Source organism: Ctenocephalides felis, unplaced genomic scaffold (genome assembly GCF_003426905.1).
Source record: "Ctenocephalides felis isolate EL2017-DRISC unplaced genomic scaffold, ASM342690v1 CF-g0.4_SCAFFOLD_00845, whole genome shotgun sequence".
Classification (NCBI taxonomy): Eukaryota; Metazoa; Arthropoda; class Insecta; order Siphonaptera; family Pulicidae; genus Ctenocephalides; species Ctenocephalides felis.
Window position 1 is genome coordinate 82,967,042 of NW_020536999.1, and position 68,831 is coordinate 83,035,872.

The window sequence follows — 68,831 nt, forward strand, 5'->3', positions numbered from 1 at the left end:
CCTACATTATTAGAACAAGATTAATTTATATTTAGTTATTTAATAACATACCTTTCAGAGAGCTGACAGGAATTCTCTCTGTCTATTTATAACCTTAAAATTTCTAGTATTGATATAGTTAAATGTCTCAATTATTTCTGAATTATTAAACTGTAATGAAAAATCATATCAGAATAGTACAATCAAATGAAAGTAATTCGAAGTATGCATATTAATAAAAGTACTCACTTAGATTGAAAGCCGGCAAATATTATTACTTATTTTACTTTTACTTCGTCGTTTCTCGCTGGAACTACATAATACATGCATTTTTCTTGGTATTTCTTCATCGTTAAACAATGCACTTCGACAGCTTATTTGTTTTTTACTCTAACAAGCATTTATTATATTGTCTAGGTTATCTCTCCATGAAAAATTTATTACAATGGACGCCATGTTTAATTTAAGTATCTGTCATATGTCAAATTCTATTTCAAAGTGAAAAAAAAAAAAAAAAAAAAAACAAGCGCGACCGGCGGCAGGGGCTCTAACTAAACTCGGGTTACAGACGTTTGTTCCGAGATTACCGGCCATGGCTGTATTTCACTTAGGTGGCTTCAGTTTTTTTCTGGCCTATGTACAATTTTGCTCTATGATATTGTTGGCAGCACTGACGTTTGTATATGATGGCGTTGGTAGCGTGTTATTTAAGCATACAGTACAGTGAACAAGTGTGAAGGCGCCTTTATTATTTATTGTATGTAATTCTTTAAATGTGCCTCATGGCGTGAAACTTAGACAATGCAATAATATGGTTAATGGACAATATAATAAAATAATGGTTTTGTAGTTTACGATATTACACTTATTAAGAATTATGATTGTCGTTGATTAAATCTAAATTACATGTAATGTCTCCTGAATTTTATTTAGCAGTGCCCTCCCCTCGACCATTTTGGTTATGTTCTGTAAGTACCTCATGGCATATTTATCTTGATATATCTTATTGTGTATTTAATTATTTAAACAGTATATGTATTAAAATATTAAATTTTATTCTAATATAACCTCAAGAACGTACGTATTATATTAACTCGTGCATAAATATGTTTGTGGTCGTCCAACATTGCATTTTTAAAACATGTGCTGATATAATAATAATTATGAATAATAAAGTAATACATGACTTTTATGAGACTTACTTAGATATAATTTACATAGATTTAAAAGTGCTATTGTCGGGTAAGCTTGCCCTGTTATTAGATAAATGAAAATGAAGGAAACATGCCGGTGAGTAGTTTGAGGTTATGTCACTTTCTCGTTTCTTTCCCTCAAGATTTTTTTTTATTTGACTAATTGTGAATTGAATTTGTATTATAGCGTTTGTCGGAAAGTTACTTCGTTTTTTTAATTAATATAGATGTATTTTTTTAACTTAACATGAGCCTTGTAATTTTTATATGATTTGAAAGAATTAAGCAGCATTTTGGACATATTTCTCTTTTGCTATGAAAAAGGCAAAAATAATGTTTTAGTCAAAATGAAATGTTAATAAATGATACGTTGATAGTACGACAATACCAAAACTGGTTTGCTAAGTTTTGTTCCTGGTATTCTAAGATGCACCACGTCCAAGAAGTACGGTTGAAGCTAATGAAGACTCGAAAAAGTTATTAGTTGATGCAAACTGGCTAATAACAATACATCAGATCTCATTGAGTTTAAATATATCAAATTCAACAATTCATGATCACTTTCATGAAAGAATTAAGCAGCATTTTGGACATATTTGCCTCTTTCCCTATGAAAAAGGCAAAAATAATGTTTTAGTCAAGGGGCATTCAAGTATTACGTAAGCACTATAGGGGGGCGGGGGGTTATTGATTTGCTTATTTTGGATGACATGGGGGGCAGGAGAGTCTAGATGATGATTACGTCATAGGTGGTATTTGTATTTCTTGACCGAATGGCAACCTTACATTGTCTCTGCTTGAGCTCGTCTTGCTAATGAACTGATGTGCATTATTCAAAATTTAGAGCTCCATGATGTTGAATGGCTCGATGAGAACTATGTAGACATTTCAAAATCGGATGAAAGTGAGCAGAGTTACAACACTGAGCAGCAATCCAATGTCATCGAAAACTTAGAATCATGGATTCGGGTTTCATGGACTGAAGACTGTTAATTTGAATTTAATGTGTACCAAAATTTAAAATAAGTTTGTTATGTTCGTAAGATTATAATAATTTTATTACCTTATGTTCATTACCATATCAGTAAAATCTTTACATCCTAAATCTATTTTCTTATTTTTAAATTATAATTATAACATAATAATTGCAATATTTAAAAAAAACAATACATTAATTGCAAAATGTTTACGTAAGCATGTGGGTAGGGGGTAAAAGCTTTGCTTACTTTTGTTAACAAGGGGGATGGGGGGGTAAATGTAATAAATCTGCTTATGTAATACTTGAACGATCCCAAAAATGAAATGTTAATAAATTACATGTTGATGGTACGACAGTACCAATACTGGTTTGCTAAGTTTTGTTCCTGGTATTTTGATGTCGAAGATGCACCACGTACAAGAAGTACTGTTGAAGCTAATAAAGACTTGAGAAAGGTATTAGTTAATGCAAACTGGCTAATAACAATACCTGAGATTCCATTGAGTTTAAATTTATCAAATTCAACAATTCATGACCACTTTCATGAATGAATCAAGCAGCATTTTGGACATATTTTACTCTTTTGCTATGAAAAAGGCAAAAATGTTTTTGTCAAAATGAAATGTTAATAAACGACACGTTGATAGTACGACAGTACCAAAACTGGTTTGCTAAGTTTTGTTCCTGGTATTTTGATGTCAAAGATGCATGCGCCACATCCAAAAAGTACGGTTGAAGCTAATGAAGACTCGAGAAAGGTATTAGTTGATGCAAACTGGCTAATAATGATACACCAGATCCCATTGAGTTTAAATTTATCAACTATCAATTTTTTAAATAAATTCAACAATTTGTGACAACTTGAAAGGTCTGGGATGTTTTTCAAAGCTCAATGTATGGTTCTTATATAAAGAAACACTGGCGTCTGCAATTCGTATCTGAAAATTCCTGAAAATTATCAAATTTGGAAGCAAATTCTCACTAGAAATGTAAAATGGGATGTAAAAAATACATTACATGCAATTGCCCATGAAATAAAAAAGAGGAATCTGTTGCCTCAAAACTGTTGCAAAGCTGAAATTCCCCAGAAAAAGGTGATGCAGTACATTTGGTGAGATTTTAAAAATTGTTTTACAGATTGTCCAGGATAACATAACGGTTAATTTGTATTCCTTATCATCAGCTGAATAAATTAAATGATGTACTTCAATAGAAAAGATCAGAATTCACCAACAAGCAAGTAAAGTATTGCATCAAGACGACCCAAGACTTCACATAAGTCTGGTCAATAGTCAAAAGCTTTTACTTGGGGACTACTTAATTCCAAATTCATCACATTCTCCAGACCTGTCATCATGGTACCATTATTTGTTCTGATCACTAAAAAATTTGTAGGTGGTATAACCTTTTCTTCAAAATAAAGGTCAAAAAGCACTTTGATCAGGTTTTTACCAATAACGACCAAAAAATTGTGATATCGGAATTATGCTCATACCAGAAATGTGATAAAAGATGTTTGATTGAAACAGCCGTAATTTATTATAGTACAGTAGAACCTCGATTAACCGGACTAATTGTTGTCTATAGGCATCCAGATAATCAAATTTTGGAAGAATAATTTTGTGTATTTATTAAAAATGACAATTACATAGGGTAGGGCGGGGCTAGTTGAGCAAATTTTTAAGAAATTGAAACTTTTTATATATTTTCTTAGATTATTTTACATGCATATACGAAACTGTAGCATTAATCGTGCAAAATTCGAATTGTATGTATGTACATACATAACAATTAGTCACGGTTGGTAGTTCGGATAATTGCAAATCCGTATAACTCAGGTCCGGATAATCGAAGTTCTATTGTATTTGTTTATTGTATGAAAATGACATTCCAAAATATCTATAAAAAATGAAGTTACTTTTAGAACAACCCGGTTTTTTCTTTCAGCAGTAAGACTTGATAAAAATAGCTATTCTCTTATGTAATATTTTCACTCAAATCTTTGACTGACAATTTAATTCAAGTATTAAATTATATAGCCTTTTATATAACAAAATAAGGTGTTAGGTGCATTGATTACTTGTTTATCATATAGTTATAATAGGAATTTGACATGGAGGATAGGTTGAAGCATTCAGGATTCTTTATGAATGACACCGTAATTAGCAAAATTATACAAGGAACAGTGAGAATATTAAATTGTAGGAAAAGATTCCTACATTTGGACAAGCAACTAAAGGAAAAATGATTTTTATTGCTCTTTTCTGTATTTTAAATGTATCCTTTAACAGTGATGTGTATCCCCAGAATTGTATTCCATATGCAAATAGAACTTAGAATAATAAATTGAAAGAAGGTAATTTAAAGTAACTTTTGATTTAAGAGTCCTCAACATAAAACAAGTTTTTGTTAACTTAGGTACTGGTATGGAATGAATGATTGTCCCAGTTCAAGTTTTTTTTTGTATTTGGATGCCTAAAAATTTAGAGATAGAGGAAAATTCTAATTGCTGTTGATAGTTAAATAATTGATCTCATTACTTATCCTAATTAATTATTCAGACATAATTTGGGTTTTGTTGTAATTGAGCAATAGATTATTATAATCGAACCAATTCGGAATTGAATTCATAACTATATAATTCATATATTTTAGTTCAATGATGATATTATGACAAGCATATAACTAAATGTCTCAATGTTGATACATGAATTCACTGATTTTTAATTTATTAATTATAATCAATTTAATATTTATTTGCCACATAATAATCTCATTTTTATTACAGTGCTGTTATCGGAGAAGATTTGGGGTTTGCCTATGTGAATACAAGTGAGTTTATTTTATATGAAATAATAATATTTTATTATTAATATTGACCAGCATTTCACTGAACGGTTTAAAGTTGATGATGAAGAGAGCTGCAAAATTGTTTTTTTTTTTAGAATATTATGATTTATGTCATAATGAAACACATTATTCATATTTACAGTTTGTTACATAAAATATTCAGAAGTATTTCATTTTAAAAAATGGCTAGACTATATTTTGGAAGATGTTTTCGGGTTTATAGTTGCAAACAGATTGTGTGATTTATATTTTAAGAAATATAATTTAAATAAAAATACTTAGTGGAGAAAGCATGAACTTTATATTGGTACATGGCTTAACAGAAATTTAAATAAATCATTAATCAATCAACTTGTTCAGTTATGTTACAATTTTCTTTTGTTATAATATCAAGTTTAGGAATATTCAGGAATATTTTTATGAGATTTATTATAATCTTTATATTTCATTTCCAATTTTAATGATGATACAATGACAAGCATATAACTAAATGTCTCAATGTTGATATTGAATTTACTGATTTTCTATTTATTAACCATTAATTCAATAAATATTTGTCAGATAATAATCTCATTTTTTTATTACAGTGCTGTTATCGGAGAAGATTTTGGGTCTGCCTTTGTGAATTTAACAAGTGAGTTTTTATTTTATGTGAAATAATGAATTGATGATTAAATCTACAATTCCAGTGAATAAGTGGTTAAGTCAAATTTTGGCCAAAATGTAATAGAAGTAGATACTTATTTTCTTGACTCTGTATAAGTGGTTTATATTAATTTAATATTAAGTTAGTTATGATGATGTGAGCATTTGTCCATCTTTCTTTTCGTAAACTATAGATGAATATTTCCAAATAAATCACAGATGATATAATATTCATGATAATTTCTTTTCTATTACATTCGTCTTGTCTTGTGCACAAATTCAGGAGTCGGTGAATAATTGATCAACTCTAATACCTCATTACTGATAAAAGTATTTAATTGCAATATCTTATCAGATATTTAAAGTACATTTTACATGAACCATATTAAAGTACATTTTACAAAATGTCAACTACTCAAACTTTATAATTTATGCCCTGAAAAGTAGCAAAAATGGACTTAATACTTATTAACTGGGATGACATAAATATTGAAAAGCATATGACTTGAACAGTTAAAGTTGATAAAGAAAGTTGTAAAATTGTTTTTTTTTTGTTTGCTTCCAGATTGTTGTGATTTGTCATTACCTAACAGTTTTGTATAATGAAACACATGATTTATGTTAATTTTCAATTACTTTCTAATACATAAAAAATTCAGAAGCATTTCTTTTTAAAAAATGGTTACATTTTGGAAGATGTTTTCGGGTTCATAGTTGCAAGCAGACTGCCTGATTTATATTTTAAGAAATATAATTTAACTAAAAATGCTTAGTAGAGAAAGCATGAACTTTATATTGATACATGGCATAACAGATATTTAAATAAATCATTAATCAATCAACTTGTTTAGTTATGTTACAATTTTCTGTTGTTATAATATCAACTTTAGGAATGTTCAGGAATATTTTTGAGATTTATTATAATCCTTATATTTTTCATTTACAATATCAATGATGATACAATGACAAGCATATAACTAAATGTCTCAATGTTGATACATGAAATAACTGATTATGAATTAATTCATTATTAATTTAATAACCAATTGCCAGATAATAATATTATTGTTCTTATTACAGTGCTGTTATTGGAGAAGAATTGGTATCAGCCTTTGAGAATACAAGTGAGTTTTTGTTTTATGTGAAATAATGAAAATTTATGGTTCTATATTGACCAGCATATGACTGGACAGTTTTAAGTTGAAGATAAAGAAAGTTGTAAAATTTGTTCTCAGTTTGTTAGGATTTATATCATAATGAAACAGATTATTCATGTTAATTTATAATTACTTTCTAATACATAAAATATTCAGAATCATTTCATTTTAAAAAATGGCTAGACTACATTTTCGAAGGTGTTTTTGGGTTCATAGTTGCAAGCAGAGACTGTCTGATTTCTATTTAAAGAAATATAATTTAACTAAAAGTGCTTAGTAGAGAAAGCATGAACTTTATATTGATACATGGCTTAACTGAATTTAAAAAAAAAAATCATTAGTCGAGTAACTTGTTTAGTTGTTACAATTTTCTGTTGTTATATCAGCTATGATGTTCAGTTATGTTTGAATATTTTCACAAGATTTATTATAATGTTTATATTTTTCATTTACAATTTTAATGATGATATTATGACAAGCATATAACTAAATGTCTCAATGTTGATACATGAATTCACTGATCTTCAATTTAATAATCATCAACTCAATATATATTTGCCAAGTATTAATCTATTTTTTTTTTTTTACAGTGCTGTTATCAGAGAAGATTTGGGGTCAGCCTTTGAGAATACAAGTGAGTTTTATGTGAAATAATGAAAGTTTATTAGTAAATTTTGACCAGCATATGACTGAACGGTTCAATATTGATATTATAAAAAAAAAAAATAGTTTATTTGATTGTTGGGATTTATGTCACAATGAAGCACAGATACATCAATTAATAATAATAATGAAAAAATGAATTAAGTGATGAAATTTTTTTTTAAATCAATATTATTTTTTTTTTTTTCATTATTTAGTTCATTATTTTTATTGTTTTTAAGATTGTTCTTTTGTTATATTTATTATTGTTATTTATTGATTTTCTAATATTTTTTCTACCACTCATTTTTTTTTTATTACTTTTATGACTCATTTGTTTACAGTTATTATACAGATATTATAAAAAATTTTACTTTTTTATCTCACTTATGTTTCCGGATTGTTGGAATTTAAGTTATAATGAAACACATTATTCATGTTAATTTTTAATTACTTTTTATTACATAAAATATTCAGATGCATTTCAATTTGAAAGATGGAAAATCAAGCATATGACTGAACGGTTTAAAATTGATAAAGTAAGTGTAAAGTTTTTTTTGTTTATTTCCAGATTGTTGGAATTTTATTGTTAAATATTAATAAGAATATAATGGAACAGTTTAAAATTGATATTGGGGTTTATATGACAATGAAACACATTTACATTAATTAATAATAATAATAATGAAAAAATAAATAGATGAACTTTTTATGAGAAATCGATATTTGAGATCAATGTTTTTTTATTATTTATATTATCATTATTATGTTGTTGTTTTATTATTTTTAATATTGTTTCTTTGTTTAATCTATTATTATTTGTTATTCATTGCTTTTCTAATATGATTTCTATTATTTACATTTTATTTTATTTATTAATTTTATAATCATTTGCTTTTTGTTTTATGACAATTATCATTATATGGATATCATTACAATGGAAATACTTTCCATTATTTTTATTTCCATTATATTTTGTTTCTCATTATTATCTTATGTTACTATGTTACAATTATTATATTTTTGATTTACTATTTCAATGATGATATTATGACAAGCATATAACTAAATGTCTAAATGTTGATACATGAATTCACTGATTTTCAATTCAATAATCATTAATTCAATAACCATTAGGCCGATAATAACCTTACTATTCTTATTACAGGGATGTTATCAAAAATGATTTGAGGATGGCATTTGTGAATGTCAGATGATTTTGTGCAGTTATCTGAATCAGGTATGTTTTAATTTTTATAGTTTTGATTTACTATTTCAAGATGATACTATGACAAGCATATAACTAAATGTCTCAATGTTGATACAAGCAATCACTGATTTTAAATTTAATAATCGTTAATATAATAACCATTTTCCTGATAATAATCTTATTATTTTTATTACAGTGATGTTATCAGAAAATATTATAGGATTGCATTTTTGAACATCAGCTGGTGCAGTTATGAATATCTTCATCAGGTATTGTTTAATTTTTATAATTTTGATTTAGTATTTCAATGATGATACTATGACAAGCATATAACTAAATGTCTCAATGTTGATTCATGATTTCACTGATTTTTTATTTAATAATCATTGATTCAACAATCATTTGCCAGATAATAATCTTATTATTCTAATTACAGTGGTATTATTACAAAAGATTAGAAGATTTATGATTGTCAGCAAGTGAATTTTTTCACTTAAATGAAGAAGTGTGTAAATATAAGGTATGTTTTAATTTTTGTTTTTGATTTACAATTTTAAAGATATCATTTACTTTTTAATTTGTTTAAAATTTGAACTCAAATTTTCTTGATGAGACGATGACGAGACTGAGTGTTGTATTGCTATGAAAGTTGCTTTTTTTGTGAGTTTTTCATTAAGATTAGTAACAATCATATTGGGTACAATTTCTTAGATGACTTTTGGCAATCTGATCTTATATCTTAATATTTAATTTAGATTGATTTAATTTTACATATTTCACTAATATATTATGAAAATATTTCAGATTAGGAAGAAGACTATGAAGAAGACGAGTGTGATGCATAATGTTCTTAATACTTAAAAAAGCGAGATGAAAAGAAAAATCAAAGACTATATTATATCTCAGCCAGTGTGAGATGAAACGTTTGTAAGCTATCATAGAAGGCAATTTAACAGCAAAAACTGCAAAAAATCTAGCAAAGGTGCGCATTTGAAGCAGAGATTGTTTACAATATGAAATAGGGATAACATTATAATTTATATTATGTTCAATCATTCTTACAAAATTTGAAAAAACATTTTAGATTCATTCATGCCTCAAGGGAAAATACCAATACCAATATTTATATTAAAACTAATGCCCAGTGCACATGATGCCAGTATTTCTTGTACATCATGTACAAGCGTACATATTTTCTGTCAAGCTTTTATCATAAGGTAAGCGTATTTAATTGTAAAATATGACTCTAGCATTTTATTTTTTTTATTATTATTATTATTTTATATATATGATATTAAGATTGTAAAGATAAAACATACATGTTTTATGTTAACATTCCAATAAAGTAGTTTCTTAGTACAGTAAAAAATTGTTGCACTCTCCTTAATTTTTTTCAACAATTTAATTTCATAAATACACAATTGATATTGAGTATATGTTAAATTATTAAAACAAATTGTTTTTTTTCTCTATGGTTTCAAAAATGTTGGTTTATTTTTGAAAATAGTATCTTGGAAGAAGATGTACGCTCTCGCCTTATAGCAGTGGTTGGAAACCGCAGCTTTACTATAAAAAACAGAAAATATGTTACAAGAAATACTGGGCTTATGTGCACTGGGCTTAAGTGATAACTAATCGTTTTTGATAATTATTTAATTCCGGAGAAAATTATAAATAAATATATTTATAATGCAAATGAGTTTTTGCAATGGGAAATGAGTAATGAATAAAAATTATTAAAAAGTTCATCTGCAATATATTTAATCTTTACGTAATTTTGATTCAAAGCATATTTTGTCTATTTATTTAAGAAAAGTGGAAAATATGTTTGTAAAATCAATCAATCTAAAGTTATTTGTACTTCATTTTTGATTATGATTATTCATTAAGGGGGGCGATACATGTAATCGCCTTAATTTTTACCATTTATTGAGGACTTTTTAAACTGGGAAGGAATGATTGAATCTTTTTGAACTTTTTTAGGGTTATTTATTATATATTAGAATACACAAAAAAAAATTTTTTTTAATTTTTTTTTTTTTAATGGCTGCCGTAAAAATAAATCTGCCAAGACCCTCTCGGAAAACGTCATCAATTTGCGGGCGTTTTCACTTTTCGTACGGTGATCTGAATTTAAAAAAATTAGTTTGTACGTGTTCATAAAACATATATCTTCTAGTTAAACCAAAAAAAAAATTAAGTAAGTCACAAAATCGTAAATTGGCACACCTTAGAAAAAAAAAGTTCGATTTTTCACCTTTTTTTCAGTGGTTTTTTTTGGTAAAAGGGTTAATTTTTGAAATTTTTTTTTGAATGTTTGAGGTTTAAGGTTTAGAAGCTATTACTGTAAAGTAGATGTGTGCAAAATTTCATTGGAATCGGTTGAGAACTTTTTGAGTTATCCCGCCCGCAAATTTCAAAAATGTCGTTTTGAGAAAAACGCGTTTAAAGTTTTGACACAGAAACAGATAAGAGTACAATAGCACTAATCATTATAAATAATGATAATTTCGTTTTGAATATTTACAGGCATATTTTTGAGATGTTATTGTAACGATTTATGAAAAAAAAAAATCGATTTTTTTTTTCTTGTTACATGTATCGCCCCCCTTAACATAAATTTCACATATGCCTTTATCCTCCATTATAATTCAAATCTTTTAAATCTAACATAATTAAAAACGGTTGGTTTTTCTACACTCATTGTTTTCTGAATGTCCTGTCATAAATTTAAATATTTATTATTTTCTTCTATCACATGTGCTCGAAGGTACCCCTCGTCTGCGTCCAGTTATACCCCTGGGGTCCACTTGTAACTTTCGTTGTATCTTATTTGATAGACAAAAATACAAGAATCCGATGATGATGTTTGTTTTTTTTTATTTATAAAAAGTAAATAAACAAAATTTATCAATCGGAGAATGAAGAACCTTCTCATATTTCTCATATTTATGAGAATTATGTAAACTGAATAGCAAAGTTAAAATTATTTATTTCAAGTATATAAGTAAGGTGACCATATTATTTCGAGTCAAAACCGGGCCGGCAATTATTAGTAATTTAGCGACTAGGGGTGGGATGTATGCTAAAACTAGTTGGTATTGGTATTTAGCCTTGAGGCAAGTTACATGAATTTCCCGATATGTATAAATAATCGAATTAATCAATAAAAATAAATTAATTTATGAGTGATTAAAAGTATTCCGTGTGGATTCATTACACATAATTGAAAACGAACAAACACTCCATCATTAAACCAAAAAATCGTCTCATTTTAATTTTAACAAACGTCAAAAAAAACTACTCATTTTCCCAAACTTTGATGAATTTTTAGAATTAAACTACTTGTCGTAAGGTCGTAATATTTCAGTAAGTTCTATAAGACCAGGATATATATATTGCAAAAAAAGTTCCATAAAAATCGACTTAAATTTTTTTTTCAACAGTGAATTGCAAGAAAACGGCTCGATAGATTTTTAACTAAATATAATATGTATCATTTCCAAATGATATCTTTCGAACAGTTTTTCATTTTTGAAAATAGATTCTTTTAAATAAGTTTTTTTTATCAGAATTACCGACTAAGAAAACTTTATTATTCGATTATATGTTATATTTTATCTTATAAATACAAAATCTAGTTTTTTCAACATTCAAACTTATTTTAAAATTTTAATCAATTTTCTTCATGATTATTAACTTCCCGTAAGATAAGTTATAGTTTTCGCAAAAAATGGAAAATAAAGTTTTATATATCTTTACTTTTCAGAGTTTTCCGAACATTTTGGCATACCTTAGAAAAAATGGGCTTGTATGTGTGTGTGCGCGTGGATACAAATTTTCGTCGACGATTTCGGGAACACGGATCAACCGATTTGAATAATTCAAAAAACATTCTTTTACTATTAATAAAGAGACGTGCTGATTAGTTTTTGGCTATGGCAGGTCGAGCCGTTTCAAAGATACGGGACAGAAAGAGCCAAAAATTGTAATACAATTTTTGAGAGAACGGAGCGTCCGATTTGAATAATTCAAAAAACATTTTATTTGTATTGAAGAAGTGATGAAATTTCTGGGAAGACAGGTTTTGGAGATTCAATAAAAAAGTGAAAAAAAATGCCATTTGGCTGATAAAAATGGTCATTAGATATATGCACATCAAATTATCAGATATTTTATGAAGATTTTAACAATAAGTATAAATTTTGTTTACATTTCTTTGGGTTCCGTAACGTCGTTTATCCGTTATACTGCGACGCGACGCCCACGCGCTTCTACGCAGCTAAAGTATCGCGATTGCTTTGAAAAGTTCAAAATGTTTTTTTTTTTTTAATATATATATACATTATTTTCATATCTCTGTCAGACAGAGGTGCCTGGTATGAGAGATTATGAAAAACAGTTTTCATATTTTATATATACATTTCATTTGACTATTTCATTAATATAATATCTATTATAATTAAAATATCTTTATATATAAACTCTTCAGTCTTCTTTGTCTTCAATTTCTTTATAGTATTTCTTTATTTTTCTTTTAAATTTATCGTCGTCATCAATTTCAAAGTATAAAAAAAAATTTCCAGAAAGGTAAATTTGTTTCAGAAATCCTAAAAATCTCAACTATCGTTTTTTTTTCAGAGTTCAAAAAGAAAATTTAATCTTTTTTTCAAAAAAAAAAGATTTTTGGTACGTGAAGTTCTAGCAATTTGCCTTAAGGGGTTAGGTGTACTTGGAGGTACGAAAAAATGAGAATTTTCAGTATTGTTTTTTTATTATTAAACGATGTTTTTTTTATAAATATATTAATACGGCATCATTATACAATGTTTTGACTTGAAGTAACAAAAATTTCGGAAAAAATAAATAAATATTCCCAAAGTTATAGCTGTTTTTGTTGACCCTGTTTCAAGACACGGTCCTGGCGGTGACCATCATAACTCCTTAGAGATTCATCTAAAATCAATCAAATAAAAAATAGTTTTATAAATAGATAATCCTGGGCCGGATCGAAGGTTTTCTTTTATTCGCAAAAATTAACAAAATGGAAGCATCATAACTCCTTAGAGATTCATCTAAAATCAATCAAATAAAAAATAGTTTTATAAATAGATAATCCTGGGCCGGATCGAAGGTTTTCTTTTATTCGCAAAAATTAACAAAATGGAAGCATCAGAAATAAAATTTATAGATTTTTGGGTAAAAAATCAACAGTTAATTGGTCGTAAAAGATTGAAATTTTTGAAAAAATAAAAATCCTTCGATCAGGCCCGAGTTTATTATGTATTCTAAAAGCTGTATAAATTTCATTAAAATTTACTAAGCGGTTTTTGAGTTTTGAGAAAAACGCGTTTAAAGTTCACGTTGGATTTACGTACAGAAATTGGAATTATTGAATTCCTTAAACCGAGTCATCTATTTCTGGGCCATATAATAGTTCATCAGTCATTGTGCAAGTTTCCAAAATTTCTATTTGCTGTTGCCTACGAAGCATTCTGGCCTCCCGAGAGTTCTCGTTGGCGCGCTGATCTGCCACTTTCACGCGTGCAGCATCCAATTTTTCAGCATACCAATAGTGCAGTAAACGGAGCGTTTTTGGTCTGTATTTTTTTACTGTGCTCCGAATTCAATGGAATTTTGGAATTAGGTTCATCTTACCCTCAAGTTCAAAAGTGAAAACAATTCGGGTTGCGCCATCACCACCCGGGGGGGTGACACCCCTTCTAAATTGTGTAATTACATTTTTTTAAAATAAGGTCGGAAATCGATAGAAGAACTAATTATAAGAAAAAATGTCTTATATAGTTTTTCAAAAAAACTAATACTTTTCAAGTTACTGGCCACTGAAAATTCATATATTTTTGGCGTTTTTCTTCGTTTTTTTGCAAATATCTCCTAAAATATACATTTTAACGAAAATCATGTAATGAACAAAATAATGTCAATAAAAATCTTAATAAATCGGTATTATAATACATAAAGTGTTCTAGGAAAAATATTAAGCAAGATTTGAAAGAGCAAAGTCGTTTTTTATTTCGTTCAAGATTTAATTGTTGTATTTAAAGCCATCTAGTGTCGAGGTTTTACATTTTATGCATTTCGGTGAAATTGGGTTTTATAGTACTCAACATAAGCTTTAAAATGAGTGCTGTTACAAGTTTTTTGCGTGTAAAATGAGTGAGCTATCATGCAAATAAGAAACATATACGAAGTTTTTTTCTTTTAAATCATATGGTTTAATGAGCGCCATTTCCACCAGAATTAAAGGAATTCACATTCCATCTAGAATTGACTTCATTATAGACATCTTGATGGATTCTAGCAGATTCACTACTTTAGTACAAACTATTTTCAGAAAACTCACGATTTTATAAAAACTTTATTTTCCAATTTGCGCGGCCGTGCAGTCTTTAAACATTCATAACTCTGTCAATTTTTGTGTGATAGAAAAATAATAAAAAAAACAATAATAAGCCAGAAAGATTCCCTTGATTTTTATCTATATGCTTTTATGCGTATCTTTTATTCTTTTTGAGATATAATGAAAATAAGTTCGATTTTTAAAAAAAATTGGAAAAAAAAGTTTTTATAAAATTGTGAGTTTTTTGAAAATAGTTTGTACTAAAGTAGTGAATCTGCTAGAATCCATCAAGATGTCTATAATGAAGTCAATTCTAGATGGAATGTGAATTCCTTTAATTCTGGTGGAAATGGCGCTCATTAAACCATATGATTTAAAAGAAAAAAACTTCGTATATGTTTCTTATTTGCATGATAGCTCACTCATTTTACACGCAAAAAACTTGTAACAGCACTCATTTTAAAGCTTATGTTTAGTACTATAAAACCCAATTTCACAGAAATGCATAAAATGTAAAACCTCGACACTAGATGGCTTTAAATACAACAATTAAATCTTGAACGAATTGAAAAATGACTTTGCTCTTTCAAATCTTGCTTAATATTTTTCCTAGAACACTTTATGTAATACTTATGTAATACCAATTTATTAAGATTTTTATTGACATTATTTTGTTCATTACATGATTTTCGTTAAAATGTATATTTTAGGAGATATTTGCAAAAAAAACGAAGAAAAACTCTAAAAATATATGAATCTTTAGTGGCCAGTAACTTGAAAAGTATTAGTTTTTTTGAAAAACTATATCAAACATTTTTTTCTTATAATTAGTTCTTCTATCATTACTAGTAGTTATACATAACATTTTCAGATATTTGATGAGTAGTTATTATTTTAGTATCTAGTAAGGGTGAAGATTCAATTTAGACCTATACTATTTGAAAACCCGGGGAAATCTGGGACAAATATTGCTTTTAAAAAAACCCGGGACGTATGGTCACCTTAATATAAGAGTTTTAGAATTTTAGCTAGAATTAAAAATAAAATCCGAATCACTTTTTTAAAAAACATTTTTAAAATTTTGGGAAAACCATCCAAAACTAATCGTTTTTTTTTACAAACAAAATATTTTTTTTTGTCATTCAAATCGGATGCTCTTTTCTCTCAAAAACTCAATTTTCATGTTCTGCACTCTTTTGCTTCATTCTCCGAAACGGCTGAACCAACTTTTTCTAAAAACTAATCAGTACGTTTTTTATTAATAGGAATATAATGTTTTTTGAATATTTAAAATCAATTGATCTGTGCACATGAAAATGTGGAAAAATTGTATTCTTACATATACACAAACACACAATCATTTTATCTAAAGTAGGCCAAAATGTTCAGAAACCTTCAAAATGTGAAGATATGCAAACATGTTTATTTTCGATTTTTGGACGATTATAATAACTTACCTTATGGGATGTTAAAAAAAAATTATACAAAGCTAAATAAAAGAAAATGATGATATTATGACAAGCATATAACTAAATGTCTCAATGTTGATACATGATTTCACTGATTTTCAATTTAATAATCATTAATTCAATAATCATTTACCCGATAATAATCTTACTATTCTTATTATAGTGCTGTTATCAAAAAAGATTAGAGGATTTATGATTGTCAGCGAGTGATTTTCTTTACTTAAGTGAAGAAGTATGTGAACTTAAGGTATGTTTTAATTTTTGTTTTTGATTTACAATTTTAAAGATATCATTATTTTTTAATTTTTTAAAAATTTGAACTTAAATTATCATGATGAGACGATGACGAGACTGAGATATTGTATTGCTATGAACGTTGCTTTTTTTCCGTGAGTTTTTCATTAAGATTAGTAACAATCATATTGAGTACAATTTCTTAGATGACTTTTGGCAATCTGATCTTATATCTTAATCTTAAGTTTGGATTGATTTAATATTACATATTTCACTAATATATTATGAATTTATTTCAGATGAGGAAGACTATGAAGAAAATGAGTGTGATGCATAATGTTTTTAATACTTAAATAAGCGAGATGAAAAGAAAAATCAAAGACTATATTATATCTCAGTCAGTGTGTGATGAAACGTTTGTAAGCTATCATCAAAGGCAATTTAACAGCAAAAACTACAAAAAACTTAGCAAAGGTGCGCATTTGAAGCAGAGATTGTTTACAACTATGGTTTACAATATGAAATAGGGATAACATTATAATTTTAAAACATTTAACATAACATAACATAACATAAAAACATTTTATTTGTATTGAAGAAGTGATGAAATTTTTGGGAAGACAGGTCTAGCGGTTTTGGAGATCCAATAAAAAAAGTGAAAAAAAATGCCATTTGGCTGGCAAAAATGGTCATTAGATATATGCACATCAAATTATCAGATATTTTATGAAGATTTTAACAATAAGTATAAATTTTGTTTACATTTCTTTGGGTTCCGTAACGTCGTTTATCCGTTATACTGTGACGCGGCGCCCATGCGCTTCGATATTTCGTTTCTACGCAGCTAACGTATCGTGATTGCTTTGAAAAGTTCAAAATGTTTTTTTTTTTTTAATATATATACATTATTTTCATATCTGTCAGATCGAGGTGCCTATATATACATTTCATTTCATTAATGTAATATCTATTATAATTAAAATATCTTTATATATAACTCTTCAGTCTTCTTTGTCTTCAATTTCCTTATAGTATTTTTTTATTTTTCTTTTAAATTTATCGTCGTCATCAATTTCAAAGTATAAATAAAATTTTCCAGAAAGGTAAATTTTTTTCAGAAATCCTAAAAATCTCAACTATCGTTTTTTTTTTAGAGTTCAAAAAGAAAATTGAATCTTTTTTAAAAAAAAAATGATTTTTGGTACGTGAAGTTCCAGCAATTTGCCTTAAGAGCCCAATGCCATTCACCACTAGCTTAAAAATAAGTAGCAAATTATTTTCATAATTTTGTTAATTTTCGTGAAATTGAAAACTGATGTTCAATATTATGAATGTGAAAAGCTATTTTAAACCTCCTTTTTCATATAAGGATTACTAGTAGTTATACATAACATTTTCAGATATTAGATAAGTAGTTATAATTTTAGTATCTAGTAAGGGTAAAGATTCAATTTAGACCTATACTATTTGAAAACCCAGGGCAATCTGGGACAAATATTGCTTTTAGAAAAACCTGGGACGTATGGTCACCTTAATATAAGAGTTTTAGAATTTTAGCTAGAATTAAAAATAAAATTCATTCTCCGAAACGGCTGAATCACCTTTTGCTAAAAAAATTAATAGGAATATAATGTTTTTTGAATATTTCAAGTCAATTGATCTGTGCTCCTGAAAATGTGGAAAAATTGTATCCATACATACACACAATAATTTTATCTAAAGCAGGCCAAAATATTCAGAAACCTTCAAAATGTGAAGATATGCAAACATGCTTATTTTCGATTTTTGGACGATTATAATAATTTACCTTATGGGATGTTTAAAAAAAATGATACAAAGCTAAATAAAAGAAAATGATGATATTATGACAAGCATATAACTAAATGTCTCAATGTTGATACATGATTTCACTGATTTTCAATTTAATAATCATTAATTCAATAATCATTTGCCCGATAATAATCTTATTATTCTTATTACAGTGATATTATCAGAAACGATTGGAGGCTTGATGATTGTCAACGAGTGATTTTGTTTACTTAAGTGAAGAAATATGTAAACATAAGGTATATTTTAATTTTTATGTTTTTGATTTACAATTTTAAAGATATTATTTTATAATATTTTTAAAATTTGAACTTAAATTTTCTTGATGAGACGATGACGAGACTGAGATGTTGTATTGCTATGACTGTTGCTTTTTTTGTGAGTTTTTCATTAAGATTAGTAACAATCATATTGGGTGCAATTTCTTAGATGACTTTTGGCAATCTGATCTTATATCTTATGGACCGATTCTGCGCGTAACAGAGAAATGTTACGACATGGCTATGTTACGCTCCGACCTCCATACATTATGCGAAGGAATCATACTGAATGCTGTCAAAATATCATGTATTTGCTGTTCATTCCGGCGTTTTAAGCATAAACTGCAACGTCACTCGTATGTTACCTAAGAGGAATCAGAAACACACACTTATCTAACATCGTTTTTTTGACATTTGTGCGGCTTTTAGGTTATGTTTTGCTTGAAAAAACCTGAAAAATTCGCCTGACTGAACACCAACCGCATAACTTTTGTCTATATTACTATGGAAAATTCTTCATAACATGACCTTATCATAACATTGCGGCAGAATCGGTCCCTTAATCTTAATTTTGAATTGATTTATTATTACATATTTCAGTAATATGTTATGAATCTATTTCAGATGAGGAAGAAGACTAGGATGATGCATAATGTTCTTAATACTTCAATAAGCAAGATGAAAAGAAAAGTGTGTGATAAAACGTCTGTAAGCTATCATCAAAGGCAATTTAACAGCAAAAACTACAAAAAATCTGGGAAAGGTGCGCATTTAAACCAGAGATTGTTTACAATATGAAATAGGGATAAATTCGAATAATAAAAGTTACAGTATTTATAATAATATATTTGAAAGCATTCAATATTCTTATTTCATTATAGTACGGGAAGTTCCAGTAATTTGCCTTAAGGCACGATACACCACTAGTTTCAGTGATTTAATTAATATAGTAAAACTAATAATGTCTAAAAATTTCAAACTCCGTGAATTTATACATATATAACTATAAAATAAATATTTTCGCATTCAGAATTTCTTAAGAATCGTTTCGGCGCATCGCGCACTGTTTTGCGTCCGAACGAACTCTATGCAATTGCAGGGTACTATTAGCGTTACCCGCGGGTGTACTTGCTCTGTTCTTTTCAATTTTCCAATGTGTTCCACTAAATTGATTTGAACAATATCTGCAGTACTCAAAGAAAAAACAATAGGCTTTCGAATAACGCTAATTAGAAAGTGGTCCAAATAAATGCACTACCCTAAATAATAATCAATTGAAAAATTATTTCGTCTTTTTCAGCTAATAGTAAACGATTTTTTTGAATCGATTGTTCTACGTAATGTGGTCTGAGTCAATGTGAGTAGAATCACGTAAAATTTTTTTCGATTTTTTATGGTTACGCCAAAAAGTGAGTTTGAAAGAAGGGGCCACTTTGGCATATTTTCAATGATATCTCGGCCATAAGATGAGGTACAAAGTTGAAAATTGGTATATCGGTTTTTATCAAATAGACCTATAAAATGGCGTATAAATTATTTAAATACCAGGGTGGGGCCGATTCTGTATGGCAATGCGCCCATACCCTTTGAATATTTATTATTTCCTTCTATCACATGTGCTCGAAGGTACCCCTCGTTTTCAAATTAGCTAGTTTTGTTTTCAAATTAACCTCAATTTAGTATACAAATACATTAATTAATTATATCAATTCCAAGAATATTACAGAATCATTCATTTTTCGTATGACTTACAAAGAGTAATTAACTTCAGATTTACTCTTCTGGGATTTTGATGAATTTTTGCATGATGATGGTCAAACCGAACACCTTAAAATATGAGGTCTGTGAGGATTGGTCTCTCCATACTTTTTGATTTACATTCCGATTCACAGATGAAAAGAATTAAAAACTAGTTGGTATTGGTATTTTGTCTTGAGGCAAGTTACATGAACTTCCCGATATGTGTAAATAATCGACTTAGTCAATAAATAATAAATTAATTTATGAGTGATTAAAAGTATTCCTCATGGATTTATTACACATAGTTGAAAACGAATGAACACTTTAAATCGGAGTATTTTTTAAAAGCAAATTTTACAAATCAATAATTTTTATAACTGAACCAATTTCCATAGGACTTTAATGGTTTAGTATGTTCATTCAGACCAAGTATTCTATCGTTATATCTAGTAAATCGTCTAATTTTAATTTTAACGAACCTTGAAAAAACTACTCATTTTCTCAATTTTAAAAATTAAACTACATGTCGTAAGGCCGTAATATTTCAGTAAGTTCTGTAAGACCATGCTGTATAACGCCAAAAAAAGATCCAGAAGAATCGTCTTAAATTTTTTTTTCAACAATTAATTTCAACCTAAAACTAATCAGTATCATTTCCAACCAATATCTTTGAAACAATTTTTGATTTTTTAAAATCGATTCGATAGTATGAGCTTAAATGTGTACGAAATTTTAACACTTTTTTCCAAATTACAAAGGAACGGCTCGGTCGATCGTCGCACAAAACTGAGAAACGATAATCCTCATCGAGATACATCGAATAGCTTTTAAATTTTTGAAATCGGTCTAGCCGTTTTTGAGAAAACGTCGATTTACGGCAAAAAATCTGTTCACATACACGCATACACACATACTTTTTCCAAATTTGGTGTCATTTGATTCAGAATGGCTTGAAACATTCGAGAAAACATAAAATTAGCGAATAGAATTTTTTTGTTGAAAACATGAACTTCTTCTTCGGGAAGTTAATTATAGGGTTCAGATCCCATCAGCTTTATTTTTTTTGTGTTTCAATAGTTAAGTATTGCTAAATATTTTTAATTATTTACTGATTTCAAATATTTTACAAACAAAAATAGATATATTTGAAACAAATATATAAGTACATATATGCATTTAAATTGGAAATTAAAATTAAATACTAAAACAAATATTTATCAAAATCAGTCTCGTCATCGTCTCATCATGATAATTTAAGTTCAAATTTTTAAAAAATTAAAAAATAATGATATCTTCAAAATTGTAAATCAAAAACATAAAAATTAAAACATACCTTATGTTTACATACTTTTTCACTTAAGTAAAGAAAATCACTCGCTGACAATCATCAATCCTCTAATCTTTTTTGATAACAGCACTGTAATAAGAATAATAATAATAATAATTATTATCGGGTAAATGATTATTGAATTAATGATTATTAAATTGAAAATCAGTGAAATCATGTATCAACATTGAGACATTTAGTTATATGCTTGTCATAATATCATCATTTCTTTATTTGCTTTTTAAATTTTTGTTTTAAATTATACTCCTAATAATTTCTGCACGATGGACCCTAGGAACACAACCGGAGGCAGGCAAAGGGCACCTACAGGCACATGCGATGGAAGGAAATATTAAAATTTGTGACAGGACATTTAGAAAAATAATGAGTGTTGTCAGGTGAACTCAGTGAAACATGAACCGTGATTCAATTATGTTAAATTTAAGTAATTTAAATTATGAGGGAGGATGGTAATATATGGGAAATTTATATTGATGAATAATCAATCATAATCTATAGTGAACCAGAGATATGCTAACCGTAGATTCATTGATTTTACAAACATTTTGTCCACTTTTGCTATAAACTTTTGATAATTATATTTTATAAATTGACAAAATATGCTCTGAATTGAAATTACATAAAGATTTTCAAGTTATTAGATACACTTCAAATAGCCTTTTTGATTATACATATGTATTTTTAATTAGATAATTTTCGAAAACAATTTATCACTTCATGATGAGACGATGACGAGACTGAGATATTGTATTGCTATGAATGTTGCTTTTTTTGTGAGTTTTTCATTAAGATTAGTAACAATCATATTGGGTACAATTTCTTAGATGACTTTTGGCAATCTGATCTTATATCTTAATATTTAATTTAGATTGATTTAATTTTACATATTTCACTAATATATTATGAAAATATTTCAGATTAGGAAGAAGACTATGAAGAAGACGAGTGTGATGCATAATGTTCTTAATACTTAAATAAGCGAGATGAAAAGAAAAATCAAAGACTATAATCTATCTCAGTCAGTGTGTGATGAAACATTTGTAAGCTATCATCAAAGGTAATTTAACAGCAAAAACTACAAAAAATCTAGCAAAGGTGCGCATTTGAAGCAGAGATTGTTTACAATATGAAATATGGATAACATTATAATTTATATTATGTTAAATCATTCTTACAAAATTTGACATAAAACTTTAGATTCATTCGATATTTGTCTAGCAAAAGACCTCAAATATCATTATCTCTAAAAAAAAAAACTGCTTAAGATAAATTTTGTAACTAGGTTTGTAAATATAACAAACGTAATAAGCATTATTATATTAATATTATGCTTGCAACGAATAGTGCATTCGGCAAAACGCCGAATATCGAATATTCGGTCTACTCCAGGCAGACACCGAATACCGAATATTCAGCAACTGTTTGGCAGGTTTTTACCGCCTAAACTCGTTCGTATTAATGTAATTACTATTCGCAGTTGTTATATTAGTACTAAATGTATATTCAATTTGTTTGCCCAGGCTTGTAATGACTATTTGGTTACTCTTTCTGATTTGACAAATTTGTCACCATTTATACTATTCTGCCGAATACTGAATAATTATATAACATATGTGGTAGGAAAATAAATCAAAAAGCGTTTCTTTACATATATATATATATATATATATATATATATATATAAATGTATTTCCAATTATTTCTTTCATTAACATTTAATATTTTCTTTTATGAACATAATTTTATTCCTTATTTATTAGACAGGCCAATTATAATAAAATAAATAGAAAAAAGAGTGCGCGTAAGGATCACACGCAATTGAAGTAAAACTTATTTGCTACTGTATAAAGTATTAAATTTAAGTTGAGTAAAAATAAATACATCATATAAAAATTTTAAATAATGTTTATTAGTAATATGGTAATACTCGTGAAGCACACATTTATTAGTGTCGTCAATCATTATACATATTTATACGAGGTCTGTTCAAAAAGTACCCGGAATTTTCGTTTTTTCAAAAAAATATTTATTTATTCGTCTACATTAATGTGGTCCCCTTCAAAGTAGTCCCCCCCAGATATAATACACTTATGCCAGCGTTTTTTCCAATTTTCGAAGCACCCTTGATATTCACTTTTTGATATGTCCTTGAGCACTCTCAGCGATTTTCTTCAATCGAGGAAAACCGCCGTCCTTTCATGGGTCTCTTCAACTTTGGGAATAGGAAAAAGTCACACGGAGCCATATCTGGTGAATTTTTGCACTTTGCAACACTTTATTTCATTTTTTACGCAAAATTTAATACAAATTCTTTGACTTTTCAATTCTTCCATTGTAAAAATCGCCGAGCTCAGAAAAACACGTCGAACCTTAGCGACTACCACAGACAAAGTAAACAGTGAATATAGCTGAAAATTTCATCATACTTTAGGGGCATGTATACCAACACAATAAAAAAAAATTTTGACAATCAGACACTCCAGACCCGCGAAATTTAATTATTAGTAATTCCGGGTACTTTTTGAACACACCTCGTATAATGATGAATTATAAATTATATATTTATGATTGTGAACAATAATGTAATCAAAGTCATACTTGAAATATGACATGATCGTTTTAAAGTAATTGCTGATTAATAAATTCTATAATATTCATTCACACAGTGGATTATATTAAACAACGCCTAAACAAATATTGTTTTTGCAAACTAACCCATCCTGTAAGAATTGTGTTTGAAGAACTTCATGTAATTAAAATTAACATACATTCATTCACTGTTTGTAATTTTTTACTTATTTGCTTACGATATAATCTCATTCCTTGAGCAGCTGTAATATCCGTCTTGCCTAACGAATTGAAGCCATACTTTTATATTTGTTTTATTTATCAAGCCCTGCACATAGCTTGATCTATGAATCATTTGCTTTTTTATGTGAACGTTAATGCAATGATCATCATCAATATTACGAGGTAATAAATTAACCATATTATTAATGTCAACAGGCACATTTATAATTTGGCTAAACATTCCAAATTGTCCATTTGCATGTTGCAATCGTCTAATTTGCATGAAACACAACCTAGGTGAAATTAACCTTTCAGATACAGATCTAGTTTAGGTAGTTAATTTGGTATAGGTGGAAATACAAACCCGTTAAATTTACACAAAGTGGGAATTTTACTCGAATTTTACCCGAATTTTACCCGAATTTAATATTTTTCGACAAGTTTGACATCCAACCTGATTATTTGAATCAATATTAAAAAAACATTATTAAGAATTTGTTTTTGAGCATCATTTGATATTTCTAAGCCACTTTGAAGCCAAAGTCGATCACACACAAAACATACATAGCCAAAACTATCATTTCTTACGCAGCGCAGATTTTTCCTTAGTTTCATTATTTATTTGCGATCATTTGCACTACAATTATTTATGGGGGACGGGATAAAATATTCTTCCGATCTTGACATTTTTATTAACTCACAAATTATACTGCTAACCCATGTCGCGCCTAAAGAAGTTTTACTTCAAAAAATGTTTATAGACTACGAGCTAAATACAAAACTCAAGTGAAAGTCGACACATTTTGTTTTGTTTTTGACATATGATTTGACATTTGATGTATTTTTTGTTTTGCTCGCAGACTAGATCGAATAATTGCGATAGCTGCGCTTACTAGCGTCGTAGTCTTCAACTTCACGTTGGCGTTTTCGTTGCATTTGTACGGATTTACACCCATGTCGCGCCTAAAGAAGTTTTTACACCCATGTCGCGCTTAAAGAAGTTTTACTTCAAAAACCGACCAAAAATATTGTTCATATTTTTTGTAATAAAGAGCTCTTAATATCCCTTTAATTATAAATCCTTAGATTAAATATTATGAATGACTTTATTGAATATAAATACACGTGCATATAACCGTTGAATTTTTCTTAACATAAACATATAACAATATAACGTGTTCTTTGAATATGAATATGAGAAAAGACTTCTTTATGTGTTCAATTATAATATTAAAAGTCGATAAAGTTTGAATTATTATATATACAAAATACAATAACAAATTCATTTCTTCATATCATTTTATGTAAACTGTACACTGGATTTTAACTATTCGGTATTCGGCCGATTAGTAAGTTACTATTCGGCAATACAATAATCATTATTTATTTAGTATTTATTTACTGGGTATTAATCTTATTAATTTTATTTCAGTGCTGTTGTTAGAATAGATTTGAAGATTGCTTTTGTGAATGTCAGCAAGTGATATTGCTTAGTGAACTGAAGAAAGTATGTAAATAGCAGGTATGTTTTAATTTTCATGATTTTGATTTACAATTTCAGTGGTAATATTATTATTATTAACACTTTGGTGGATGTGGAAGTAAAACAATAAAAATGAACTTTAATAAATTTTAGTTTTATTTAACTTTTAATATATCTTTTTCATATGATAAGCATCTACATGTAATGGTACTCAATAGCTTTTACAAATATATCTAGTTTCGGTCAGCAACATTCAGAGTTAACTTGTGACCGGTCATCAAAGTGTTAATTTAATTCAGTTTATTCTGCAGTCTGTTAGATAAGACAATGAGCAGGATTGTTACCAATTTAACAAAAGGATAATATTATAATTGATAAGCTAATATTATAAGAGAACTAAGCATTCGATTTTAATGATTCAAAAAAAATTCTACTTGTGTTAGCAAATAATTGCTTTTCGAAAAAAAAAAATTTTATTTTTCAAAAAAAAAATTATTTTATTTTTCAAAAAAAAATTATTTTATTTTTCAAAAAAAAAATTACTTCGTATATTGAAAATAACTCAGATTTTAATTTTAAATCTGGCTGAAGGTTCTCACTTATATATTTTAAATAAATAATTTTAATTTTGCAATTCAGTTTATATTAGTCTTATAAATATCAGACAATGTTATAGTATTTATAATAATCTATATGAAAACATTTAATATTTTTTCAACATATTTCGTTACGGTACGGGAACTTCCAGCAATTTGCCTTTAAGGCATGATGCCAAAAACTAATCAGGACAAAAAGAACCAAAAATGGCAATTCCGTTTTTGAGAGAAAGGAGCATTTGATTTGAATAAAAACTAGTGGAGTGTATAGCATCTTGCCTTAAGGCAAATTGCTGGAACTTTCCGTACCGTAACGAAATGTTCGAGGAATACTGAATGTTTTCAAATAGATCATTATTAATATTGTAACATTGTCTAATATTTATAAGAATTATATAAACTGAATTGCAAAGTTGAAATTACTTGTTTAAAGTATATTAAAACTATAGTCAGAATTAAAAATAAATATTTTCGACATACAAAAAAAAAAAAATGGGACAAATTTTTTTTTCCAAAATCAATTATTTTGTTAAGGCAACCAGAAAGTTCTTTGAATCATTAAAATCGGACGCTTAGTTCTCTCAAAAACTGCGTTTTTTACACAATTAGCTTTGTATCTTCGAAATGACTGGGCCTGCCTTTGCCAAAAACTAATAAACACTTCTCCCAATAATTACTAATTGAATGTTTTTTAGATCATTCAAATCGGATGATTCGTTCTCTCAAAAACTCGATTTCTAATTTCTGCACTCTTTGCTCTTTATCTCCGTAACTGCTGGACCTTTCTAAAAAAACTTTGCCAAAAACTAATCAGCACATCTCCCTATCAATAGGAATCGAGTGTTTTTGAACCATTCAAATCGGTTGATCCGTGCGCCTAAAAACGTGACTGGAAAATTGTATCCATACATACATACACACACACATCCATTTTTTCTGAGGTATGCCAAAATGTTCAGAAATCTTCAAAACGTCGAGAAATGTAAAAATTTTCAATTTCGATTTTCGGCCCATTACAATAACTTACTCTACGCTACGGGAAGTTAAAAAAAACATTTTATTTATATTAACTAAACGAAGAACTCTTCAAATTTTTGGAAAGGCAGATCCAGTAGTTGTGTACTCTCAATAAAAATAAGATAAAAAAAAATCCACTTGGTGGACATATGCACATAAAATTATCAGATATTTTATAGAGATTTTAATAATGTGTACACATTATGTGATAATTTTTTGGGTTCCATACCAAGATCTTTAATTTTGAAGTTTATTTATGTGGTTCAAACAAATATGTCCTCGACATTTTCGACAGTATGGAATAATCGATTTGCATGATTGAAAAATCATTCAGTTCGTGCTCGATCGCGAGGCGCTTTTGCAAAAGGCAATTTTGCCGTTCCGGAGGTATGAAGGGTGTAAAAACGGGGTTATCCGATTAGATTAATTCAAAAAATATTTTGCTTTTTTTTCAACTTTGTCTAAGTTATAGCATAATAAATTCTCTAAAACATTCTCTTAGGTCAAAATTATGTAAAATTCCTCCATGTATTTAAAAAAAAAATTGAAGTTGCTTAATGTTGAAAACCTGTCAGACGTTTTGTGGTACAAAGACATTGTTTTGTGTTTTCATTAATAGCTTTTAAATTACTTATTATAACTTAATACTATCTTTGACAAAGTTCTTATTGAATAAATTCTCTGAAGTTTTTTTTTATAGACGATGATATTCTAAAATTTGTGCTTATATTTTTAAAATATTTTTGAAAACGCTTTTGATTGATACATGTAGAACTTTGTGGGGTACAAAAACATTTTTCGGTATTTTTATTTGAGTTATTCATTTAAACTTTAATACTATAGTATTAAGTTTAAATGAATAACTCAAATAAAAATACCGAAAAATGTTTTTGTACCCCACAATGTTCTACATGTATCAATCAAAAGCGTTTTCAAAAATATTTCAAATTCAAATTCAAAAATATATATATTCAAAAAAAATTGTGCATGATTAAAAAACACTTACTTAGACAAAAAAAAGAGTGCGCGTAAGGATCACACGCGATTGAAGTAAAACTTTTAATATTGTATGAGTAGGCAATTAAGATAAAAATAAAAAAAACATCATATTTGAATTTTAAAAATCATCTTTTAATAATCATATAACATCAATAATAATAAGATTTCCTGAGCATCGGCACAGCTGTCCTCCTGATATTAAGAGTTTGAATATGATGTGAAGCTTTCTTCCTAATTTTGTTACCTATCTTACCGGGAAATTCAAACCATAAACGTAGAAGTTCATCATTATCGCCACGTTCTATGTACACTAATTTTCCCACACAACCATTAGCTAAGCCATCACTTACATCAATATTAGTTGTTATTATGTAAAATTTATTCAGAACTAAAATTATTTCATACGGCAAAGCCCCGGTATCAATAACCGATTTTTTTGAAACTGCTGACGAATGTAGGATTGTTGATCTGTCGCATGGCAACCTACATAAATATCCGTGGCAGTAAATATTATTTTGTCTTCAACGAGATTCAATATAAATTTATTATATTCCATGACACATTTATTCTCTAAGAAAAGTCTTATTCCATGAGGACATAATACAGCAACCTCTTCTTTTGTAAAAAAAACGTGATTCAATTAATGCAAGTTCATATAGGGTTTAGCGCTCGACTTACGCATGACATGACGGGAGTGGATACTCGCGACATCAGCGCTTACGGCGTCGTAGTGTTCAACTACACGTTGGCATTTTCGTTGCATTTGTACGGATTTACACCCGTGTCGCGCCTAAAAATTTTTACACCCATATCGCGCCTAAAGAAGTTTTACTTCAAAATATTGTAAATTTTCTGCTTTTATTTTAAAATATTTTTTTCTAAGTTTTTTAATATTGGTACATCTAGACTAGAACATTGTGGGGCACAAAGACATTTTTATTAATAACTTTTAAATTACTTTCTATAACTAAATACAGTCTTTGACAAAGTTATAGCTGGCTAAATTCTCTAAAACATTTACTCAGACCATAATATTGGTAAATTTATATTCATATTTTTAAAAATTTTCCCAAGATTATGTAGTGCATTTCTGGACAGTAAAGACATTTTTAACTTCCCGAAGGAGTTTATTTTCATCAAAAAATCCGAATCGCTAATTTTATGTTTTCTCGACGTTTCAAGCCATTCTGAATCGAATGAGACCAAATTTGGAAAAAGTATGTATATGTGTGTGTGTGTGTGTGAACAGATTTTTTGCCGTAAATCGACGTTTTCTCGAAAACGGCTGGAACGATTTCAAAAATTTTAAAGCCACTCGATGTATCTCGGTGAGGACTGGCGCTTTTTAGCTTTGTGCGGCGATCGGCCGAGCCGTTTCTTTGTAAATCGCAAAAAAGTGAAAAAATTCAAACACCGTTCGAAAGATACTGGTTGGGAATCATGCTGATTAGTTTTTGGTAAAGATCGGCCGGGCCGTTTTCTTGTAATAAGGCCATTCTTGAGGCGTTAAACAAATTTTTTCGACGATTTTCACGAATTTTTTTTTGACGGTAGTACCATAGTTTTATTGATCATACTAAAATATTACGGTCTTACGACAAGTCGTTTAATTTAAAAAAATTGTCAAAGTTTGCAAGAATTAGTATCGTTTTTTTGGAGTTTGTCAAAATTATAACTTTCATCGACGATTGCTCAAAAACGCCTGAACCGATTTCAAAAATTTAAAAGCCAATCGATGTATTTTAATGCGGATTATTTTTTGTCAGTTTGGTGCAGCGATCGGCCGAGCCATTTCTTTGTAATTTGGAAAAAAGTGTTAAACTTTTCGTCCACATTTAAGCTCATACTACCGAATCGATTTTTAAAAATGAAAAACTGTTCGAGAGATATCATTTGGGAATGATACTGATTAGTTTTAGTTGAAAATCTATAGAGCCGTTTATTGTAATTAACTGTTGAAAAAAAACTTAAGCCGATTTTTATGAAACTTTTTTTGGCGATATATATCCTGGTCTTATAGAACTTTACTGAAATATTACGGCCTTACGACAAGTAGTTAATTTTAAAAATTCATCAAAGTTTGGAAAAATGAGTAGTTTTTTTTTGACGTTTGTTCAAATTAAAATTAGACGATTTATTTGGTATAACGATAGAGTGTTCATTCGTTTAATGATGATAATTATGTGTAATTTTTTTTTTTTTTTTTGTTACAATTTATTTTTATTAATTATGTGTAATGAATCCACTCGGAATACTTTTAATCACTCATAAATTAATTCATTTTTATTGATTAAATTGATTATTTATACATATCGGGAAGTTCATGTAACATGCCTCAAGGCAAAATACCAACACCAACTAGTTTGGTACCATAGATAAACAAGTATAAATGTTTGGTACTAATTTTCAAATCACATGTATAATCAGAATATAATTTTAGATGAAAATGTAGCTAGATTAATTATTTATTATGTTTATTAAAATGCATATAATGTAAAATCAGTGCCAGTACATTTAAAATACTTCCCCAGATACATAATGCTTAAAAGACTACTTGATTATGGAGACATTTTGTAAAATTCATATCAATAACTTCTAAACTTCTGTTTAAAATTAAATACATTCTTAGAGAAGTCTATTTGTATTTGAACCTGGAACCAATGGTTTCATGGAAATAATATGATATTATTTAATGTGTACTGTATATTTCATACTATTTATAATTTCCATTACACGCAAAAATATTTTATAACATGTTTCCAAATATTTATATTTATGTAAACAAAAATGTTTGTATTTCATTGATTCTGACTATGAAGTGCCATGTGTCTCTTCAAATTCTTTGATTGAGTAAATTCCTTATTACATACTTCACATTCATAAAGACGCTCTTGTTTATGAATGAGCATATGAGTTTTCAGATTACATAATTGTGTGAATGTCTTTTTGCATCTATTGCATTCATGGGGACGTACTCCACTGTGTATCAGCATGTGACTTTTCAGATTACTTGATTGTGTAAATTTCTTTTTGCATATAGTGCATTCATGGGGACGTACTCCACTGTGTATCAGCATGTGACTTTTCAGATTACTTGATCTTGTGAATGTCTTGTTGCATATATTGCATTCATGGGTACGTACTCCACTGTGTATCAGCATGTGACTTTTCAGATGACTTGATTGTGTAAATTTCTTATTGCATATATTGCATTCATGAGGTCGCTCACCACTGTGAATGAGCATGTGCCTTTTCATATTACATAATTGATTGAAAGTCTTGTAACAGATTTCGCATTTGAAAGGACTTTCTTTGCTATTATTAGGCATATGTTCGAACATATGCTCTTTTAAATGATGTGTTTCTGCAAATGATCTATTGCAAATGTCACATTCATAAGTTGATGTCTGGACTAACTCCTGTTTGACTTCTTCTTCAATTTTCACCTCGGAATTCATAAATCTTTCTAAACGCGTATCATCATCTTCAGAATACGATTCGGATTTAACAGTAACGTCAGGATCATCAAATTCATCCTCCATTTCGAGTTTAATGTCATCTGGTGAATATTCTGGTGGTTCAATTTTAATTGCCTGATCATTCATAGACATAATTGTTTCCTCCGACATTTTCAAATATTTTCACACAAAAAATACAAAATACTTGTGTGCTAAATAATAGTCTAGTATTGTCTTAATTTTTTTTCAATATAATATATCAAATAAATGTTTTCATCTTAATTTTTATTACATTTACTGTTTGACATTTGAAGCATAGAGAGTATATTTTTAGAAAGATGAGACATTGGGTGCGTTCGACTTGGACGCTTACGCGCTGTGAGCGCTCACGCCATAGACCTTATACAATTTCATGGACTGCTAATCCCCATACATTTCTCAAGTAAAAAAGTGTCAAAAGATGTTCTATGGTATGAGGGCAAACGAGGGTAGTTTTGCGGCCGAGATATGTCAAACTCGATCACTTGAACGTCAAATGAAAGTCCTTGTGTTCGAAATTGTTTGGAAAATATTATATAATATACAATTTATGTTAAACTAATGAATGTAATGAATTATTTATGTATTTATTTATTTATTTTAGTTATACAAAGTGTTTAAGAAAAATAAAAAAAAAATTAAAAAAATATTTTACGTATTATAAAATTCACTGAAAATAAGAACAGTTGGCTAGAGCTATTATGGGAAATTAGAAAGCAATAATGAAATATTTGTTTAAATGCGATATATTTGTTATTGATGTTTAAAAAGCACAATTTTTGTGTGAAAGTGGCGTACATATTTATCAACTTTGCTTTTTTTATGTTCTTCATGGTGCATTCTAATTGTTAAATACATTTTTGCGACAAAGTTGATAAGGTCATGATAGTGCTGGACAAATTGCTGGAAATGGCTTTATCTAAAAAAATGTGCAAGTCCCAAGTCATTCAACTTTCGGAGAATCGTGCTTTCATATAAACTTTTGTACATTAAATTTAAAGAATTTCGAATTTGGGTTTCTATATATAAACATAATTTAAACATTGCATTGGAAGGATATGAAAGATATCCTCGATTTTTTATATCGATGAATGTCGAATTTCCCGGAATACTTGCGAAGCATTCAGAACAGGTTTTACTGCAATCAGGAACTTTACCACAGACCAAACACATTTTAGAAGACATTTTACTTTTAACAATTTTATAACAGGTATATTTTTATCCTCTTTTAGTTTAAAAACCCGAGCGATCAAACATCACGTGAACCCAAGTAACTGTAAAATTTAAGCGATCGAGTGCATTCGAATAATCTCGGTAAAGCTCGTGTTCGTATTTGACATATCTCGGCCGCAAAATTACCCTCGTATGCCCTCATACCATAGAACATCTTTTGACACTTTTTATGCGCTCAACTAGCAGTCCATGTATTGTATAAGGTCTATGGCTCACGCTTATTCGCTCAGAGCGTGACTGCAGCGCCCATGCAGCGCCGGAATAAATATGAACTAATTAAGGCTATCAGTGTGTGGTTTTTATGGGTTTTATATCTCTGTTAAAGAAAAATGATATCAAATAATTGTTATAAATAATAATAAACATTATACAATAATAATGTGAACGCTCAATGTTTATTGAAATTATTAAATTTACTTCAACGCACTTAAAACATAGTTAAGTGTAATGATTAATTTAATAAAGAAATGCAGTAAACATTTTCAAGGATAAGTGCCTTAAAGCTTATGTCATGAGCTCGGAATAGTTCTTGATAAAAACAATATAATGATGATAAAAATATTTTATCAATAGAATAAGTAAATAATAAATTAATTTACTCATTTTTTTATTATTTTTGGTCAAACTAAAGACTTAGACGTTATTATAAAGACATGATTTAGGCATTATTATAAAGACAAGACCCGTCAAATAAAATTGCAGGAAAAAAACGACTTTAACTTTTCGAGTCTTGTAAATTGAAGGAAATATTGTTGACAAGTAGGTTGGTCTCAATACCTCGTCCGATTTACTGCAAATGCGATCATAGGGCTTGGGAAGCCACGGTGATCCATCAACACTACAAATATATATTTTGTTTTATTTCAGCATTGTATTAATTAAACTGATTGTAAAATAAACATTTTATGCTATGTGATAACTTTTATTTTTCTTTTAATCATAAAATTACATTTATTATATAATAACATGTAATTAATAGATAGATAATAGTGTAATAGTTCAATATACAATATATAAATATATATTTATCATTATTTCAGCCTTGTATTAATTACATTGTTTGCAAAACAATTTTTTCTAGTAAATTAAATTTTTATAAAATAACAATTTATTGACTTATAATTTTTCTTTCTGCTAAACATAACAATTTTACAAATATTCATAGTACTCCGAGTTGAATTTTTATAACAGTAAGGTTATGATACTTACTTTATTCTTCTAACCGCGATCCACTTTTCCCGTTGATTTTCTTTCCACTTAGCTGTAGGAAATGTATAGAATTTGCAGTCACTTTTTCTGCTCTTATTTCTACAACCCACTACAACAGCTTTGGTGGCTCATTTTTAATTATCTTATTTAAATTTGAAATAAACAAATATTGTATGTGTTTTTGTTTAAAATTTCTGTCATAATAGCCTACTTTAATGCTCAAAGTAGCCACAACGAACGCTTCGGTTGATTTGACTTCTCCTTCCATGCCTTCGCACATAGCCTATAAGCATTTTTTAGAGTTCGACTTGGCCGATAAGCGCTCAGATTCGATAACTAAATTACGTTCGTTTTGGAAACTGTGAGCGTCAATAAGCATCAAAATGGCGGCAACTGGCGGCAACGGTAATTGTGTAAATTTTATTACTTTCTAGATCATTCAGCGGGATTATAAACAATTTAACAATTAATAAATAAATGAAATTTGGTTTGCTTATGCTTAATTCATATTAATATTAAAATTAAAATTTAAAATTATTTAAAATTAATTAAATTTAAAATTAATTAATATTAATATTAATATTAAAAAATAATTGTAATGCATAGCTCGCCATTTTTGCGTACTTATTGAACTAAGAATGAATGAAATTAGGATTAGATTATGCATTCCATGCCATAGATAATTAAGCATAAATAGATCGCTATCTCGGGCCGTTTGACGTTACACTCATTTTAATTTACGAATAGATCACTACGTGGCTGCACATGTACATACTGTATGTAAATTAACCCCTGGTATTACTTCTACATTTGTACATAAAATCAATACAGCTCAAAAATCTGAAAAAAAAATATTATTTGAAATAAGAACAAAACATACGAAATACAAAATATATTTTCAAATATATCACAGACATTTTTGAAGAATTATAAACTAACAGAATAACTGACTACTATTAATTAAAGTATATTACAGACATATTTTTAAAGTACTTATTCTATTAATATTCTAGAATAACTTATTCATATTAATTACTTAATGACTAATAATAATATTTAAAAACTTAAAAACTAAGAAGTAAAAAGCGCAGGAGTATTGATGATTTAATGACAAATTTAGAAGGATGACAGTATGCAATAATTTAAAGGGTAAAAAGAACAGCACATTTTTAAAAAAAAGAATGAATACTTTCCAAACAAATAATCCTAAAAACAAATTATTATATATTGATATCCAAATTGAGATAAAACTAAATTCCTAGGAGTAAAATTCATTTACGAGACATTCTTGTTTATTATCTCTCCATTTAATAGTTATTTTTATTACTATCTAATCAATCATTAATAAAGTTATATTTGACGAAATCTTTAAATAGTTTCTGTCTAAGTGTTTTTAAACGTAAGTAACCAAAACCCTGAACTACTTTTAATTTATACCAATTGTAACTCAAACCTATCTATCGTTTTAATCCAGTTTTTATTGCAAGGAGGTTTAGTTAAAATTGTAATTAAACCCTTGCGCTTTCAATATCAAAATTGAAAGACAATATCAAAATTCTTGCCCTTACATTTTAAGTTTCCGTTGTCAAAAATCTTTTTCGAGGTTTTTAGGCTTTCATCTCCTAACTAAGAACATAAGATTCATTTATTAATAGTTTTTTTTTGCAAATAGTATTGAAGTATTTAGAGTTTTAATTACTTGTCCTTGTCCTTGGAGTTGCAGAATGTTCTTCTGGATCTGTATGAGAGCATTCTCCAGTGACTTGAAAACTATTCTGTTATTGCCATAAAGGAAACACTTCTAATTGATTTCGATTTCAAATTATCTTTGTCTTGTGCCACAAACCGAAGAGTTAGGTCATCCATTAAAGGATTATTCGCCCTCTGCATCCAAATTGAAAGCATCTTTTTACAAATTTTTGCACACATATATATATATATATATATATATATATATATAAATATAACATTTTAATAGTATTTTCATTATACATATTCATTATGTGCATAATACATCATTATATACATACCTGATAATTAGATGCCGGAAAGATATGCATTTTTTATTATATTTGGAGTTATAACAATTTGGCATATTACACTTTACCATTTTAACTTAATGATAAATGAAAAAAGTATTCACCAAAATATAATTATATATAAACAATCACAGAAAAACAAATATAACACATCTCACCTACAATACGCGATGACAACTTATAGAAAATGGCCGATCAAATCAATGTAGATCAAGCTAGCTGTTAGATCAATGAAATTGGAAATCGTAGCGCCATCCTTCGATCAATTCGAATACCAATCCATTTCAAAACACGGTAATCTACATTTGTTCGGAGATTACCGGCCATGGTTTCTACTCTCTCTACTGCTACAAACAAACTCTATGCTTCAAATGTCAAATAATAAAAGTAAATTTAGTTAAATTAATTGATCATATTGAAAGTAATTATTGATAACATTATTTAGCACACAACTATTTTGTAATTTTTTTGTGAGTATAAACAGTGAAAATATTTAAAAATGTCGAAGGAAACAATTATGTCTATGAATGATCGGGCAGTTAAAATTGAACTACCAGAATATTCACCAGAAGACATTAAACTCGAAATGAAGGATGAATTTGATAATACCGACGTTATTGTTAAATCTGAATCGTGTTCTAAAGATGATGATACGTGTTTGGAAAGATTTATGAATTCCGAGGTGACAATTGAAGAAGAAATCAAACAGGAGGTAGTCGAGTTATCAATTTATGAATGTGACATTTGCAATAGATCATTTGCAGAATCAGACCATTTAAAAAAGCATATGGTCGATCATATTCCTAGTAATAGCAAAGAATGTCCTTTCAAATGCGAAATCTGTTACAAGGCTTTTAATCGATTAAGTGTTCTGAAAGTGCACATGCTCATTCACAGTGGTGAGCGCGCCCATGAATGCAATATATGCAACAAGAAATTTACACAATTAGGTCATTTGAAAAGTCACATGCTGATACACAGTGGAGTACGTCCTCATGAATGCAATATATGCAATAAGACATTCAGGCAATTATGTAATCTAAAAACTCACATGTTTATTCACAGTGGTGAGCGACCTCATCGATGCAATATATGCAAAAAGACATTCATGCGAACAGGTGATCTAACAAAACACCTGCTCATTCATAATGGAGTACGCCCACATGCATGCAATATATGCAATAAGACATTCAGGCAATTATGTAATCTGAAAAGTCACATGCTTATTCACAGTGGTAATCAACCCCATCAATGCAATATATGCAAAAAGACATTCACAGAAAGAGGTCATCTGAAACGTCACATACTGATTCACAATGGAGTACGCCCTCATGAGTGCAACATATGCAAAAAGAAATTTACACAATCAGGTCATCTGAAAAGTCACATGCTGATACATAGTGGAGTACGTTCCCATGAATGCAATATATGCAATAAGACTTTTACAGAAAGAGGTAGTCTGAAACGTCACATGCTAATACACAGTGGAGTACGTCCCCATGAATGCAATATATGCAAAAAGACATTCACAGTAAGAAGTCATATGAAAAGACACATGGCACTTCATAGTCAGAAGCGTGGTGAAGATCAATGAAACATAAGTATATTTGTTCACTTAAATTTAAATATTGTAAAAATTTTTGCGTCTAATGGAATGTATAAATAGTATGAAATATACAGAACACAATACATAATATCAATATTATTTCAAAATTTTTTATTCAAATTTTAATTTTTATCAATTAAGTATTATTAATGTGGATTAGTAACCATTGGTTTCAGGTTCAAATACAAATTGGTCAGGAGTAGCTTTAACTTTCTAAGTCCGTATTTAGTTTTAAACAGAAGTTCAAAAGTTTTTATTATGAATTTTAAAAAATGTCTTTACACATGGCGATATATACCAGAAATATGCCACATTAACTTTAATATATTTTTTTTATTATTTTTTTTTGTTTTAATTACATTATATATTACAACTGTTAAATAGTTAACATCTAGCAATATTGATAAATAATAACATAAATTTAAATAAATAAGAGTGCAAAGGATAGAATTTACATGAAAATAATATCCGTAGTATGATGATTTAATATAAAATAAAAGCAAATAATAATAAAAATAAAATTAATAAATAATATAAATAAAATTTCTGAATAATAAAATATTAGAAAAAACAATAAAATATAACAAAATAACAATAATAGAAATAGTAAGATAATAATAATAATATTAATGTTAGCGTTTATAAATGGCTGTTTATGAGATCATTGGGAATTTTTCGTTTTAGCCTGGTTGGGCGCGCTTCTGAGAATACTTTTTGTGCCAAGTAATTTGGGTGTTCGTCCATTCTTCTTTTACAGTTGTCTGTTTTTTTTTGTTGAATTACTTCATTTACTGTCATCATATTGCTGTCCTGGTGAATCAACCAGTTGAGAACGTACCTGGGTGCGTTCAGTGCCTGCCGTATTATCTTGTTCTGCACTCGCTGAATGATCTGTATATTAGTTTTATCGGTGGTGCCCCATAGTTGAATCCCATAAGACCACACTGGTTTAAAAATACTTTCATAAATAATTAGTTTGTTGTTTGTCGACAGTTCGGACCAGTAATGTTTTTTAAATAATTCATCAATCTGCTGTTTTTTCTTGCTAATGTGAACTCCTAGTTCAATTTCTAGTTCAATTTATTCCGAGATATTTTACGCTATCTTTTACTGGGATTTCCTGTCCATTTAATAGTAGGTCATATACCAGTTAATTGTAGGTCATATACCAGTACGCAGCGTGAAAGTGATATGCGTAGATTTTGCGTGGTTTGTCATAATTCTCCATAAAGAAACCCATTATGTAGCAATATCTAGATGCTTTTGTAATAGTTGCGAAGCTATTGCGGAATCTTCATTGGAGGCAATGATACAAGTATCGTCAGCAAATGTCGGCACGCTTGTTCCGGAAACTCCGCTGTGAATATAAGAAATAGAGTTGGAGAAAAGACGCTTCCCTGGGGCACCCCAGAGAGGATCTTTTTTTTGGTCGACTCCTCGTTGTTAATGCTGACGAAAAATTCCCTATTTTCAAGGTACAATTTTATTATTGAAAATATCGGTTCTGATAAACAGAGTTTTAGTTTGTACAACAAACCAGTGTGCCATACCTTGTCAAATGCTTGCGCAACGTCTAAAAATACAGCCGAACAATATTTTTTTTGCATGGAACGATTCGTTTATTATATTTACTAGGCGATGAACCTGTTCTATGGTTGAGTGTTGTTCTCTAAAGCCGAATTGGTGATTTGGAATTACGTTCTGATTCAACAATTCTGACTTAATGCGTTATAGTAATAATTTTTCAAATATCTTCGAAATACAAGGAAGTAGGCTTATTGGTCTATATAGGAAGACAGTAAATGAGGGTCTTTCCCAGGTTTAGGTATAAGAATTATTTTAGCTACTTTCCAAGCTTGAGGGAACACTTTTAATCTTAAAATTGAATTGAAAATTATTGTTAATAATCTAAATCCCTTTTCTGGCAGTTTTTTTTATCATTTTTATCGAAATTTTATCTGGCCCAGGAGATTTATTATAATAAATCTATAGGATTTGCATCCTTGACATATTTTTTTAATTCGGTCACCGTTATGTGTTTTACAATTTGGCCTGGTATAGATTCATTTTGTAAACAATTGTGGATAAAATCTTCATTGTTTACGTTGCAACTGCGGGGATGAGGCTGGAATGTATTTTTCAATTGTTCTTAATATTCTTCCAATTTTTCTTCTGAACTTCTTGCCCAAGAACAATCAAGTACACGCACTGGCGGTATATGCACTAGAGATGGGTAACTCACTCCGGAGTTATCACTCCGATACAACTTCTCCTTCGGAGTGAATCCGGGTGGAGTTATTTCACAGGATTTGTCATATTCGACTTTCCTAAACTGGTATTAAATCTGTTAATTTGTGCAGACATTTACTGTTTTTGGCGTTTTTGCTTTGGGAAGAAAGCGGTCGCTTTCTCGTCTCCCAGGCAGTTTTATGACCTTTTAGGTATAAAAATCAAAACACTACCATTGTGTATTTTGCAGAAAATACAAAAATATTACTTCAAAGACACAGAACAATGAAATTGTGTTCAAGTGTGAATAGCTCAAATGTTTAATTTATTGAATAGTAAGGGCTAATCTTTCTAACTACGACAATCTTTGGCCCTGAATGACGACAATCAGGAATATACATACCGAAAAATATACGGTTTTGCCATAGTCTGAAATAACAATATTTATCAGTGATATCAATAGTATTTAAGCAGCAAAAAATATTTAGTATTATATTATTACTTTTACACAATATTAATTCTCGAATGGAAATAGCAGAAGAAAAATTTAGAAAGCAGAAGTATTATGTTTTGCTTTTATTACAAAGTGTACTACTTAAGTTTTATATAAAATTAATCAAAAAAAAATTATTTTCTCATCAAAAGGAAATAATTAAATGGAATTTGATTCTCAAGTTTTGCGATTTTACTTTGGTCAACACTGCTAAAATTACGAGTCATTGAGTCGATCATCTGGTCGACCGAAAAATTTTACAACCCGTCATTTATTTGTGAATTTTTTAGAAAAATTGTTTTATTGATATTTATTCATAACTTTTTTTATCGCCTGATGCCCAGTGGACTTTTTATAGCAAAAAATTACCAGCTAATTGTTAGTAGGACTACGTCTTCGACATTAGTTGCATCTCCACGATAGCAATAGTTTTTTTCAATATTTTGCAAGTTACCAAGCAATCAAATGATAAACTTTTGTGTTAGTGTGTATATTCTGTGTGTAACAAAATCAGTGATTGCAAGTGATTAGAGAAATGGCAATGAGACGTAAAACCAGTACTATCTGGAATCATTTTTCCTCAAAGATAATAAAGCAAAATGCAATTAATGTGCGGATTTTTTAAGTATTTTATTTTCAAATACTGGAAATTTAATAAGGCATTTGAACTATACCGATTTATCCGGCAATGCGCCGCGAGACTGTATTATTGGATAATATTTTTGCGTTAAAAACTTCAGAAGCTGGTACATCAGATTCAAATCCATCTAATACAATGAAAAATAATTCTAATGTTATCAGAAATTATTTGCAAAATACTAATCCTTTACCCATGTGCCAAATTGCTGAAATAAATGCACAATTGATCAAGATGATTGCAAAAGAATATCATTTAATGCAAATCATTGAAGGGATTGAATTTAGAATGCTATTGAAGTTGTTAAATCCAAGATATAATGTACCGAAATGCTTAAAATTGTGACTTTTTATAACAATATCAACAAATATGTTTGAACTGTTTATAAAAAATTTCAAATAATTAATAGGATTCGACAAATCCTTAGATACATAAACAACGGACTATAGAACACATTTGTGTCGAGTACTTCGGTTTGAAAGTTGTCGGAGTCGTGGAGTTGTTAAGCGGATATAACTCCTCCATGAAGCGGAGTCAAATCCGAGTCGATCCGGCTTCGGTTATGATAAGCCCATCTCTAATATGTACTATCGGCCTTTTTAATCTCTTCGTTGCCTTCCAAAGAGAATAATTTGTGTCTTTAGTAGATGAAAGATTAGTTAAGTAATTTTCAATGAATTGGTTCTTATATTCATATAATAGAGTTTTACGATTTCTGCAGGCACTGTTAAATTTGTTTTTATTGGCCGGTGATCTTGTGGTTTGCCATGCTTTTTGTAATTTGCGTTTTTGAGTTATGATTTTTTTAATGTTAATAGGATAATTAGGTTTGCAACTTGCATTTGAAAGTATAGTTAATTTTTGAGCTACTGATGATAATAGCGTTGTAAAATTAGTTATCGCCAAGTTTAAATCAGTTCATTTTTCAAAGGTATGTTGCAAGAATTTTTTTCATCAATTATCTCTTAGAATAATGGCCAATTAGTAAATTTATTTGTGAGAAGATATGAGTTTTGATTTACTTCTGTAGTTGTAGAATATTGCAGAATAATTGGCGAATGATCTGAATTTAAATCTAAATTTGATTTGATATCTGTTAACTAATTGACCATTCGGTTCGAATGGATCAAAAAGTATGTTGTTAAGAGATAGATTGCAAAAATGTATAAGAAGTCCGTGATCCACCAAGATGCTGCCGAACTCTATTAAAACACTTGCACTTTATTTATATTGTCGACTTGCCTCTAGGCTAAATACCAATACCAACTAGTTTCAATCGATTTGTAAAGTTCTCGACCCCTAGGGGTGATCAGTCTAGAACCCCAGAATGTGTGCTTTGCATTATAATCTCCTCCCGCTATAAATGAACTTCCCAGCGTATTAAAAAAAATTGTAAACTCACTTTTGGTGATCCTGTGTTTAGGCGGACAGTAAATGGCTGATAGTACTTGCTGGTTATGCGATGGTATATTAACTGAAATTGATGTTGCTTGAAGAAAGTCCTTCTGGAGTATTATAAACTATATAATTTGGTATACGTACGGAACTATTGTTAGTGAAATGTGATTACGATATAAGCATTATATCTATATTGTTGATTGTTAAAAAATATTTAAGATCTTGAGTGTGGTTACACAAGCCATTTGCATTCTATAAACAGATTGTTCGTTTGAAATACATGATTTATTTGCTAGAATAGTTGTGAGTAAATTAATCATGCTCATTTGTTCAGTAAGTGTTTTTATCATTTTCTTCAATTCTGACAGATCATTGATATTATTAATGTTTGTCGAGCTCTGATTGATCGAATGTCCTGGTTTTCAGGCAGTACAGTATTTTAACGTGTTACATATGAGTATGAGATACCTGGTTTAACATTTGAGGTTGATCTATGAATTGGTGATGTTCTCTGTCTTTTTTAAAATATAAACGCATTTTTTTGTCAGAGAAAATGTTTTAGAAAATTTATTCAGCTATAACTTTGTCAAAGACTATATTTAGTTATAATAAGCAATTTAAAAGTTATTAGTAAAAACACGAAACAATGTCTTTGTTCCACAAAATGGACGACACGTTTTCAACATTATGCAAGTTTAAAATTATTTTAAAAATATAAGCAAAAGAATTTTACATAATTTTTGTCTGAGAAAATGTTTTAGTGAATTTATTCAGCAATACCTTTGTCAAAGACTAGAGTTGATTATGCAAAGTAATTTAACAGTTATCAATAAAATTCAAAACAATGTCATTGTACAACAAAATGGCTGACACGTTATCAACATTGTGGAAGTTTAAAAATATAAGCACAAACTTTACATCATTTCTGTCTCGGAAAATGCTTTATAGAATTTATTCAGCTACTTTTTTCTACATTAATCAAAATACAGAAAAATATCTTTGTATCACAAAATTGCCGACACGTTTTCAACATTATGCAAGTTTAGAAATATTTTAAAAATACAAGCAGGAATAGCAGTCAACTATAGCTTTATCAAAAACTGTTTTTAGTTACAATAAATAATTTGAAAGTTATTAATAAAAAACACAAAACAGTGTCTTTGTAAAACAAAATGGCCGAAAAGTTTTCAACTTACATAAGTTTTAAAACATTTTGTGCAGTTATTTTCATAGTATCTCGCAATTACGAGAAGTAGACTTGAAATACTTTTATCTTTTATTTTCAACTGTGCTTAAATTCGGCGGTGTTTCTAGTGTTAATAAGTTTGTTAATGACTACAGAATACTGTAACGTAATTACGTTATGTTTTTTTTTTATTTTTAACCCTAATAATTGGGTTTGAATTGACTACCATTTCGTAAGAAAGTACACGATTTTCTCACTTATTTGCATTATTCCAATATAACTAGAATCATAGATAAAAGAAGACTAGAATATCGCAGTAATGAGTTAATCATTGGATTCAACCTTTTCATCTATGATCAATTATTTTTATTATATAAATTGAATAATAATACAGGTAAAACCAGTATAACGCACGCATATTCTGGTGGTTCAATTTTAATTGCCTGATCATTCATAGACATAATTGTTTCCTTCGACATTTTCAAATATTTTCATAAAAAATACAAAATAGTTGTGTGCTAAATAATAGTCTAGTGGCTATGTGCGAAGGCATGGAAGGGGAAGTCAAATCGACCGAAGCGTTCGTAGTGGCTAACTTGGAGCACTAAAAGGGGCTATTATAAACAAAATTTTAAACAAAAACACATAAAATATTTATTTATTTCAAATTTAAATAAGATAATTAAAAATGAGCCACCATAGCTGTTCTGTAGTGGGCTGTAGAAATACCAGCAGAAAAAGTGACTGCAAATTCTATACATTTTCTACAGCTAAGTGGAAAGAAAATCAACGGGAAAAGTGGATCGCAGCGGTTAGAAGAATAAAGTAATTATCATGAAAAAATGTTTATTTTGCAAACAGTTTAATTAATACAATGCTGAAATAATGCGAAATATATATTTGTAGTGTTGATGGATCACCGTGGGTTCCCAAGCATTTGCAGTGAGTCGGTCGAGGTATTGAGTCTTACCTACTTGTCAACAATATTTTCTTCAATAAGTTAATTTCGAAAAGTTAATGTAGTTTTTTTCCTGCAATTTTATTTGATGGGTCTTGTCTTTATAATAATGTCTAAATTATGTCTTTATAATAATGTCTAAGTCTTTAGTTTGACCAAAAAATTGAATAAATTAATTTACTATTTACTTATTCTATTGATAAAATATTATTTATCATTATTATCATATTATTATATTGTTTTTATTAAGAACTATTCCGAGTTTATGACATAAGCTTTGAGGCACTTAACCTTACAAATATTTACTGCATTTCTTTATTTAATTAATCATTATACTTAACAATGTTTTAAGTACGTTGAAGTAAATTTAATAATTTCAATAAACATTCAGCGTTCACATTATTACTGTATCTTGTTTATTATTATTTATAACAATTATTTAATATCTTTTTTCTTTAACAAACATGTAAAACCCATGAAAACCACACACTGATAACCCCAATTAGTTCATATTTATTACGGCGCTGCAGTCACGCTCGGAGCGAATAATTTTATTTCAACTTAATTTTACTCTTTGACATTTGAAGCATAGAGAGTATATTTCTAGAAAGATGAAACATTTATCGTGGCGCGTCTTTTCAAATTCAATATGGTTCTCTATGTTTCTACTCTCTCTACTGCTACAAACAAACTCTATGCTTCAAATGCCAAATAAGCAATGTTATTTAGTTAAAATAATTGATCAAATTGAAAATAATTATTGATTAAACGAGACTATTATTTAGCACACAACTATTTTCGTTAATTTTTTCTGAGTATAAGCAGTGGAAATATAAACATGTCGGAGGAAACAATTATGTCTATGAATGATCAGGCAATTAAAATTGAACCGCCAGAATATTCACCAGCAGACAATAAACTCGAAATAGAGAATGATTTTGATGATCCCGACGTTATAGTTAAATCTGAATCGTGTTCTGAAGATGATGATACGTGTTTAGAAAGATTTATGAATTCCGAAGTGACAATTGAAGAAGAAGTCAAACATGAGTTAGTCGAGACATTAACTTATGAATGTGACGTTTGCAATAGATCATTTGCAGAATCAGATCATTTAAAAGAGCATATGGCTCATCATATTCCTAATAATAGCAAAGAAAATCCTTTCAAATGCGAAATCTGTCACAAGGCTTTTGATCGATTAAGTGCTCTGAAAAGGCACATGCTCATTCACAGTGGTGAGCGCGCTCATGAATGCAATATATGCAACAAGAAATTTACACAATTAAGTCATTTGAAAAGTCACATGCTGATACACAGTGGAGTACGTCCTCATGAATGCAATATATGCAATAAGACATTCAAAGAATCAGGTAGTCTAAAAAGACACATGGCCATTCACAATGGAATACGCTCTCATGAATGCAATATATGCAAAAAGACATTCAAGAGATCATCAATTCTGAAATGTCACATGCTGATACACAGTGGAGTACGTCCCCATGAATGCAATGTATGCAAAAAGACATTCAGAGATTTAAGTAATCTGAGAAATCATATGCTGATCCACAGTGGAGTACGCTCTCATGAATGCAATATATGCAACAAGACATTCACAAGATCAAGTAATCTGAAAAGTCACATGCTGATACACAGTGGAGTACGTCCCCATGAATGCACTATATGCAAAAAGAAATTTACACAATCAAGTAATCTGAAAAGTCACATGCTGATACACAGTGGAGTACGTCCCCATGAATGCAATAGATGCAAAAAGACATTCACACAATTATGTAATCTGAAAACTCATATGCTCATTCATAAACAAGAGCGTCTTTATGAATGTGAAGTATGTAATAAGAAATTTACTCAATCAAAAAATTTGAAGGGACACATGGCACTTCATAGTCAGAATCGTGGTGAAGATCAATGAAATATAAACATATTTGTTTACTTGAATATAAATATTTGGAAACATGTTATAAAATATTCTTGCATGTAATGGAATTAAAAATAGTATGAAATATACAGTACACATTAAATAATATCGCATTATTTCCATGGAACCATTGGTTCCAGGTTCAAATACAAATAGACTTCTCTAAGACTATTTAATTTTGAACAGAAGTTCAGAAGATATTAATATGAATTTTAAAAAATGTCTTTACGCAAGGCAGTATATACTCCTTCATGATCAAGTAGTCTTTTAAGCATTATGTAACTGGGAAAGTATTTTATAAATACTAGCACTGATTTTTCATTTTATGTATTTTAATAAACATAATTAATAATTAATCCAGCTACATTTTCATCTATTCATCAGAATTGTCATTGTCCATTAATACCAACCGACATAATCGGGAGCATAATATTTGGCATTGTGAGTGAATGGTTTTCACTCAGTTTATGTTGAAACATTTCAATTTGCCATTGAAATAGTGCATATATTTATTAATTATTGCATTGAAAAGTATGAAAAAGTGATTAGGAAGGCCTTCAAACAATACCAAAACAATTAATATAGTGAATGTTGTGTTTTTATGCCAAATTAGTCAATATAATCCTTATTATAATATAGGGTCCGTTTGTTTTCCAGTGTTTCACACTTTTTATAGTTATTCTGTGAATAATTAAATTAGTAATGAATATGATTTTGATTCTGAATATGAAATGATTCTGATTTTTTTTTTTATTAAAGTTTGCTTAATTAAAATAATATATTACATTTTTTTGTACATACTTGTACCTGATTCATAAAGAGTGTTACAAGCTTTTTTTTGTTAAATGCGAAGCAATAATGAGATACAACTTTTCAAAGTTTCAACAAGCAAGTATAACTATTAACTGCTGTTATCGCATAAACAATTTTCATTCTGGGCGAATTACATACATTCTTTGAGAATTTTATTATTTTGGATTTTATTTAAAAAAATATTTTGGGCTTGGTAAGTAATGAAAAATTTAATTAGATTGCATTCTATGTAATATTATAGTAATAAGTCTAAGGTTATAGGTGGCCTTAACCATACTGAAAGCACAATTTCTATAAGTATCATAAAGTATTAAGAAAATTAATTTATATTTCTTTGATAAACAAATGCCCATGAAATATAAATTCAATAGCCACCAAAGATTTTTCTAAATGAAATTGCACAAAATAATGTTTGCATAATTTTGTTAAGAGGTTTGACTTAAGCAACTTTACCCTGTACCGAGGATTTATTTGTCCATTTTTGTTAATCTTTTACTGGCAAATCAGTGTTCTATATTGCTTAATAAATTTTATTATACTAATTCTAATGCTAGTGCTAATTCATTTTGATTTATATAACAAGAGAACCTTGGATTGTAGTAAGGTGGAGTGCACACTGACCACACAATCATAATTTTAAAGCAAATTTTATCTTGGATCTATTCCTTTTTTACTCGAGGGGAGAGTAAATAGCTTATTCATTTTAAATGAATACATTCATAGAGGAACAATTAAATGAATATATTCATCTATATATAGAGGAGCAATTAAAAGACTATTTTTTATGGATTCAAAATAGTGCAGGAAAGCTTTAGTGAGTGTAGCTATATTTATAATTATATATCTACAATTTTGTTTATCTTAATTCAATGCAAACCTCTGTATTTTACAGGTTCAGAATTAAATTCTTCTTTAACATCTTGGATTTTTTGCAATTGAAATCAGTCGAAGCCTTTGACAAATATATAGATATACTATTTATGGGATGAAGTTTGTGAGTCAGTGCTCCTAGTGAACGCATCCATCAAACAGTATTTGTCTAATTCAGTTCAGGCAATTTGCCTCAAGGTATGTTAATTAGTTTTGCATGACAATCGGCCAAGCCAATTGTGCAAAAAAATATATTATCAGATTTAGAGTTCATAATATATTCATAAAATTTAGAATATTTTTTACACGCAGTTTGAGATATTTATACACACAGTTTATGATCTGTAGTAACATTAAATTGTCGGCTTGTGCTCAATTATGTTAGCTGATACATTTATCATTTGAAATTTTTTAGTTTTAATATTGATTTGTAATATATGTGAATTGCAAGCAGTACTCTCTTGTTTACTAATATAGAAAAGCAAGAATATTGTCACAATATTGTTCTGATAATTTATTTATTATCTATAATAGCGAATAAACAGAAGCATTTGTAATATTTTTGTACTGTTTGAAACTCATGTTGTGCATAAAAAAATGCTAAGTGGCTGTATAATTTTTTACAACATAATGTGTAAAAGATAAAATGTTGGAATATCAACTCTTTTGAAATGTAGTTTCAATCTACTTGTCTGACAAGAAACTTATTAATACAATTTGTGTTATTGGGGCGGTTCTGAAATAACAGCTATCAATGTATACAAGAGAGGTCAAAAAGTAACTATAATATCGATTTACATCGAGATTTATACTTATGGCTGGAGACTTTAACGCACAACATACATCTTGGAATTGTAACTTTAACAACGCGAACGGAAACAGACTTTACGAATACCTGACCGAATACAACACCACAGATGCACAACTACATTATCCTGACACGCCGACCAGATACGCCACCGTACAGACACACCATTACAGCACGATCGATTTGGCATTGACAAAAAATCTACACGTAACATCTGAACCCATAACGAGAACACTTTTTAACTCCGACCATAATCCAGTTTTCATGACCATTTCAGACAGACTAGACGTTGACCAGACTCCAAAACGCAAATTTTTAGATTACTCTAGAGCCAAGTAGCCATTTTTCAGAGACATCATCACAGACAACACACGACAAACAATGCCAATCGATACCAACCCTGACATTGAGGAGGCTGTAACACACCTTACACTATAATCACAGACTCTGTACAACAGACTATACCGGCACTAGACTCAAGAACAACACCAGCTAACGACTTGCCAGAACATATTTTATTGGAAATAAAACTTAAAAATCATACAAAGAAACTGTGGCAACATACCGGTGACAGACATACTCAAGGAATATGTTAACAGAATGACAAACATTATTTCCAATGAAATACGTGACCACTGAAACAACACTTGGACCAAAAGACTCGAGAACATAAATACTGACCCACACAAAATTTGGCAAACAGCAAAAAGACTGACGCGGAAACCAACATCCATACCTCCAATTAAATTAACTGACAACAATTACGCAACAACTCCAGCGGACAAGGCGGAAATATTGGCAAAAAACTTTGAGAACATACATAAACAAAATGCCAATATGTCAAACGCAGACCTTAAACAAGACGTACACGAGACAATTCAAGACTTCACTGACCTCCACAGGGACAAAGACTTACGAATAGACCCTGTTACAGTTTCCGAAATAAAGACAATAGTTAAAAAATTACCGAACAGAAAAGCACCAGGACTGGACGGACTGCAAAACATAATACTTAAACAACTGCCGACGAACGCCTACATTTTACTTACACGCATTAAAAATAGATTAATGACAAAAGGCTGCTTTCCTGCTTCTTAGAAAACCTCCACCATATTACCAATAGTGAAGCCAAGGAAACAGCCAGACATACCACATAACTACAGACCGATCAACACAATGAGTAAGGTAGCCGAAAAAGTACTACTCAAAAGATTTAACAAACACATAAGACACAACAAGATCATACCTAACACACAATATGGCTTCAAAGAACGACACTCCACACTACACCCACTGACAAAACTCATAGAAAATACAGTTCTCAATTTTAACAGACGAAACCATACCGGATTGGTGTTACTCGACTTTGAGAAGGCGTTTGACACCATCTGGATGAACGGACTTATACATAAACTTTTCACCATACATTACAAAAACATTACACTCATACCTCTCATACCGCAACTTCACTATACAAGTAGACAACGGACTTTCGACGGTTAAACAAGTGACGGCGGGAGTACCGCAGGGCTTGATCCTGGGATCGTCACTGTTTAACGTCTACATTCACGACATACCCACTGACGCCGACACTGTTACTGCCATTTGCTGACGACACTGCCATATACAACTCATCACGATCACCGACGCTACTGACTACTAAGATACAGACACACATAGACAAGCTAACAGAATATACTGACAAATGGCATATCAGGATCAATCCGCAAAAGACGGAGGCAATTTTATTTACAAAGAGCCGAAATGCCACGACCAGACTGACTGACTTGGACAAAATTAAAGTATTGGACTGTGAAGTTGAGTGGTCCAAGGATGTCAAATACCTTGGTGTGACCCTGGACCATAGACTCAGCTTCACTAAACATGTTAATACGAAAATTGGACAGACTGACGGGATGTTAAATCTACTGAGACCTCTTTTGAACCACAACAGCCCGCTAAGCGTGAAGAACAAGCGGACTCTTTACTTGATACTTATAAGACCATTACTGACATAGCCGCTCCAGCAAAGAACGCGACGACTAAGACTAACTTACGGAAACTACAGACATTACAAAATAAGACAAAACGACTAGTACTTTACAAAATAAGGGACCCACTGACTAGACATTACTATTCTTCATAATACATACACAAACAGACTGACGTACCGACAATACTCGACTATATAAAAAAGCTCACTGAAAATTTTTATCTAAAATGTGGGATCATCCTAATACTAACATCGCGGGCCTCGGCCAATACACTATAGACGTGATTTGGTATGGAAATCACGCCATGCCAAACTATATACTGATCGACCCATGGCGGCAAATGATACTTGGATGAGAATAAATCTTTTATTTTGTTATTCTTTTTAACTTCCCGCAGGGTAAGTTATTGTATCGTAATCGTAAAAATCGAAATCGAAAATTTTTACATTTCTCGACGTTTTGAAGGTTTTTGAGCATTTTGGCATACTTCAGAAAAAATGGATTTGTGTGTGTGTGTGTGGGTATGTATGTATGTATGGATACAATTTTTCGTTCACGTTTTCGGGCGCACGGATCAACCGATTTGAATGGTTCAAAAGACATTCGATTCCTATCGATAGGGAGATGTGCTGATTAGTTTTTGGCAAAGGCAGGTCCAGCAGTTACGGAGATAAGGAGCAAAGAGTGCAGAAAATAAAAATTGAGTTTTTGAGAGAAAGGAGCATCCGATTTGAATGATCCAAAGAACATTCAATTTGTAATGACGGGGAGAAGTGGTGATTAGTCTATGGCAAAGGCAGGGCCAGCGGTTTCGGAAATACAGAGCTAAATGTGCAAAAAATGATAGTTTTTGAGGGAACTAAGCGTCTGATTTGAATGATTCAAAAAACTTTCTGCTTGTTTTAACAAAATAATTAATTTTGGAAAAAAAAATATCTCAATTTTTTTTTTTTTCAAAAAATTTTTTTTCAATTTTTTTTTTTTAATTTTTTTTTTGTATATCGAAAATAATTCTGATTTCTATTTTAATTCTGTTCTAATATACCTTAAACAAATAATTTCAACTTTCCAATTCAGTTTATGTAATTTTCATAAATATTAGACAATGTTACAATATTTATAATAATCTATTTGAAAACATTCAATATTTCTCGATCATCTCGTTACGGTACGGGAAGTTCCAGCAATTTGCCTCAAGGAACGATGCCTTAATTGCCTTAAGACAGAATTCCACTTACAGCTAGTTATTTGTATAATTAACTATTATTAAAAATATTGTTTTGTGTGTTTTTTTTGGGAGAAAAAGTTTTCTTTCCTCTTTTTTGCCACACGATTTGTCACACATCTCGCTGTATTCACAATATTCGCGGTATATATTAAGATGTTATATAAAGTACTCAAGTGTAGAAATATATGTATTAAAAATAACAATGCAAATGTATGATCAACTATTGTAATAAATACTTTTTGTCGGTCTGTCTGTCTGTTTCATTGCACTTAGTACTATCCTGAGTGTAAACTCAACTTTTTGTTGGGTTTCATTTTGTTCAAATGAGCAATTGCTTCTGTCAGGACTCTCGTTCGCAACCATGCCTCGAGATCCGTTGGAGTAGAATTTGATTGGGTCTTTTTGGGACTTTTTTTGCAGTCGACTAGCGATCGCGACAGATTTTAAAGTCTTCGTCGATCTCAGAGTTGGATTGATTTTTGACATAAAATATTGAAGAAAAAATGTTGGTTTATTTTAAAAGTTTGAACCGACTTTATACAAGTTTTTACTAATTAAGATATAAGTTATATATTTTTTACAACTCATAACGCACGCTGTGCAGTACTGCCTGTAAAATTAATAATTAAATTCCTTTTATTGCTTCTACAAATTTTTCAAACCGGGAAACGGTATGGCAACGAAAATGGTAAAATAATTTTACTGAAAATTTTGTTAGCCACGGTTACCATGGCAGCGGGCGCCCGTTTCACACAAAAAATACAAAATAGTTGTGTGCTAAATAATAGTCTAGTATTGTCTACAATTTTTTTCAATATCATAAATGTTTTCATCTTAATTTTTATTACATTTACTTTTTGATATTTAAAGCATAGAGAGTATATTTCTAGAAAGATGAGACATTATTTATCGTGGCGCGTCTTTTCAAATTAATATGGTTCTCTATGTTTCTACTCTCTCTACCGCTACAAACAAACTCTATGCTTCAAATGTCAATTAATAAAAGTAAATTGAGTCAAATTAATTGATCATATTGAAAGTAATTATTGATAAAATTATTTAGCACACAACTATTTTGTAATTTTTTTGTGAGTATAAGCAGTGAAAATATTCAAAAATGCCGGAGGAAACAATTATGTCTATGAATGATCGGGCAGTTAAAATTGAACCATCAGAATTTTCACCAGAAGACATTAAACTCGAAATAGAGAATGATTTTGATGATCCCGACGTTATTGTTAAATCTGAATCGTTTTCCGAAGATGATGATACGTGTTTGGAAAGATTTATGAATTCCGAGGTGACAATTGAAGAAGAAGTCAAAAAGGAGTTAGTCGAAACATCAACTTATGCAGAATCACAAAATTTAAAAGAGCATATGATCGATCATATGCCTAATCATAGCAAAGAAAGTTCTTTCAAATGTGAAATCTGTCATAAGACTTTCAGTCAATTAGGTAATCTAAAAAGTCATTTACTGATACATAGTGGAGTATGCCCCCATAAATGCAGTGTGTGCAATAAGACAATCACACAATTAGGTAATCTGAAAAATCACATGCTAATACATAGTGGTAAGCGCCCTCATCGATGCAATATATGCGAAATGACTTTCACGCAACCAAGTGGTCTGAAAAGTCACATGCTGAAGCACAATGGAGTACGAGCTTATGAATGCAATATATGCAAAAAGACATTTTCACATTCATTTAATCTGAAAAGTCACATGCTGATGCACAGTGGGGTACGTCCCTATGAATGCGATATATGCAAAAAAACATTCACGCAATCAGGTAGTTTAAAAAATCACATGCTGAAGCATAGTGGAGTACGTCCCCATGAATGCAATATTGAATGCATGAATTATTGCTCCCAATTACATATCCTAAAATTGTGATTTTAGGAATGGAAAAAGACGTTTCGAAGCAAACGATATGTCAATGAAAATAATAAACGTCTAAACCAAGGGCGAGCAACCTTTTTCATCCACGGGCCAATTTCAATTTTAAAATTTCATGGCGGGCTGCACGGGTTTAATATATATACTAGCTGACCCGGCGAACGTTTTGCCTCAGGAAATATTTTTAGAAAATCATTAGTATAAAAAATGACTAATTCTGAATGTACAAATATGCAGTATATAAATGAAAGGGGCAGCTAACACAAAAACACATTGATAATTTACCAAATGCAATGCTAAAATACTAACATCCATATTTGTATTATGATATGCTATGCTCAGCAAAACGAGTGAGATTTCAATAATTTAAAAAAAAATCTAACTTTTTTTAAAAACAGTTTTATCTTCAGATTTTAATATTGAATTTCTAAATTTTTTTTTGCTAAACTTGCTTCTTCTGCAAGACATTCAAAATTTATGTACTTCTTGTACACATCGTGAAATATTTGTACAATAGGATAACAGTTAACAGAAAATCAGTTAGTTTTATCGGAGGTAACCATATCGTTGCCAATATCTATGAAGCTTTTCTATAAGCTCAGAAAAATCTTGATCGAATTTCAATTAAAAACGTTCACAAAAAAGACGATCATTGTTAATTGATCGATTATCGAGCTAAAATGACTATTATGAAATAAGAGAGTGAAATTTGGAGTTGTATATAGTTTTCCATTTTAGTACTAATTTTGTTACAATTTTGTTGGCTTCTGTATCAAGATTTCTAATTTTTACGGTTCAAACAAATTTCAAAATGTTCTGAAATTTTTTTTTGTTTACAATTTTCAAAAATATACAAAGGTTTATACTTATAATATAAACTTTCAATTTACAATTCAGTTTAAATTGTATATATTTGATATGCGATATTTACTCGTAAGAAATATATCCTCGGCTGGATTTATTTAGCACTACTTAATGTAAACTTTTTAAGTGTTTTGTGCACGATACCATGCACCACTAGAAATTGAGTATTGCGCCCTTGAGAGCAACAGGTTGCCGACCCCTGGCATAGATAGTTGTCAAAGTAGTAGGAGGGTCATCTTACATATAAATCGGAAAAGTTTTTTTTTTTGCTGGTTGTGATTTGCAAACTATTCTGACGTTAAGACAGATTGCAGTGGAGTTCTTCAGAGTGCAAATTCGCAACTATTGATTAAAAATCGGTACAGTGGTTCTGTTTGTCAGTATTAGTTTAAACAGTGAGCTCTCAAAGAACTTAAAAAATGGCATCCGATAAAGGAGAAAATGGTAATTTATTATATTTTATTTCTATATATATATATATATATATATATATATATATATATACGAGGTGTGTTCAAAAAGTACCCGGAATTACTAATAATTAAATTTCGCGGGTCTGGAGTGTCTGATTGTCAAAATTTTTTTTTTATTGTGTTGGTATACATGCCCCTAAAGTATGATGAAATTTTCAGCTATATTCACTGTTTACTTTGTCTGTGGTAGTCGCTAAGGTTCGACGTGTTTTTCTGAGCTCGGCGATTTTTACAATGGAAGAATTGAAAAGTCAAAGAATTTGTATTAAATTTTGCGTAAAAAATGAAATAAAGTGTTGCAAAGTGCAAAAATTCACCAGATATGGCTCCGTGTGACTTTTTCCTATTCCCAAAGTTGAAGAGACCCATGAAAGGACGGCGGTTTTCCTCGATTGAAGAAATAAAGGCCGAATCGCTGAGAGTGCTCAAGGACATATCAAAAAGTGAATATCAAGGGTGCTTCGAAAATTGGAAAAAACGCTGGCATAAGTGTATTATATCTGGGGGGGACTACTTTGAAGGGGACCACATTAATGTAGACGAATAAATAAATATTTTTTTGAAAAAACGAAAATTCCGGGTACTTTTTGTATTTTCGTATATATGATTTAGTAGTTAATATATATATATATAATTAATATATATATATATATATATATATATATATATATATACTAGCATACCCAGCCTTGCGTTGCAACGGCCCTTATTAAAATTCATCTGATTGAAATTTGAATCCGTTTGACAACCAAATTTCAAACCTTTTGTTATAAAAAATTCATGTCAATTCAAAAATAAATAAAATCCGGATTGAAGTTTAAATATGATGGATCAATAATATTGATTAAAGTTTTTTTAAAACTTAAATAATAAATAAACTGAAATAATTAAACATTTGAATAAATGAGTACATTACAAAATGTATAATGAATTACCAAGCGATTTTTATAAATTTGTTATATCTTATTTGGTATTACGTCCTATTTACCTTTAGCTAACATTTTAACATGTTCTACAATGCTTTATTTAGGAATGGTTTCACACACTATTGGAAACTTGCTATAAGCCCTAATGATTAAAGTTAAATTTAATATGTCGCTTTTTCATTCTGATCTATTATGTTTTGAGGACGTGTTAGTATCCGAACTAATATGTTAAGCAAACCAATTAAATATAAATTATAAATTTATTCATCTAATACTTTCCATAGATATTGATAAATGCCATTTAACTTTTTTTTAGTTTACAGCTATCAAAATTTATTTAAATCTATAAACATTATATATTTCTATTATTTTCAATATAGCATTTTGCCTAATTTGGATATAACTGTTGGATATATTATAATATATCTGTTCTTTTTCAATTAGTAAAAATAATATATTTTTAGAATTGTCATTTTTTTTTTTCAAAAATCATAAATCGTTTTTTCTCGAAGTTTCCATAAATATTGACATTTGTCATTTTAGTGTTTTGTCTTTTTTTTGTAAATTTCTGTCAAAATTAATGGAAATTTATAAAAAATATAAAACTAATTAAATATTTCCTTCTTGGTCGAAATTTAATATAATATGATATAATATATGTTTCAATAATGTTTTGTATCTACAATATTGCCTATAACAAAACTCGGAATAATTAATGTATTTGTTTCTTATTGAAGTCGTTAAAAATTCAATTTTTCTGAACTGTCAAAATTTTATTTATTATTATTATTAAATTTAATATGTCGTTTTTTTTGTGATCTATAATGTTTTGAAGAAGTTTTGGTATCCGAACTAATTTCGTAAGCAAATCAAATAAATATAAATTATAAATCTATTTATCTAATAATTTTTATAAAAATTGACAAATGTCATTTCACATTTTTTTATGTCAACTTTTATTTAAAATTATAAACATTGATTTTTAATTAGATTTAAAACTATAAACAGTGATTTTGAATATAGCATTGCATCTAATTTGGATATAAATGTTGGATATATCTATAATATGTATGTTTTTGAATTATATTTTTTGAACTGTCAATTTTTTTTCCAAAAACGTTAATCTTTTTTTCTCGAATTTTCCATAAATTTTGACATTTATTTTAGTGTTCTGTTTTTTTTTTGGTCATTTTATGTCAAAATTTTTTGAAATTTATAAAAATTATGTATTTATATTTTAAATTTACTTTTCAAAATTTCCTATAACCTAAGTTGGATCTATATACACACGATGAGCCAATAAAATTTAAAATCGGTCCAGTAGTTTGGGCGTCCACCGCGAACCAACATCGTGACACGAGATTTATATATATATACATATATATATATATATATATATATATATATATATATATATATATATATATGACTTAGTAGTCATTTTTGATGTTGAGATATATGAGTAAGTTTTTATAGGGCGATACATAAAAGAATAAAAAAACAAAGATTTATAATTATAAAATTTGTGGATTGCTATAGAAATTATAAATATAAGAGAAAAATTAACAGAACACTTGACAACAAAAAGATAATAAAAGATAGTAAAGGTAATAAAGATAGAAACTCTTATTAAATCTCTCTCTAGTTTTTTATTTAATTTATTTAATTTAATAACTAGTTTCTATCTTTGTGCCCTTTACTATATTTAATTGTATTTTTGCTGTTATGTGTTGCTATTGTGTTATTTTTTTCTTATATTTATAGTTTCTATACCAATCCACAAATATTATAATTGCTTGGTTATATCAATTCTTTCACTGTTTTTAGATCCACTGATAATGACATTGAATTGAATACCGAAACGTTTGAAATGAAATATATATATATATATATATTTAATTTCAATAATTATTACAACTGTTAAATTATTAACATCAAGTAATATTGATAAATAATAACAAATTTAAATAAATAAAAGTGCAAAGGATAAAATTTACATGAAAATAATATCCGTAATATGATTTGATATAAAATATAAGCAAATAATAATAAAAAGAAAATTAATAAATAATATAAATAAAATTTCAGAATAATAAAATAATACTAGAAAAATAATAAAATATAACAAAATAACAATAATATAAATAGTAAGATAATAATAATAATAATAATAATAATAATGTTAGCGTTTACAAATTTATGAGATCGTTGGAAATTTTTCGTTTTAGCCTTGTTGGGCGCGCTAAATAGCAGTGTTAAATAATAGAGCATAAAAACATGAATTTCTTTAAAAATTTATTTTAAATCCATACGTTCTAGCTATAGTTTATTTCGTACGTCTCTTTTTAACACTGGAATAAGAAATTTTTTTATAATGGTCGTACATTTTGGTTTTCAAAATTATATTTTTCTTTTCCACTGAATAAAGCTGAAACGTAAGAAATAATAATGAATTAAAAAAACAATAGATTTTTATTCGTGTAATGCTCATTTTTTACCGGGTGCGCATATAGTGTGTTAATACAAATACATTACAGATATGATTTTATTCGAAATTTATAATCAATACGATTTCTTGGAAATCGTATTGATTATAGTTTTAGTAATAGCGAAATGATAGTTTAATTTCGAAATAAACAGTCTATTATTTCAACAGAGTTCATGCATTATGCATATGATGACATACGACAAATTGCTGCTTACACTTACATTTTCCTTGTTTTGATATGCATTATTAACTTTTCTAGCATCAACTACAACTACAAATATGCCCAAGATAAAAAATTTCCAAGTGATAAGTGACATTCCACTAGATGAAGTCCTCATAATAGTAACTGATATTGATACAAAATCATATTGGGGGAAAAAGATTGTGTAAGTGATTTAAATCCACTTTTTTTATTCTTTAGACCATGTGTATAATTAGAAAACTTATTATTATAGCTTAGATGTAGAACTGATGAGACCTCAAAAGGTAGGAGAAATTTCTGCAACAAAATCCTATCTTGGACACGTGGTTCTCCGTCCGTGGTTTGATGCTCCTCTGTGGAGCATCAAAAGGAGACAAAGGTATATATTTCTGTATATGTATATATATATATGTATATGAGATTTAGTTTTCAGGGCAATACATCAATTAAAAAATTTGTATGACTTTAAAACATTTTTATTTTTTCCATACGTTTCGACACATAGTTTTGTGTCATCTTCAGTGGACTATGTAATTGTGATAATCCTAATTATTTCTTAATTATAATTGTTCACAATGCACAATGAAACCAAATCTTGTCACTTTAAATTGAACAATATATAAATTTTAGAATAAGTTATTTTATATAAGTTTTTAGTTTTAAAGTCATACAAATTTTTTAATTGATGTATTGCTCTGAAACTGAATCTAACATATTTCAACATCATATATATAAATTTTTAGTTTTTTTGTATCAATTTGGAATAATTGATGGAGCTCTTGGGAGCAAAGAAATTCGAAAATGACCATATTAAGGACCACCCTAATATATATGTATATATATATATATATTAGGGAATACAAATTATTTTACGTAAATATTCAGGATTGAGATACGGATTTTTTTCTCTGAACATTCTCTGCGTTCATTTAATTATTTGTCCTTGTGTTGATCGGAACAGTATTATTTTTTTTATTACACTCATATTGCCGACCACTTTGTAATGATTAAACACATGTTTGTTTAATTATTACAAAGTGGTGTTTAATTACAAAATCACACAACGATAACAGCCCCTAAATATTTACAAAGGTTTTATTTACCCTTCCTCAAACTTGAATAACATATCATGAAAATGTAACATACTTGATTTCATTATCTTTTCTTATAACAGATTTCGACATGATTTCAATTGCCTTGTGTTTCAAGGCAATTGAAATAATATACGAAAAGGAGGAAATTACTTTATCACTGCTACCAGTATTATATGCAGGCGGCGAAAACATCGAAATATACTTTGGAAAATTTTTCAAAGAGAAGAAAACCGTAATATACATGCATAAAAAGGTAAGGTTAGATTTATATAATAATATATAAATACATTGATAAATATATTTAGCATGCAGCTATTATTATTTATTTATTTATTTATTTATTATATTATTAATTATTATTTTAGTCCTCAGACAACCAAGCAAGTTGGTGCAAAAGGGGACCAGGCCAACAGAAAGGAGAAAATAAGAAGAGTGGCGATAGTCGCGGCGGCCAAGGATACAATCGCGGCGGCCAAGGATACAATAGCGGCGGACGATATAAAACCACGGTGGTCAGGCGACCGCGGCGGTTATAATGCTGCCAGCCGTGGCAGCGATGGTACTGCCCACCATGGCGGTCATAGCGCCGTCCGCGACGAGAAGAGTGCCGTCTGCGATAACGTCCGCATATTTCCAAAACCTAAAAATGATTCAGATGAATTATTTAAAATCCTCAGTGATTTTTTTCAAAACAAATAATAATTTATAAATTTAAATTAATAATTTAAATAAAAAATATTTCTATTTTTACACTATTACATTTTTATTTTAGAGTATTTTAAATTCTATGCCATATCAATCATATCCTATCCTCATATCGATGATCCCATATTCAATGATACAGTATTATAAATTTAATTCCTACTTTCACTGACAATGAGTTCAAGAAGGTTTCAAGATTTAAACCTCGATTAACTTAAATGCTTTGTTTTTAAATTAACAATTTTATCTTTTCGAAAGAAATATCCAGTTTTCGACTCATTTATCAAATACTATTCGGTTCAGTAATTTAAACTTTAGTTTCATTTGGATCAAATATTTCAATTTGATTTGATTTTTTTATCTCTAATATACATAGTTTATTGTTTAGTTCTAATCATATCATGATGGATATTAAATCATTTCTATATGATTTCTATATTTGACTTATGTTGATTCTATTTCATCTTTTGCATTATGTTTGTTAACTTATAGTTATGTCCTCTTCTTTTAAATTTCAAGAATTTATTTTTTATATATCAAGAGTATGTATCCAAAATCTTACAATCTTTGGACATTTTTGTGATCGAGTCTTTACTAAATTTATTTTTACAATTGTTCACAATCATCAGTAATTTAAACTTTAGTTTCATTTGGATCAAATATTTTAATTTGATTTGATTTTTTTATCTCTAATATACATAGTTTATTGTTTAGTTCTATCATATCATGATGGATATTAAATCATTTTCTATATGATTTCTATATTTGACTTATGTTGATTCTATTTCATCTTTTGCATTATGTTTGTTAACTTATAGTTATGGTCCTCTTCTTTTAAATTTCAAAAATTTATTTTTTATATATCAAGTTTGTATCCAAAATCTTACAATCTTTGGACATTTTTGTGATCGAGTTTTTACTAAATTTATATTTACAATTGTTCACACATTTTTGAGGTTCTGTTGAAACATTTAAATTTTCCATTGATATAGGTAATATTCATTAAATATTGCATTGAACAAGATGATGACCAACAAAACAAAATCCTTTATTTTGTTTTTAAGGGTTCAAGCGTCACGAGTTTCCGTAACCTATTTACTAATTAGAATTTCGTAGAGAAGCCGGAGTTTCTGTAAGTAACTAAATATTTTGATATTTGTGCTTGTTTGTATCAGAATTCTGATAAAGATATCTTTTTCACAAAATATTGAATTATCAGAATTTACAAGTTTGTTTGTATTACAAATAAGTTTGTTTATTTATTATTACAGTTATTCACTATGTCTGGAAAGTTCGAAAACATCAATAAATGCGTCATTCCTACCGCTAGAGCAAGTGAAACGTGGCGTCAAAAGCACTTAAATAAACAAACTAAAGTAGTGGTTATATTGGTTGGAACCAATAATACAGAATATAACAATTCCAATGATATTTATGAAGGAGTTATTAGTTGTGTATGGCTCATTGGTGAATTACTTCGTAATTTTTTTGTATTTACCAGAGTCGAAGATGTTACATAAAGAGAAAGATATTTATATATCTTTCAGAGGTTTAAATACAAATATTTATTAGTTTAGAAATGCCTTTTATTTTTAATTTATTCAAAACTCATTATAATCTTCTTTTAACTTCCCATAGGAGAAGTTCATATTTTCATAAAAAAATCCGATTCGCTAATTTTGTTTTCTCGACGTTTCATGCCATTCTGAATCGAATGAGACCAAATTTGGAAAAACTATATGTATGTGTGTGAACAGATTTTTTGCCGCAAATCGACGTTTTTTCAAAAACAGCTGCACTGATTTCAAAATTTTGAAAGCCATTTGATGTATCTCGATGAGGACTATCGTTTGTCAGTTTGTGCGATGATCTGCCAAGCCCTTTCTTTGTAATCGATTTAAAAAAATTAAATGCTGTTCGAAAGATATTGGTTTGGAATGATACTGATTAGTTTTAAGTGAAAATCTACCGAGTCGTTTTCTTGTAATTAACTGTTGAAAAAAAATTTAATCCGATTTTTATGAAACTTTTTTGGCGATATATATCATGGTTTTATAGAACTTACTGAAATATTACGGCCTTACGACAAGTAGTTTAATTTTAAAAATTCATCAAAGTTTGAGAAAAAAAGTAGTTTTTAAACTTTAAATAATTTTTCTCTTTCTCGCCACTTTAAATAATAGATTGCAAAGTTAAAATTATTTATATTATTTGAAGTATATTAGTGAGCTTTAGAACTTTAGCTGGAAAAAAATTAAAAATTCATGTTCGATATTCAAAAAAAAAAAACTAAATTTTTTTTTTTCGAAAGCAATCGTTTTGTCAACAGAAGCAGAAAGTTTTTTGAATCATTCAGATCGGATAATTAGTTCTCTTAAAAACTGCCATTTTTTGCACATTTATCTCAGAAACGGCTGGATCTGCCTTTGCCGAAAACTGATCAGAACATCTCCCTATCAATAGGAATCGAATGTTTTTTGAACCATTGAAATCGATCTATCCGTGCGCCCGAAAACGTCGACGTCAAATTGTATCCATCTATTTTTTCTGAATATTTGGCATCTATGCCAAAATATTCAGAAACCTTCAAAACGTGAAGAAATGTAAAAATTTTCAATTTCGATTTTTGAACTATTGGAAATAACTTACCCTACAGGAAGTTAAAAAGTCATCAAATACTTCGAGTGTAGCTAATTAGTCATAATTGGATTTGGCAACTACTGGATTGCTATACATTCAAAAATCCATATAATAAAGTCAAAACAATTACTGAATGTCCTAAGTGTGATAGATTGTAATTAAAAATGTAAAACAAAAATCTAAAATATACCACATACAACAACAGTACAAAGACATTGAAATTGAAACATTGTTTCGTGTTTGTATTAATAACTTTTAAATTTTAAATTACTCATTATAACTAAATATTATCTTAAAAAAAAGAATGCACGTAAGGTTCACACGCGATTGAAGTAAAACTTTTTTGCTATCGTACGAGATGGCATCTCAGTTAAAAACTAGCTGTAAGTGGAATTCTGTCTTGAGGCAATTATGGCATCGTGCCTTAAGGCAAATTGCTGGAACTTCCCGCACCGTAACGAAATGTTCGAGGAATACTGTATGTTTTCAAATAGATTATTATAAATATTGTAACATTGTGTAATATTTATAAGAATTATATAAATCGAATTGCAGAGTTAAAATTATTTGTAAAGTATATTAAAACTATAGTCAGAATTAAAAATAAAATCTGAAATATTTTCGATATACAAAATACTAAAAAAAAAAAAAAAAAAAATTGGAACAAAATTTTTTTTTCCAAAATCAATTATTTTGTTAAGACAAGCAGAAAGTTCTTTGAATCATTTAAATCGGACGCTTAGTTCTCTCTCAAAAACTGCCATTTTTTTACATATTTAGCTCCGTATCTTCGAAATGGCTGGGCCTGCCTTTGCCAAAAACTAATAAACACTTCTCCCAATCATTACTAATTGAATGTTTTTTAGATCATTCAAATCGGATACTCCGTTCGCTCAAAAATTCGATTTCTATTTTCTGCACTCTTTGCTCCATATCTCCGAAACGGCTGGACCTGCTTTTGCCAAAAACTAATCAGTTTTTTTCCCTATCGATAGGAATCGAATGTTTTTTGAATCATTCAAATCGGTTGATCCGTGCGCCCGAAAACGTGACTGGAAATTTGTATCCTTACATACATACATACACACACATCCATTTTTTCTGAGGTATGCCAAAACGTTCAGAAACCTTCAAAACGTCGAGAAATGTAAAAATTTTCAATTCCGATTTTCGGCCCATTACAATAACTTACCCTACGGGAAGTTAATAAATACAGCATTAACAAATTTGATTAATATGTTTTTTAGTAATTGTTTAACAATACTAGATACTCGCGATGCACACATTTTTTAATATAGATGAAAGAAGAGTATAAACTCTTCAACAAACTATTGTTGTGCTTCTTGATCTCCTGTTCAGAGTAATAAATCTGAATATCAATTTTTTCTTCATTATTTATAAAAATGTGCAACTTTGTAATACTTAATAGCCATAATTTTTTTTTTATTATTTTAATAATTTTTACAACTGTCCTGAAACAGACAACAAGTAAAATATTTGACATGAAACTGAAGGCGTCACAAAATACAAATCATCTGACCATTGCCAGTGATTTGTCGAAGGTCTTATCTATTGTTGAATAATGCAGAAGAAATTTTTTTTTAATCGGGCCCTGGTAGAGTTGTTCTGAAGTTTTCTCGCGAGCAAGTTTGGGTGATCAGCTAGGCGATTTCTATATTTGTGTGAGTAAGCGATTATTTCATCCTTAACTGTGCTAGTGCCTGTGTCTTTGTGTACTAACCAATTTGGAACATACTTTGGTGCTTTCAAAATTTTTTTTATTAACTTGTTTTGAAATCTTTGAATTATTAAAGCGTTTGAGTTGGAAGTTGATCCCCATAGCTGTATGCCGTATGTCCAAATTGGTTCAATGATGGCTTTATAGAGGTAAATTTTATTATGAGTGTCAAGTTTTGATTTTCGTCCAAGGAGCCAATGATATCTTCTTCTGGTTTCTTCAAGATGCTTTCTCTTTTTCTTAATGTGTTCTTTCCAAGTTAGTCTCTTATCTAGGTGTAAACCTAGATATTTTACTGTATCTGTTTGATCCATAATTTCGTCATTAAGTCTTACTGCAGGACAAGTCCCTTTGCAAAGAGTGAAAGTGATGTGTTTTGACTTGCTGCTGTTAACTTCTATTCTCCACAAGCTTAACCATTTTTGTATCACGCCAAGATGATCCTGCAGCATTTTTGATGTGATTATGGGATCTTCATGTGTTGCCAATATGTCTGTGTCGTCTGCATTTGTTGCTGTCAAAATTTCATCTTTTTGTGGTAGGTCCACAGTGTATATGAGGTATAATAGTGGCCCAATGACACTACCTTGAGACACTCCCGATCTGACAGGATGTAATGAGGATGTTTCACCCCTTACACTAACGAAGAATGTTCTACCTTCCAGGTAGGACTTTATCATTAGGTGTATATCAATCGGTAATGGGGTGCCGCACCTTATCAAATGCCTGACTAATATCGAGGAAAACAGCTGAACAGTAGTTCTTGTTTTGGCAAGCCTTGTTTATATTGTCGACAATTCTATGAATTTGCTCTGGCGTGCCATGTTTCTTTAAAAATCCAAAATTGATGCTCAGGGATAACGTTGCTATCATAAATAAAGGGTTTTATTTTACTAATTAGGATCTTTTCAAATATTTTCGATAACGTTGGAAGTAAACTAATCGGTCTATAACTTTGGACTTCATTCAGATTTTTACCAGGCTTCGGAATAATTATGATTTTAGCAATTTAACATTGATCGGGATATGATTTAAGTCTTATTATACCGTTAAACAGGATTGTTAGAAACGGTAGGCTTTGTAGGGAAGTTCTTTGAGTATGTTAATATTAATGTTGTCAACGCCATGTGCTTTTGCATATTTTGCTCTTCGGATTTCATTTGTATATTCTGGAACTTTGATTATGATGTTTGATGAAAAATTTGACTGAACTTCTTTCAAAGAATCAAAAATGAATTTTTCTTCTTGTTCCGAGGATTTTGAAGAATTTGGCGTAAAAACTTTCTTGAAGTAAGTCGAGAAATATTCTGTTTTTTCTAAATCACTGCGCGCCCAAGTGTTATCCGGTTTTGTAATTGGAGGTATAGTGATGGCAGGACGTTTTAAGTTTTTTTGTGGCTTTCCAAATCGAATGATCTGATATTGTTAAATTGGATAATAAGTCTTGAAATTGGCCGTTTTTGAACGTTGTTATCTATTGTTTGATCAATTTAGACATTATATTCAATTGCGTTTTATCTTGTGGAGATCTGGTTAGCTGCCATCTTTTTCTTAGCTTCCTTTTCTCTGCAATAAGAGCTTTGGTGTCTATGGAGCAAGAGTGGATTTTCTTTTTAATTTTTCTAGCTGCGTCTATTACAATTGCACTGCATTTTCAGGTCATGTTTGTTTTTTAATGGTATATTACAATTAAGATTTTGCTCTATAATGTTTTGGAATAATTCCCAGTTTGTATACTTATTAGTTATAAAATCATTTTTCTTGTCTTCTAAAATTTTTGTACTGTAGGTGACTGTTATCGGTGTGTGGTCAGAACTTAGATCAAGACAAGATTTAGCCTGAATGTGTTCATTTGCTATACCTTTCAAGACGCTGAAATCCAATAGATCAGGTAATTTGCGCAGATCGCTCGGCCAGTGTGTGGACTCGCCAGTGGATAGGGTCGTTAGCCCGTGTTTCTGGACGGTTTTATAAAGTCCTTTCCCCCTTGGATTTGCCAATCGAGATCCCCAAAAGGTTATGCTTCGCATTAAAGTCTCCTCCCGCTATGAATTTTCTCTGAAGTGTTCCGAAAAAATTTTCAAATTGTTCACAGGTGATCTTGTGTTTTGGTGGACAGTAAATTGCAGATATTATTAATTTTTCAGTTTGTTGTTGAATTGTTAGTGATGTGGCTTGTATAAAATGCTAATTGACAGATGTGTTTTGGTAATGTTTGATGTTTTTTCTTATTATTATAGCAGTTCCACCGTGAGCTGTTCCATCCGGATGATTAGTATTGTAAAAATTATAATTGTTTAATTTGAAATAGTTTAAGTTTGTAAAGTGGGTTTCTGAGATCAACATAATATCTATTTTGTATTCTATTAAAAATATTTCTAATTCTTGCCTATGTTGAGCAAGACCATTGGCATTCCAGATTCCAATTATTAATGAGTTATTATTCATTTTAATTTTGAAACGACGGTGGTTAGTAAATTTAGTATGGTACTAATTTAGCCTATTAAATTTTTTATCATAGACTTTAGCTCAGCAATGTCGGAATTAGCTTGTTGCTGGTTGCAGACATTTGGATCTGGGATAATTTGGTCTATTGGGTTTGTGGCTTGCGCGTACGATTTATTAGATTGAACATATGACGGTCGGTTTATAGTATTTTCTGTTGGATAATATCTGGTGCAATTGGGGGAAATCTTTGAGCAAATAATTGTTTGTATTCCTTACAACCTTTGTAGTTGGCTGGGTGGTTTTCATTACAAAGTACGCATTTGACGTTTTTGTTGATGCGATCTGTTCATTCGCATTTTTTACTGGGATGATCGCCAGCACATTTCACACATCTTGCGTCTCTGAAGCAATACGAGTGATTAGTGTGACCATAACGTTGA

The 68,831-nt window shown here is 29.3% G+C and overlaps 3 protein-coding genes and 2 long non-coding RNA genes across 5 annotated transcripts in view; 4 read left to right on the plus strand and 1 right to left on the minus strand.

Annotated features, from left to right (window-relative positions):
• LOC113363609 overlaps positions 1-483 on the minus strand; it is a 1,290-nt gene extending 807 nt beyond the window's left edge. Inside the window, exons 1-2 of the long non-coding RNA XR_003365929.1 lie at positions 229-483; positions 52-150 (exon numbers count right to left, since the gene is read on the minus strand). This is a non-coding gene — a long non-coding RNA (uncharacterized LOC113363609). The remainder of the gene's footprint in view (positions 1-51; positions 151-228) is intronic.
• An 8,396-nt stretch (positions 484-8,879) lies between these two features.
• On the plus strand, positions 8,880-22,875 carry LOC113363919. The gene is made up of 9 exons (XR_003365984.1): positions 8,880-8,924; positions 9,092-9,175; positions 9,460-9,637; positions 16,649-16,732; positions 17,019-17,193; positions 18,702-18,785; positions 19,431-19,569; positions 22,169-22,271; positions 22,812-22,875. It is a non-coding gene; the product is annotated as an uncharacterized LOC113363919 (long non-coding RNA).
• Positions 22,876-37,256: 14,381 nt separating this feature from the next.
• LOC113391073 (zinc finger protein 525-like) lies at positions 37,257-38,351 on the plus strand. The gene is made up of 2 exons (XM_026627046.1): positions 37,257-37,656; positions 37,876-38,351. The coding sequence occupies exons 1-2, from the start codon at positions 37,257-37,259 to the stop codon at positions 38,349-38,351; spliced, it is 876 nt and encodes a 291-aa protein (XP_026482831.1).
• A 7,751-nt stretch (positions 38,352-46,102) lies between these two features.
• On the plus strand, positions 46,103-47,197 carry LOC113391074 (zinc finger protein 431-like). The gene is made up of 3 exons (XM_026627047.1): positions 46,103-46,502; positions 46,638-46,889; positions 47,094-47,197. The coding sequence occupies exons 1-3, from the start codon at positions 46,103-46,105 to the stop codon at positions 47,195-47,197; spliced, it is 756 nt and encodes a 251-aa protein (XP_026482832.1).
• A 6,836-nt stretch (positions 47,198-54,033) lies between these two features.
• LOC113391075 (zinc finger protein 69 homolog B-like) lies at positions 54,034-54,813 on the plus strand. The gene is made up of 2 exons (XM_026627048.1): positions 54,034-54,592; positions 54,710-54,813. The coding sequence occupies exons 1-2, from the start codon at positions 54,034-54,036 to the stop codon at positions 54,811-54,813; spliced, it is 663 nt and encodes a 220-aa protein (XP_026482833.1).
• Positions 54,814-68,831: the final 14,018 nt, after the last annotated feature.

Coding starts and splice junctions, on each gene's coding strand:
- LOC113391074 (XM_026627047.1), top strand. CDS start 46,103: ATGTCGGAGGAAACAATTATGTCTATGAATGATCAGGCAATTAAAATT. Junction 46,503..46,637: donor GCACATGCTCATTCACAGTG/GTGAGCGCGCTC, acceptor TCAAAGAATCAG/GTAGTCTAAAAAGACACATG. Junction 46,890..47,093: donor CAAGACATTCACAAGATCAA/GTAATCTGAAAA, acceptor TTCATAAACAAG/AGCGTCTTTATGAATGTGAA.
- LOC113391075 (XM_026627048.1), top strand. CDS start 54,034: ATGCCGGAGGAAACAATTATGTCTATGAATGATCGGGCAGTTAAAATT. Junction 54,593..54,709: donor TGGAGTACGAGCTTATGAAT/GCAATATATGCA, acceptor TCACGCAATCAG/GTAGTTTAAAAAATCACATG.
- LOC113391073 (XM_026627046.1), top strand. CDS start 37,257: ATGTCGAAGGAAACAATTATGTCTATGAATGATCGGGCAGTTAAAATT. Junction 37,657..37,875: donor GCACATGCTCATTCACAGTG/GTGAGCGCGCCC, acceptor TCATGCGAACAG/GTGATCTAACAAAACACCTG.